This window comes from Eleutherodactylus coqui, chromosome 6, assembly GCF_035609145.1.
Source record: "Eleutherodactylus coqui strain aEleCoq1 chromosome 6, aEleCoq1.hap1, whole genome shotgun sequence".
Taxonomy (NCBI): Eukaryota; Metazoa; Chordata; class Amphibia; order Anura; family Eleutherodactylidae; genus Eleutherodactylus; species Eleutherodactylus coqui.
Window position 1 is genome coordinate 125,735,502 of NC_089842.1, and position 52,562 is coordinate 125,788,063.

At 45.3% G+C, this 52,562-nt stretch overlaps 3 protein-coding genes across 6 annotated transcripts; 2 read left to right on the forward strand and 1 right to left on the reverse strand.

Annotated features, from left to right (window-relative positions):
• Window positions 1-883: 883 nt before the first annotated feature.
• Window positions 884-22,036, reverse strand: CPSF2 (cleavage and polyadenylation specific factor 2). The gene is made up of 15 exons (XM_066607535.1): window positions 21,908-22,036; window positions 17,156-17,317; window positions 15,513-15,672; window positions 15,318-15,423; window positions 13,800-13,929; window positions 13,591-13,706; window positions 12,003-12,190; window positions 11,391-11,681; window positions 10,580-10,680; window positions 10,291-10,491; window positions 10,044-10,196; window positions 8,692-8,917; window positions 8,213-8,515; window positions 5,564-5,698; window positions 884-3,911 (listed from the first exon to the last, which is right to left on the reverse strand). Exons 2-15 carry the CDS (start codon window positions 17,302-17,304, stop codon window positions 3,819-3,821), a joined length of 2,352 nt encoding a protein of 783 aa, XP_066463632.1. The 5' UTR covers window positions 17,305-17,317; window positions 21,908-22,036; the 3' UTR covers window positions 884-3,818.
• On the forward strand, window positions 22,001-24,007 carry NDUFB1 (NADH:ubiquinone oxidoreductase subunit B1). Of its 4 annotated transcripts, none has more exons than XM_066607537.1 (3): window positions 22,001-22,139; window positions 22,719-22,863; window positions 23,861-24,007. In XM_066607537.1, exons 2-3 carry the CDS (start codon window positions 22,724-22,726, stop codon window positions 23,892-23,894), a joined length of 174 nt encoding a protein of 57 aa, XP_066463634.1. In that variant the 5' UTR covers window positions 22,001-22,139; window positions 22,719-22,723; the 3' UTR covers window positions 23,895-24,007. The 4 variants fall into 4 exon arrangements, with proteins under 4 accessions (XP_066463634.1, XP_066463633.1, XP_066463635.1 ...); XM_066607536.1 differs by having other exon boundaries at window positions 22,129-22,268; XM_066607538.1 differs by lacking the exon at window positions 22,001-22,139 and adding an exon at window positions 22,147-22,278.
• A 6,669-nt stretch (window positions 24,008-30,676) lies between these two features.
• Window positions 30,677-52,045, forward strand: ATXN3 (ataxin 3). The gene is made up of 11 exons (XM_066607540.1): window positions 30,677-30,772; window positions 32,265-32,429; window positions 33,389-33,433; window positions 36,057-36,142; window positions 37,385-37,451; window positions 39,828-39,915; window positions 44,275-44,404; window positions 44,763-44,932; window positions 45,746-45,869; window positions 47,157-47,215; window positions 50,161-52,045. The coding sequence occupies exons 1-11, from the start codon at window positions 30,749-30,751 to the stop codon at window positions 50,250-50,252; spliced, it is 1,050 nt and encodes a 349-aa protein (XP_066463637.1). The 5' UTR covers window positions 30,677-30,748; the 3' UTR covers window positions 50,253-52,045.
• The last annotated feature ends 517 nt before the right edge of the window (window positions 52,046-52,562 follow it).

Genomic DNA, 52,562 nt, shown 5'->3' on the forward strand with positions numbered 1-52,562 from the left:
GACTCATAGTAACTAGCCGTCACCGACCAGCTCAGACAAAACTGAGAACTAAAGCCTGCAATGGGGAAACTAGTGATAAACACAGAATACAAGTCATAATGGCCAGAAATAGCGTTACTCCTCATGTACACACGCGGCAGCTTATTCTGAATCATCATTTGAAAGTGTAAGTATGCTTTGTTTTATTGTGTTCCAATCTGACATCGTGGCCCTTGGACTAGGTTGTGCATCCCTGCTATAAAAGAGGCATAGATTTCTAGAAGTAACTTCCACCAATGTATAAATGAATTACAGTCAGCGAGTGAATGCTACTACTGATAATGGAGATGGAATAATACCTCCACAGTGCTCTCCCTAAAGAGAATGCTGCTACTATACAGTCATGGAATAGCGACATCTAGTGGTGGAAATAACAATTAAGGTTAAAATACAGCATATTAGTAAATGTGAAGGTCAGTGGGCAATTCTAGAAATGTACTTGTTTAGGGAGGACAATAAATCTGCTACCTATGGGAGGGTTCTTCCTCTAATGTATCAGTGATAAGGATACTGGATAGTGAGCGGTGATCGGAACAGAAACTGAAAATATAAATGCTATACAAATAGAAAACAACACACACATAAACCTCACAATCACTAATTTGTACCACAAGGTGGGGTTTGGGGGGGTGACAGATACGTCTCTTCTGTACACAAGATCCGCATTGGAAAGTCTGCATGTGGATTAGCCTCAGTGACCGGGATTAATAGGTGTGTGGGATCCATGCAAATAGCATGTGCAAATCCACGAAAAAAAGCACATTCCGTGGGGAATATTTCCAAAGCTGAATGTGCCTGTAACCTTGGTGCCCCCCGGTGTTCATCCAATGATATGAAACATTCAAAAAACACAAATGATTTTTTTTTTATTATTTCAAGAAAACCATCAATATAGCATGAGAAAAAAAACATTTTCATGCAAACATGACTATCTGTAAACACAGCGGATGCAGTAGTCATTTACACATAGTTTATTTTACAAAAGCAACTAAACGCCTCAGATAACAGAGGCATCATATCGTATCACACTGCCGAGGCAGCCAACCCTGACACATAAAATGACATAGCAAGGAAATCAGAAGTAGTTTTATGTAGATCTCGAGCATAGACCTGTACTGTTACTGCACCTCTCTGATCTATAGGAAAACTATAAAAAGAGAATCCAATATAAAACAAAGCAATGTCATGTAGAATCTAAACAAATGGATGGGTTAAGGAAGTTTTTTCCTTAGAAAATTGCTGGCCGCAACCGGCTAATTCTACTCTAGCCAAACAAAAAGATTTAAAATTTGAAAAAAAACCACACCAATTCCAGCTCTCAAAGCACCAGGTCTGGATCTATGAAGGATTCCCACACAAGGATACCAATACTTCAGCAGACAATACTTTACTAATAGCATATGAAACAAATAATGAAAATCAGTGAAAAAGAAAAAACACCACATTAAATAGACCAAGGCCATGGAAAAATGCATGTCAAACAGTTACTTACTGCAGGACCCTCATACATGTGACACCGCTGTCGCTAAAAGTCAGTATCGATACATTAGAGTAGAATCATTCAGGAAGTAGCTTGACACATTTCAGTTCCACTTTTCCAAGCATATAGCAACAGCTACATGATTATTGGTTAATATGATATAGTAGAGATCAAGTTCATGTATCCAGCACAAGTTCTGGCATTTAGAGTCCTATCAGCTAAGCTGACACACCAAGTCTGGGGATAGACGTTTTAGACTTACCTTCCCTGCCATTTCCCCAGCGCTCAAATCCGCTAGTTGCATTGAGTGGACTACACAGAATGTAAGGAATGCTTAGCGCTCGCCTATGTGCGCGACTAAGTAGCCTACTCGATGCACTTAGCGGCAGGTTTGAGAACTTACATCCCTGGCCCCAGAATGACAGATTCCCTTTAGTATATTACAATTAACAGTGTGTATCACTGGGATTGGTGTTGTTACAATACACATAGAAGCTTTGTAAATCAGGCTCACTCACTGGATCAGAGACCTTCAAATCAGTGTCTAGGGGCACCAACAACATAAGCAATTACCACTTGCATACGTTTATTTGCCAATTGACAGCTGGCGCATGCGTGTTGTCAGTCATTCGGTCAGTCCGCTGGGCTCTTGTGCTGCTTGTTCTTCCAGGGCATTCCTAGATCTTCCATGGGTATTTGGCGCATCCATCGTGCCAATAAGGTGCCCCAGACATTATAACACCTGCTTTATTTAAAGGTTAAGCCCAAGACAGCTTCAGGGTGGACACCAGTCAGGTGGTACAGTTAATTTCTTGGATTTGATATTTAAAGAAAGCGCGAAGTACAATAAAGCCCTAAATAACCATTTGACATGTATTTTTACCCTGGCCTTGGTTTTTTTCATGAGTTAAAGTGCATTATTAATTTTCCTTAGTTTAACTGTCTTTGTTTGATATCATTTTAGTAAAATATGGTCTATTGAAATATTTGTATCTAAATATGGGAATCATTGAAAGATCCATAAAAAGGTGCTCTAAGAGTTGGCATTTTTTACATTAAAAAATTATATTTAAATTTTACTTTTCCAGTTCAAAATCTGTTAAGTTGAAATCATATATTCATGTGGTCACAGAAAATGTATCTCCATTACTAGTGGAGTCACTGTGGGCATTACATACCTTAGCCTGTATTGATCCTGTGTTACATCCTGCACTATTCTATTGGAGTCACTGTGTGCGTACACTGCTTATCTTAAACTGATATTGCGTTATATCCTGGGTATTGTGTACCCCAGAGCTGCACTCACAATTCTACAGAATTCAGAGATTACACTTCTCAGCATTTCCTGCCTGTTCAGTCACAGCACAAAGCTTGTTCTGCCGCTTTGCATTTTGGGAAGTATCTTTGCACAAAATAGTGTACAGTGATCTGTAGTAGGAAAAAAAAAAAAATAGTCCCTTTTCCGGGAGTCAATATGACGGCCCCATTTACTACGGGCTGTCGTGATGACGGCCAGGCAATATACAGATTACTTACCGGTAAGTCCTTTTTCCGGGAGTAATCACGACGGCCCATCCCTAGCCGTTGGGATGACGACCAGGAAATTAACACCCCCTGCATTGTAGGAGCTTAATGAATGTCAAGCTGATGTCTGTCCACAAACTGGCTGAATTTCTAATAACTAGCGGAACAGTGAGTGCAGCTCTGGAGTATAATACAGGATATCACTCAGGATCCGTACAGGAAGAGTAGTGTAATGTATGTACACAGTGGCTCCACCAGCAGAATAGTGAGTGCAGCTCTGGAGTATAATACAGGATGTAACTCAGGACCCGTACAGGATAAGTAGTGTAATGTATGTACACAGTGGCTCCACCAGCAGAATAGTGAGTGCAGCTCTGGAGTATAATACAGGATATAACTCAGGACCCGTACAGGATAAGTAATGTAATGCATGCACTACTATAATAATATAAGTAAAGTGACTCCAATTTTGTAAATTATATCTGTATATAAACTGGTTGGAAGCGGACTACACCCTTTAAATGCATCCAGATTCCCTAATCATGATCACTACATCTGGTACAAAATTTGCCCTTTCTATAACTATGGCTGCACTCAGATCTATTGATATTATAAACCAGTACAACCTACAAGCAACTGACTTTCCAGTTGTGAGGTTTGTGATACAAAAATATAAAAATAATTTATAACAGGAGAAAAAGAAAAGGTGAATGTTGTTTGTTCACTGACGTTCACCAGGTCTGGTGTCACACAGGCCAAGTCCAGAAAACGTGGCTTACACAATGGCGTACTGTGCATATAAAAGTTCTCTTATCTTATAAAAGTCCTCGCAGATGCAGCCCTCTAACCCGATGCGCCCCGTCTCAGTCTGAAAACACAAAAGGAATCTCAAGGTTAATCAAATCTGCTTTGTGTTATTGAGTCAGTCATAGCTTGGATGACGTGTGCAAAAGCTTTACCTGAAGCCTCCATGGCTTCATAGACCACTGCATATAATGAGGACTGCTCATTTACATAGCGCTATTTTGTGGAGAATTGTACAGAAGATACTTAAAGGGGTTGTCTCGCGAAAGCAAGTGGGGTTAAGTACTTCTGTATGGCCATATTAATGCACTTTGTAATATACATCGTGCATTAAAGGGGTTGTCCCGCGAAAGCAAGTGGGGTTATACACTTCTGTATGGCCATATTAATGCACTTTGTAATATACATCGTGCATTAAATATGAGCCATACAGAAGTTATTCACTTACCTGCTCCGTTGCTGGCGTCCCTGTCTCCATGGCTCCGTCTAATTTCGGTGTCTTCTTGCTTTTTTAGACGCGCTTGTGCAGATGGGTCTTCTCCCTTCGGCTTGGCTCGGCAGCAGCGGCGTTTCGGCTCCGCCCCCGTCACATGTGCCGATTCCAGCCTCCTGATTGGCTGGAATCGGCACATGTGACGGGGCGGAGCTACGCGATGCCGCGTACAAGGGGGCGGAGCCAAAACGCCGCTGCTGCAGAGCGGAGCCGAAGGGAGAAGATCCATCTGCGCAAGCGCGTCTAAAAAAGCAAGAAGACACCGAAATTAGACGGAGCCATGGAGACAGGGACGCCAGCAACGGAGCAGGTAAGTGAATAACTTCTGTATGGCTCATATTTAATGCACAATGTATATTACAAAGTGCATTAATAGGGCCATACAGAAGTACTTAACCCCACTTGCTTTCGCGAGACAACCCCTTTAAATACACCCAAAGTTTCAAAGACCACTTTTTTTTGATGTATGGGCAACATTTTTGGACAATTAAAGGGGTTGTCCCGCGGCAGCAAGTGGGGTCATACACTTCTGTATGGCCATAATAATGCACTTTGTAATGTACATTGTGCATTAATTATGAGCCATACAGAAGTTATAAAAAGTTTTTCACTTACCTGCTCCGTTGCTGGCGTCCTCGTCTCCATGGTTGCCGTCTAATTTTCGCCGTCTAAAATGGTCGAATGGCCAAATTAGACGCGCTTGCGCAGTCCGGGTCTTCTGCTTTCTTCAATGGGGCTCCGTGTAGCTCCACCCCGTCACGTGCCGATTCCAGCCAATCAGGAGGCTGGAATCGGCAATGGACCGCACAGAAGAGCTGCGGTCCACGGAGGAAGAGGATCCCGGCGGCCATCTTCAGTCGGTAAGTATAGAAGTCACCGGAGCGCGGGGATTAAGGTAAGCGCTGAGCGGTTTTTTTTTTAGGTCCCTGCATCGAAACGGGACAACCCCTTTAAGAGTGACTACCCCACTAGCGTTTTTTTCAGCTGCGAATTTACAGCGTTTTTTTTACCCAGATGTCTATGGGACTTTCTAATGTTAAAATTGCAACGCACCAAAAACAGCAACTTGCGTTTTTGGTGCGTTGTGATTTTAACATTAGAAAGTCCCATAGACATCTGGAAAAAAAAAAAAAAATGCAGCGAATTCGCAGTAAAAAAAAAAACACCGCTAGTGGGTAGTCACCCTAATTCAGACATAAACCATTTTGTTTTTTACCACTTACCCTGCGAACTGCAACCACATTGTTACAGACAAGGACACCCCCAACAAATTCTGCTTGGATTCCCTCGCGCAGTAGGACTTGCTTGAAGTCAGAAAGCCTGGGCTCGTTCATAAACACGGACGGATGTCCTGGAACCTGGGAAATCAAATGATACATACTAGCTGCTGTCAGAAGCCCTCTCCATCCCATTAGATGTTAATGAGGCTACATTCACACAGGCGAGCGCAATATTGGACCGAGAAACTCAGCCCTATATTGTGTTTTACCCTCAGATGCGAGGCGGTTTTCAGGCAATAACGCATCGCTTCTGTGAAATTCCGATCTTCACGCGCGATAGAAAAATCGCAAGCGTTTCCAACTGATTTTAATGGGAAACATTGCACTCGTGTGCACAGTGCAGGTCTTGTGAGTCCTATGCAATGTCTTTAAAGCCCCATTGAAAACAATGGGCGATGTGTTCCGAGGAACGTGAAAAAACTCTAAGGGAAAATATCGATAATGTGTATTAAAAAAATAGAGTTCATATATGGGCGAGAGTATTTATTTTTTTTTTTTAACAATGTCTTATTAAATGTATTCAGAGTCTATTTTGCTGAGTAGTACCCAGCAAAGCAAGTATTTTTCTGGTACCCATCTAAAACTAAGACTCCTCATGAGCACTGCAGCTGTCCCAGGTGCAGAGTCAAGGATCTGAGCAGCGATGCCACCACTCATCATCTTTATTTAAAGAGGTTGTCCAGGAAATGAACAAAATGGCAGCTGTCAGCAGCCTGTGAGAAACCAGTTCCAGAAATGCAACTAAAATTGGAGAGGATGGGTGGCTGACTGGAACAAACAATATAGTGTTGGCACCACTCCCACTTCACAACCCTCTCCTCTCAGGTCTCATCAACCAACCCCAGTTACATTCTAGGTGGTGTTTTCCACAGACCGCAAACGACAGCCAATGTTGTTAAATTAGTAGAGTACCCCCTTTACGTAGGAGTCCTAAATCAAGCTCATTGTATAATTTTTAGGAAAATAAAATCTGTAGCTATTAAATATACTTTATCTTCCAGTTCCTCCCCAGGACATCTGTTAGCTTACATGCTGAAAACCTTAAGGCCTCATGTCCACGGGGAAAATCAGGCCCACCGCGGATTCTTCATGCAGAATCTCGCAGTGGGTCCCTCCTTTCCCGCGGACATGAGGCCTTAAAAGAAGAATTTACTTACCTGTCCAGACGCTGCGGATCTGCCCTCCGTCGCGGCTGGATCCTCTTTCTTCGGCCCGGCGGATGTGCTCGGCACGCCGGCAGCGCGCCGCGCGCATGCACTCCTTTTTTGGTGCCGCGGATCCGGGTGGCTTCCATAGGCTTCAATAGAAGCCTGCGGGAGCCATCCTCACGGGAGACCCGCACTAAAATGGAGCATGCTGCGGGTGTTTTCCCGCAGACGCAATCCGTGCCTCAAGGGAAAATGACATTCGCAGGTAATTACCTGCGGTGTCCAATGCATCCCTATAGGGCGCGGATCACGCGTGCGGGTGAACCGCTGCGGATCTGTCCCCGTGGATATGAGGCCTAAAGGGGCTGTACCACAAATACAAGTTATCCCCTATTAACAGGACAGAGAATAACTTGCTGCCGATAACCCCCCCCAGATTCCAAGAATGGTAGTCCTGTTTCCTTCCAGCCTCCTCACTGCAGACTCGCGCACACGCCTGTAGTGAGGAGAATCAGTGGAATGACGATCACGCAAACAAACTGCCACTCCATTCATTTTCAATGGAACTGTGGAGATAGAGTGGCAAGCGCTCGGGTATTTGTCAGCTCCATTGAAACGGAGCGCCGACCATGTGCTCGGCCAGTACTTCATTGACTAACGTCAATGCAGCTGAGAAAAAAGGGTGACATGGTCCCCACCGAGACACCCCCACAGATCAGCACGTCATCACCTATCCTGTTGCTAGGAAATAACTTGTAATTCTGGTACAACCCCTTTAAAGGCCAAATATATCCCACAGCTTTGGCTTTGCTACAAATGTATTCAGTGTAGACAGAGCTAGAATGTTTAGGTTTAGGCTTCAGATTGATAGTGTATCAGTGCAGGTATAATTTATGCTGCTGGTGTGTTTAGCTCGTAATGAAATGCATAAACTCCGTACAACTGTAGCAAACTCTTAGCTGTAAGAAATAGCCCTTTAGGCCGCCTGCACACGAGCGGGTCGGATCTAGCAGCGAGAATTCTCGCCGCGGGACCCGACCCGAGAGCCTGCAGGGACGAGCGCGTACTCTCCCGCGCCTGGCGGCCCCAGCTCTTTCAAGTGCCAGCTGCGGCGCAGCCGGCGCATGCGCAGACCGGAGCCGGCGGCCGGGTGAGTGCGTGCCCCGCACAAAAATAGGACATGTCGCGGTTCGTTTGCCGCGCGAGATTTCGCGCGGCCGTCTGCATAGGAGTGCGTATTGTAATGCACTCCTATGCAAACTTTCAGTGGCGGAAATCCCGCGGCGGGATTTCCGCCCGTGTGCAGGCGGCCTTAGGATAGGTTTTCACCTCCTAAATGTAAACCAGGCTGTTCCCATTCATAGACAAAGAAAAAAAATAGCAAAGCAAAGATTACATAAGTTTAGAGAAATGTGAAAGCTTAATTGCAGGATAAACCACATACTTCATTACTTGGCAGTGGTTCCAGAGTGGGGATGACTTCACTTTCCTCTGAAAAATCCTTATCATCATCTCCAAACAGGCTCTTAATAACTTTCTGCTGAGCGATGGCGCTGGAATCAATGGCCGGAGTATCTACTTGCATTTCAGAATCTTCAACTTCTTCTTTTAACTCCCCATCTTCCAAGATAACTCCTGTGTCTACCTTTGACACCCTCATATCCAGGACACCATCGATCCAAGCTAGCTCTGTGTCTTTCGCTTTGCAAAACTTGAGGGAACTCACTAGGGAGTCTTTTAATCGTACCTGTTTAGAAACAAAAAATCATTTGATGCAGTGCAACTTAAAAATACTATATATAATATATATATATATACACATATACATACACACACACACACACACACACACACACACACACACACACACACACACACACACACACACACACACACACACACACACACACAGACAGACATTACCTGGTAAATGTGAGTTTCACTCGTTGCGTCCACTGTCTCATGAAGTTTTGGGGTGTAAACTTTAATATCTTTGCCTCCAAACGCTCGGCAGGCCTCCGCAAGGTCCTGACTCGCCTTAGGTGGTCCATGAACAATTACCAGCTGACGAGGCTTCATCTGGTTGATGATCTTCTTGATGGAGTCTCCATCAGACCGGCCCTCATAATCAATGTACGTGACCCTAGCTCTGAGGGCAAAAATAAAGATGTTTACTGGAATCATTAATAAAATCTGTGTCATGCAAACTGTAAATAGTCCTAAATACAACCAATACTTCTATGTCTTCTTCCAATTGCAGTCCTAGTATAAACACTTCTCTACTTCTATTGTATCCTATAAGCAGGTCTGATCAGGTTTTAGCCTGTACTATAAGCTCATTAGTGAGGAGTCGGACTCCCTGCACACCAGCCACTGAACCTCGCCATTGTATACCAGGCGCAGCGTGTGCTGTACACTGTATAGTGGCTGTGCCTAGTATTGCAATTAAATCTCATTCACTTGCATGGGACTGAGCTGCACAAAGGCGATCTGAGCAAAGGAAGTGACATCACAGGTCAATGAAGAGGCAGCAGCACTAGTCAGTGCAGAGGCACCTTCAAACAGCCATTTGGCAGTGGCACCGGGAGTCGGCCCCCTCCTCCCTGATTTGATGGTAACTTATTCTAATGATGGGATTGATAACATGAGTCCTGGGAAACCCTTTTAAAAGAGTATGTCCACCTATACAACTTTTCAAATTGTTTAGAACACACATCTCCCACCATTTGATTTCCATAGCTTATATGTAGACCTATATGCAGCAGGTTGATGTTAGTGGTTATAATCTACAAATCAAGAAATATCTGATTACACACATCATGATATTTATTAAAAGCCTTCTGAACTACATTTCTGCAAGAAATCAGTTGGCAGAGTCAAATTAGTGTGAGAGTGGGAGGGTGAAGGAGATGAAGGCACACAATCTAAAGCATTGAGAAAAGAGAGGGGGAGAGAGCAGCTTCACAAGGGACACCCACTGAGCTCTGAACTTGCAGCTCCAGAAGGAGCCATGTAAGAGAAAGCAAACACTGAAAATAAAAGAACCAAACCTACAATTAGCAAACAGCATAGTGCAACTTGAACCGCTCTAGGCACAATGAAACATAGCTAAATATATTTACAAGACAAAGGTTCACATATCTGTAAGTGTTAAAAATAAACGTTCCTTACGACTATTAGGTACAGGCAATTAATGTTTTTTATGTCTATGTGTAAAAAAATTCAGCCCCTTTTATTAAGGCAACAGCCTATAACTCCACTGCAGGTTCACTCACTTGATCTCCATTGCCTCAGTTGCGGAAACACATTTCGTGGGAACATCTGATAAGTCTTGGTCCATCGGTTCCTCACCATTGGTCAGTCCAGATTCCAGCTTGTTCTTCTCTTCCTCTGTTGCTTGGAGTTCAGGAACTAGGAAATCTTCAGGCCTTCATTAAAATATAGAAATCATGAATGTGAAGGATTAGTATAGATCACAAAAACTAAACGAACACACAACAGGAGGAGCACTCAGTCGCTTACTTTATAATTTCACCATATTCGTCCCATTTTATTCGCTCTTCAGGAGCGGGAAACATGGGGTGAGACTTTTTCGCCTGCTTGAAAAAGCTGCCTTTTCTGTTGCCTTCGTTTTTCATCATCAGATCGTGTTTGGTCTTGTGGGCCATGGGCTGGTCAATGTCTTCTTCAACATCACTCTCATCGCTGGAATCAATGTCCGCTCTAAAGGAAAGAGGAGACGAGATTGTCAGAGAGGTGGAGAAGACGAAACCTGCACAAGCCTACAAACTCCAGAAGTAGTAGGACATACTCTTTCGACTGTTCCAGTTTTTTTGCAGCCTCCTTCTTCAGCTTTTCTTTTTCCAGATACTCCTCTAGTTCCCTTCCTTCAAGTTTTACTCGTTTTCTAAGCTGTAAGCAAATCATGTTCATGGATAGAAATTAAATTATTACATTCTAGAGAGTTAGTATAGCAGACAATGGCATGCATAGAATGTAGATGATTCCCACAAAAAAAATTAACCCTTTCCAATCCACTGTCTGACGTCTGAAGACATTCTGATTGAAGGCTGTACAGCTCCAATGTCGTAAGACGTCCAGCAGGGTATTCTTACTGTATATTACTGGCCGCACTGTTGTCGGGGGCCTCTCCGGCATGTCACATACTACAGTACTGGCTCTAGCCAGCAGACAGCGCCATTGTAGAATGGCAGAAAGAGAAAGACCCCTAGGAAGCCCTGAATCCCAAATTGGATTGCAAAGGGTTAAAAGTAGGTAGGGCTCCGCCCCCTGCCATTTCATGCTATTACGCTCCAATACACACACTGGAGAGTCAGAACTGGTCTGTCCATACTGTTTTTATGGGGGGGGGGGGGGGGGGAGGCAGATGTAACCCCATGATTGTTGCACTAGTTGCTGAGCTTGTCAAGAGAGGGATCTATGTGAAGGTTTACAAGGAATATAGGAATAGAATAGGTTTCCTCTATGGTATGCATGCTCTTTAAAGAAGTTAAAGAAGCACTCCAGTGGGGAAAAAAAAAATCACTCTTTGGTATAGCACAGTGTTGAATGTGGCAGGCAATGTATGGCTGCCCTGCATAGAAAAGAACATCGGTCTTTACCTCTATATCTATGATTTTTTCTGCAGGGTTGTCAATCAAAAAACGGGTGAGAGTCCCAGGACTGGTCCTATATGTTAGGATAATAGAATTTTTGGGGTCTTGGCACCACTGAATAAACAGCTCCCTGGAAAATCCACACTCAAGGTCAGGCTGGCTGGCCAGTACAACCTTAGGACTAGGGACACGAGCTAGATCAGCAAAGCCATGACACAGGGACAGGTGACGGAATTGAAAGGGATTGTTTCTCTTGTCTTCAAAACATCTCATGAGCTTGTCGCTCATCCACTCCACCTGTAACAAGAGCAAAAAAGTAAATAGCAAGTAGGAAAAACTTGCACAGAAAAGAACATCACTTACACGGGAGGAGCAAGTAACACAATAGATGCAGCCATTTAAAAGAAGTGCCTGGAGTGCTCTTGTAGTCAATAATAATGCTGGCCTTATATAGTGGAATGAAAATTTGGGGACTGTATAATTGCAAAGACATGTTAGAACACACATCGGAAAATACAGAGTGCTTCTGAATGGCATAAGGGTTGAACAGTACCTAGTACATGGCCAGATTTTCAGATCAATCATCGATTTGTATCTAAATATAATGTTGTGACTCACCTGAGACTTTGAGAACTCCACCACATTGTAGCTGACGTTATTGAGAAGCGCTAAAGAGTACACTCCAAGGCCGGCATCTTTGGTTCTCCAAATCTGGTCAAGAAGCTGCGCAAGTTCCAAGACTCTCCCAGCAGTGTCAACTGCAATCAACACATTTCCATCTCCTCGTAAGGTCTCCAGGACATTCGCTGTAGAGAAAAATACACGTCACTGTGTAGTATTGGTTTTAGAATGAGCAACTCATCTCCCAATGTCTATCTGCCTTACATATTGCAAAATAGTCATATTGAACATAATTATCTATTAGCACTTACATTAGGAAAAAAATAAGGGAAACAGTTCCCACCTAGACAGATAGCCTAACAACGGAAACATTTTAGCCTTACAGCAAGTAGTGGCCACGTCAAGATGACAGGCCGGACTGCTACATTAAAGAGGGACTCATAACACCTGTGTATTAAAAGTTCACATGCAGACTTCAATAGGCACATGCAATAATCTTTTTGTCCCTGCAGCAATGTGTAAGTGCCACAAATTCCCCTGATATTAGTAGCGGATTGTTGGGGGCTTACAGATGGCAGAAACTCTGCCATAAGTTCTTGGTATGGGGAGCCGATGCAGCATTGCTTCATTTTTTTCTGGCAGGAAAGCCTCTTTAAAGAGATTTTCCAGGGAAATACTATTGATGACGTCAATCAATAGGTCATCAATAGTTGATTGGCTAGGGTCTTCCACTTGGTAACCCAGGTGGTCAGAAACCCGCTGTCAGAGCCGCTACGCACAGAGCTGCGGAGCGGAAGCTGCTGCTCTAACCCCTGTGTAGCGGCCGATGGTTGTAACTCCAGCCTGGGTCTCATTGAAATCAATGGGAGCTACATCTGCAGCTACAAGTACTGGCAACTACACAGGGGTTGGAGCAACAGCTTTTATTCCGTACCCCTTTGTATTGTGGCACTGACAGTGGGCGCCCAATCAAGTGGTGGTCCGAAGCGGTGGATCTCAGGTGATCAACTATTGATGACTTATCTAGTATTTCCCCTAGAAAAACCTTTAAATCCTGCACACATGACTGCATGTCTCCAACTTTAAACAAAGTACTAATAGTCCATTTACTCGGGCAAACGATGCTCTGCAGCTTATCCAAGTGATGCTTGCTTATCCAAGTGATGCTTGCTTCTGTGCTCTTACATAGCAGCGAGTATCGTTGGCATTGCTCACAGCGCTGCCGGCATGGAGGTGGGGTGGTTAGGAAGCGCTCTCCCTCCCACCTCCATTCACAATAAACAACTGCTGTTTACACTGAATGGCTCACCGTTTAAGTTTCTGCATGCAGAAACTAAAGAATTCTTGTTCAGTCATTGCATGCATTTACACAGGACGATTATCGTTAAAATTTGCGCAAAGATTTGTTTGATTCTAAACGATAATCGTCCCGTGTAAAAGGGTCATCAGTTGCACAAAGCTGTAAATGTCTAGCAGAGATTCCCAACACACAAACTCCTGTCCACACTGAATATATCTGGGACCATTAGAAATGTCATGACCAGTAGCCGTTGACAAGGACAAATATGAAGAGATTCACACGCACTGAGCAGTTGTTCATCTCGTTGTTTTCTTCTGGGTTGGACATAGGTGGCATTAAAGGAGTCAGTGATAAGCAGGGATGGCCGACTGATCATCTCCAAAGAGCAACCGTTCAGATGTCTGAAAAAGAAACAGGATATATAGTAATTTATAATCCAAGCTGCGCATCCAAGATCCCCATCATACTACAACCCTCAACAGTTACAGGCTTACATCTCTCTCTTGTGATTGAAGTCCACGGCATACACAATCTCTTCCTCTCCATCCTTGACAATTTTCCATATGGTTCCTCCAATCATATGGCCAGCCGGTAAAGGAGTGATGGACAAACCATGACCTTTACCTGAAAAAAAAATTCTGTTGACTTATCAATCGCTTGTATAAAAAAAAAATGATTTCCTTTAAAGGGATTCTAACCCTATGTGCAAATAAGAGAGGTTTTGCATTCTGATTGCTGGGACTACATCTTAGAATAGATACCTCTTTGCAAAGCCACAGCATAATGGTTGCATTAGGGGAACCATATGTTACGGAGATGAAGCAATCAAGATAGCAGACAACCCATAAATGGCACATTAACTGTAACAGACAGAATAATGGCCCATTTATACGAGATGTGCTGTTGGGCAAACGATTCCTGGCAGCTTGCCCCAGCGATGTTCGCTCCTGTGCTGTTAATACAGTAGCGAGTATCATTGGCATCGCTCAGAGCCCTGCAGGAATGGTGGCGAAGTGGGCCCGGGAGCGTTCCCTCCCCCCCCATCCGCCACTATTCACTGTAAGCAGACAGTCATTAAAAAAATTATGGTGTGTCGTCCAGTTTTCTGCATGCATTTACACGGGACGATTATTGTTCAAATTCCTGCAGGAGCGCAGGAATCTGAATGATTATCGTCTCATGTAAATGGGCCATAAAGATAGTTCCAGTATGCCAGAACAGAAGCCACTCTTTGTTCTGGCTCATAGAGGTTGGGTGGGGAAGGGTCACAAACAGGGAACCTCCCTCTTTGAAGTGTAAAAGGCCAGGAGTTATCTACATAAGACAACCCCTTTTAATAACGGAATGGTAGGCTTGAGACATCCAATTAATGCATAGAATGTTATAGCCCTTTGTCCCACCAATTGATTTGAATGGGGCTGTACTGCAACATGATATAGCGCCTGGCCTGGGAGAAAGACCAATTGCAGTTTTAGATGTTCAACCATCACCAATAAGAAACTGATGGTTTATTCTAATTATACACCATTAGTGATAATCATCCAGTTACCCCTTTAAAATAAACATATTTAATACTGGACAAGTGTTAAAAGCAAAAGACTAAAAGGCCCTTTTACACGTAACGAGTGTCGCGCAAACGATGCCCAACACTCGTTACTGTGTATACTCGCTCCCGTGCTGCTACACAGGACCGAGTGTCGCTGGGTCGCTCACACCACGGCCAGCAGGGAGGTGGGATGGCCGGAGGAAAGTTCGCTCCCCGCTCTCCGCCGCCCCTCTCCATTCACTGTAAGCAGCGGCCATTCAGTACCAAATGGCTGCCGTTTACACTGAACGATGTGTCGGTCGGATGTTAATCATGCTTAAAACTGAATTACTCTCGTGCAGTTATTCAGTATCTGCATGCTTTTACATGGGATGATTATCTTCAAAACCCTGCGGGAGTGCAGGAGCCTGAACAATCAGAATGATAATCGTCCTGTGTAAGGGCCTTAAGTAAACCAGCGCCTTACCTTTCAAATGTACAATTTGGGAGAATTTTAGTTGTTGTATTTTATCGAAAGCAGAGTCCACATCATCCAGAGTGTACAAGTTGAAATCCTCTGTGTTGTGCCGAGACTGAAACAAGAAATTGCAGCTTTCATCTTGTACAACGGACCAGATTAATTTATAAAGATGACAAGGGAAACACAGAGAGCCGTACAGACCTGGTACAGATCATACATGAACATCTGGCCCATCTTGTACACTGGGATAGTGGCATAGATGGCACAGTTTAACCCCAGTTTACCAACTGCATAGGGGAGCGCTCCCAGGTGAAGGGGATCTGGATGAGAAAGGAGGACAGCGTCTACTTGATGGACATATCTAGAAAGAAAGAAAAAAATAATAAAAAGGAGGTTGAACCATAAAATATTTGAGAGCTGTAAAAAGGGAGTTTGTAACCACGTCTATGCTGCCCCTATAGGAGAGCAATAAAGTAGGCACAGAAACTCCGATTCCAGGTCTGGATCACTTACAAGAGCTTTCATACAACACAGTATTTTTGAGCAGCAGGCTCCCCCTGTGACTGTCAGCTTCCTCCCTATACCATGCAGACCAAAATTCCCGGCGACGTGGCAGTGGAGCTGGCAGTTATAAATATCAAGAACTCCGGTTCTGGGGTTGCACTATAGATTTTATGAAAATTACTGAAAAAGTAAATAACTAAGTGGCAAAAAACTGGAATCAGGGACTCTGTCACTACGTTATGCTGCCCTCAGGGGTAGAAAAAAACCTGGTGACAAACTTCTCCTGAAGGACTTATAAAATGAAATTTTGCATCCTTATAATACATTTTGGGGGAATTTATTATACAATTTGTGCCAGTTTTTGGGACATAAAAAGGCTGCAAATTTCAGCAGAAAATTGTTATTCACAAAGGTTTGCAACTTTTTCCTTCTGCATGATGGATTTGATATAATCTAAGCCAGAAATTGGCGTAAATTTTATTTTGTGACACAGACAACCAATAAAGTATAATACAGGCTATAACTCAGGATCAGTACAGGATAAGTAATGTAATGTATGTACACAGTGACTCCAGCAGCAGAATAGTGAGTGCAGCTCTGGAGTATAATACTGGATGTAACTCAGGATCAGTATAGGATAAGTAATGTAATATATGTACACAGTTACTTCACCAGCAGAATAGTGAGTGCAGCTCTGGAGTATAATACATGATATAACTCAGGATCAGTACAGGATAAGTAATGTAATGTATGTACACAATGACTCCAGCAGCAGAATAGCGAGTACAGCTCTGGAGTATAATACAGGATGTAACTCAGGATCAGTACAGGATAAGTAATGTAATGTATGTACACAGTGACTCCAGCAGCAGAATAGTGAGTGCAGCTCTGGAGTATAACACTGGATCAGTACAGGATAAGGAATGTAATGTATGTACACAGTGACTACATAAGCAGAATAGTGAGTGCAGCTCTGGAGTATAATACAGGATGTAACTCAGGATCAGTAATGTAATGTGTGTACACAGTGACTCCACCAGGAGAATAGTGAGTGCAGCTCTGGAGTATAATACAGAATGTAACTCAGGATCAGTACAGGATAAGTAATGTATGTACACAGTGACTCCACCAGGAGAATAGTGAGTGCAGCTCTGGAGTATAATACAGAATGTAACTCAGGATCAGTAAAGGATAAGTAATGTATGTACACAGTGACTGCACTGGTGATCAGAGATGGATAGCTCTGGTGTGGGGATTTGGATGTACAGATTATGAAATTTGAAAACTCCTCAAAATATTTCACTTTGTACAGAACACATTTGCCATCCTCAGACACATACTTTTTAATAGATTCTATAATGTCCATGGAGAAGTTCTCATCCCAGCCACAATCAAGAAGAAAGCGGAACTCGTCGACCTGCAGCAAGTAACAGAGCGCGGACTCCTCCTGGGCTCCGGAGAGCGTCGTCAGCTTGATGATAGACGTCATCTTAATTCAGGCCCTGAAAATACATAAATAAGTGGAAACCCATGAAAACCTTTACAGCATCTGCATTGAGAATTATAGCATGCAACGTCAATAATCCCTGGCTGCCAGTACCCCAGAGACCCTAATCGTACGCCCATCCAAGAGCTTCACGTCAGTAACAAGTCTTACTTACACCTCCAAGTATGAAAGATATCCTACAAGGCAGTCATAAAGCACCCTACTCAGATGTCTAGAGAGACAGCTGCTGGGCACTTATAGGACAGGGGCTCCTCGGGCTCAGAGGAAGTGACTGTGAGCGCCCCCTGTACTGTGATCGCACCAATGAATGGTAGTAAAAACCCCGTAAATAGCCGTTATGCTCACCTGGTACGGTCGTGCTATAAATGAGCACAACAACATGGAAACATTTAAATAAAGCCAGCCAGATTGCCTTCAATACATGGAGAAAACAAACCCAGAGCCAAGGACACCGGGAGATCCTTCACAATACCCCAAACCGGGCTCACAGTCCAAGTAAAAACTGTATAATTGGCTGTCCTGCTGTTGAGACTGGATGGCAGGACGTCCTGAGCTGCAAGCCAACCCAGATACTTTATCTGCCAGCCTTAGGGCTCCTGCACACTGGTGAGAGCGATATCGGGCCCCGATTTACGATCCAATATCGCCCTTGCAATCCATGCGAGGCGTTTTCATGTGAGAACATCCACACATCACTGTGGTGAACCCCTTCATCTCATTGCTTTCCATGGGCCGGCAGCAGCGGCAGCCCCATCGAAAGCAATGGGAGAACATTGCGATCCTCTGCCGCTGCTGTGACAGGGGATTCCTTCATCCCTGCGTGGAGTCCCCTCATCACTGAACAGTGACAGCAGCGGCAGGTGTTCAGTGATAAGGGGACTCCTCACGGAGATGAAGGAATCCCCTGCCACTGCTGTGACGGCAGAGGATCATGATGTTCTCCCTTTACTTTCAGTGGGGCCGACGCTGCTGCCGGTCCCATTGAGAACAAGGCGAAACCCCTGGATGTGACAGCCTCACCTCCCTGCGCAGCTGAAGGACTCCCCTGCTGAAGCTGTCACAGCCGCGGCAGGGGATCGCAATGTTCTCCCGTTGCTTTCAATGGGGCTGGCACTGCTGCCACTGGCCCCATCAATGGGCGATATCCCTAAAAGAATGGGCACGCTGCGATTTGTTTATTTTTGCAGCATCGAAGGAGTGAAAACATCGCAAATGAGAATGAAGCCATTGAAAATCATTGGTTTCATAATCAGGCGTTTTCACTCACTCTTGCATTGCGAGAAAATAGCCTGATTTTCTCCCCAGTGTGAAGGCCCCCCCCCCCCACCCATATGGAGATCAACTGGAGGACGGCTGGGGTTGCTGGTCAACTCCGTTCCTTCGATTTCGCTATAAACTGCCCCGGCACTGGACGGCACATGTGTTGGGCAACCAAGCCCTTCCGGCTTCTGTCAAGTCATATGGTGGGAAGTTGCGCTCTCTGGGGTATCCACCATGTGTATGCTCTTATCTCCTCCTGCTCTCCAGAATGTCCTATACTGCAGTACTGGCTCTATCCAGCAGATGGCGCCATTGTATAATGGCAGAAAGAGAAAACCCCCTAGGAAACCCTGAATCCAAAATTGGATTGCAAAGAGTTAAGTGAAGTGTTTTTAGCGGGTGTTAAAAACATCCACTAAATGCTCTAAAAAAAACCTGCCTGTGTGAGGCTTCCGCCCCTTCACATAAGCGTACACGTATTTGTGCACGTATGAGCGCAGTGTTTTTGTGGAACGGACTTTGCATTCTCGCACGTCCATCTCATTTACTGCACTTTTTGTGCCCACAAGGCACGTTCATCCGGCTAATTAGTCTAATGAGTTACAGATGTGCAGTAACGAGTTACTTCTCTGGGGTGCGTAGACGTCCAGTAAAATAGAGCGTGCTGTCATTTTTTTGCGCAACCAGAATTCGTAAGAAAATATGCGCATGCGTACGAACGTGTCCTGCCCTCTGCGTGTTACAAGCGTACGAACGGGTCCTGCCCTCTGCGTGTTACAAGCGTACGAACGGGTCCTGCCCTCTGCGTGTTACAAGCGTACGAACGGGTCCTGCCCTCTGCGTGTTACAAGCGTACGAACGGGTCCTGCCCTCTGCGTGTTACAAGCGTACGAACGGGTCCTGCCCTCTGCGTGTTACAAGCGTACGAACGGGTCCTGCCCTCTGCGTGTTACAAGCGTACGAACGGGTCCTGCCCTCTGCGTGTTACAAGCGTACGAACGGGTCCTGCCCTCTGCGTGTTACAAGCGTACGAACGGGTCCTGCCCTCTGCGTGTTACAAGCGTACGAACGGGTCCTGCCCTCTGCGTGTTACAAGCGTACGAACGGGTCCTGCCCTCTGCGTGTTACATGCGTACGAACGGGTCCTGCCCTCTGCGTGTTACATGCGTACGAACGGGTCCTGCCCTCTGCGTGTTACATGCGTACGAACGGGTCCTGCCCTCTGCGTGTTACAAGCGTACGAACGGGTCCTGCCCTCTGCGTGTTACAAGCGTACGAACGGGTCCTGCCCTCTGCGTGTTACATGCGTACGAACGGGTCCTGCCCTCTGCGTGTTACATGCGTACGAACGGGTCCTGCCCTCTGCGTGTTACATGCGTACGAACGGGTCCTGCCCTCTGCGTGTTACATGCGTACGAACGGGTCCTGCCCTCTGCGTGTTACATGCGTACGAACGGGTCCTGCCCTCTGCGTGTTACATGCGTACGAACGGGTCCTGCCCTCTGCGTGTTACATGCGTACGAACGGGTCCTGCCCTCTGCGTGTTACAAGCGTACGAACGGGTCCTGCCCTCTGCGTGTTACAAGCGTACGAACGGGTCCTGCCCTCTGCGTGTTACAAGCGTACGAACGGGTCCTGCCCTCTGCGTGTTACAAGCGTACGAACGGGTCCTGCCCTCTGCGTGTTACAAGCGTACGAACGGGTCCTGCCCTCTGCGTGTTACAAGCGTACGAACGGGTCCTGCCCTCTGCGTGTTACAAGCGTACGAACGGGTCCTGCCCTCTGCGTGTTACAAGCGTACGAACGGGTCCTGCCCTCTGCGTGTTACAAGCGTACGAACGGGTCCTGCCCTCTGCGTGTTACAAGCGTACGAACGGGTCCTGCCCTCTGCGTGTTACAAGCGTACGAACGTGTCCTGCCCTCTGCGTGTTACAAGCGTACGAACGGGTCCTGCCCTCTGCGTGTTACAAGCGTACGAACGTGTCCTGCCCTCTGCGTGTTACAAGCGTACGAACGTGTCCTGCCCTCTGCGTGTTACAAGCGTACGAACGTGTCCTGCCCTCTGCGTGTTACAAGCGTACGAACGTGTCCTGCCCTCTGCGTGTTACAAGCGTACCAACGTGTCCTGCCCTCTGCGTGTTACATGCGTACCAACGTGTCCTGCCCTCTGCGTGTTACATGCGTACCAACGTGTCCTGCCCTCTGCGTGTTACATGCGTACGAACGTGTCCTGCCCTCTGCGTGTTACATGCGTACGAACGTGTCCTGCCCTCTGCGTGTTACATGCGTACGAACGTGTCCTGCCCTCTGCGTGTTACATGCGTACGAACGTGTCCTGCCCTCTGCGTGTTACAAGCGTACGATCGTGTCCTGCCCTCTGCGTGTTACAAGCGTACGAACGTGTCCTGCCCTCTGCGTGTTACATGCGTACGAACGTGTCCTGCCCTCTGCGTGTTACATGCATACGAACGTGTCCGGCCCTCTGCGTGTTACATGCATATGAACGTGTCCTGCCCTCTGCGTGTTACAAGCGTACGAACGTGTCCGGCCCTCTGCGTGTTACATGCGTATGAACGGGTCCTGCCCTCTGCGTGTTACATGCATATGAACGTGTCCTGCCCTCTGCGTGTTACATGCGTACATACACCCGCGTGAGTCTGGCCGCATCCTTCATTGACTCAGGACGACTGTCGGCTAAACGTGCGGGTGACGTCACCGCCAGGGGTTGGCGCTCCTGCAAGCGTTTAGCCAGGCGGATCACCTCTGAGTATCGCTAGCGTCTCGCTGGTTTCCCGCTCAGCGGGGAGCGTTTAGACGCAGCAAGAAGTGAGCGAACCGGCCATGATTTGTATGCTGGTGAAGGTGAGCGACAGGCGAGTAGTAAACGACGTTTTGCGTTTAGACGTAACAATTATCACACCTTTTGGTTCATTTTAACACATTTTGCGCGATATTCGCCCGTGTAGGCGGCCCCTGGTCTGTGTTCGCACGCGGTGACTGGCTTGCAGCTTTGCCTCTCCTACGGCGTTCCTGATGGCCACGTTACACGGCAGCAACCGCCAGGAAAACCGCACGCGGTTTACCGCAAAACACAGATTTTTAATTGCACTTTTCTCCAAAAATCTGGTAGTTCACCTGTAGAAGCCAATCCGCAGATAACACCATACATCACTGCGGCTCCTGGTAACACACATGCGGGGTTCTGACAGCAGCTTTTGGGGTGCAAGTAATACTCCATAAAGCCCCGGAGATACGCGGGGAGACCGCCATTCATAAGCCAAGTGTGAACACAACCTTACAGTCCGGCTGTGTGACAGTATCTCACCTGCAGACAACAGCGGAGAATCCCCTCTCCGGTACCGCGGCCTCAGCCCCCCGTACACCGGCGTCACCCCCTACAGCACCCGCCGGTACACTGTCCTTACTGCGCATGACCGGAACTAGCCCCGAATGATCCATGTTACAAGGAAGGGGAAGCCTGAAAAATAAGCTACACTGAAAGAAACCGTTGCCGAATCCTTCTACCCACGGCAGGGCGTTCAGCTTCACCTGAATAGGTATCACCCTGTCTCCATAGTGAAGTGTGGACGGTATTGAACACAGTATCTCCCCCTCCCCGGCCTAGCAGTGGTATCGCCCGGTGTCCTTTCTCCAGCCATTAGTACTCGGGCCGCACACGGTGACAGGTGAAGACGGGTAGTTACCGGGGGGGTGTGGCGGGGTGTCCCTGAGCCTGGAGGGGGACAGCTGGCCTCGGTGTGGGAGATACTATACATGGCTGGGGATCAGTGCGCAGGGTCATATGGAGTATAGGCCCATTTACACGGAACCATTCGTTAAGATGCACACTAATCGTTCCGTGTAAGCGCAGCCAATGACCACATGATAAATCGTTTGCCTTTTGGTCATCGTTTGTTTTATGCAGGCAGAAAAATCATCATTGTAAACCGCGATCGTTCAGTCGCACTCCGTCCCTTATACCGCGAATGTGAGCGATGGAACGATTTCTCGTATGAGCGCGCCAATGATGTATCTGCCGGCATAACCAGGCGGCCCAACGAACTCTGTCCTCATTCCCTGTTCAAATGATAACTGTTTGGTGTAAACGGCCACTGACTTGTCTGCTTTCCCCGCAGCCGCCATGGTGAATGTGATGGCTCAGATCCGCGAGGCGTGGACGTACGCGCTCCTGCCGGCCTCATTCCTGCTCGGGTACTGGCTGGACAAGTGGAATGACTCCCGGATGGACCTCTACAAGAACAAAAGTATTCTCTATCAGAGGTGAGACGGTCTGCGGGTGACGGGCGATGTCTGCGCATGTTCTCTGGGGCCGGCCAGGCTACCATCGGGGCGACGTCTGCGCATGTTCTCTGGGGCCGGCCAGGCTACCATCGGGGCGCCCGTTTGTAGCAGGAGCCATGGTGTTATGCCAGAATTGTATCACAGAACTAAAGGGGGCGTAACCGACCTCTGAAGTAGAATGGGGTCCGTCTGGGATTCTGTTGATTGCAAGATGGCTACGTGCTGGGCAACATTCACGGGCAAAAGTGCATCTTGAGAAAGGCTTGGCATAAGCCGAAACGCGTCGCAGCATTGTCAATTCGTTTTAAACATATTAAATTTCATCTACAAGAACACGTTCTTCTCAGCTGGGCTTTTCTGCTTCTCTGGATGTGAGGGGTGCCAGGAGATCGGGCACCCCATAACAAGTAAGATCCTGATGTACACCGATACAGATTAACGGAGCGCAAAAGTTTTTTTCCTTATTTTGATCACATATTCAATAGAAGCCGGCCGTGCGTAGCCCCACAAAATCGCTGCATGCTGCAATTTCTCCCCCACGAGTGGAAAATCGCAATCGATTTTCGCTCGTGGGCAGGAAATCACGTTTTCTCATAGCGTGCTATGGGCTGGATTTGCTGCAGAATCCAGAGGCGGAATCCCACTCCGGATTTCGCAATGAAAATCCGCCTGTGTGCAGGAGGCCTTATGGCCCTTTTACATGGGCTGACATTCGGCTAAATGACAGACAGACTTCGCCCCTGGATCGCGGGCTTCTCACTCAGTGCTTCACCCTTTATGTGGGGCAGGGAGCGTTTACACGGAATGAGAAGCCAGCGAACAAATGGTGAGTGATTTTTTATTTATTTCCATTTACAGTAGCCAACGATCAGAGAGATGGCCAAACTGGATTCAACAAGGATTTATTCTTTTCTCTGTATTGATCTTCTTTTTTTCTTATCTACTGAATAGACACTTATAGTATTTCTTTCTGCAGGGAGCTGAAACCCAGTGAAGACGCAGGGAAGTGAAAATGAGACGGCTGGAGGAAACACTTTCTTCTTCCCATATTCATTGGGTTTTATGATCTTCATTGTAAACTACGGAACACTTCATATGTATAATAAATATTATTTGGATTAAAGTCTGTTTCCAGCTGTCTGCAATTTCTTGAAGATGTGACACTGTGATCTATAGAGAAGCTAAACATTTTCTATAAATCAGTAATCTCGGATCAAACCTTCTGGTTGCTCTGTCTATTGAAATGAATGGAAATCCTATGTATTCTTAGTGCTCAAGCACTGTGGGGTCTGTCATGTCGCTGTTCCTCGGTGTAATCGAATACATGTAGACACAAAAGTGGGAGTTATATATATATATATATATATACTGTACACTGTAGATATATATGGCTGGTTTGAGGTAGGAGCCAGGGGTATGTATGTGACAGTGATTGCATCTTCCTGTCCACAGAAGGAAGGGCAGCTCTGGAACACAAACTGCTGCACTATCTGAAAAATACTGTATAGACCGTAGCAGAAGAGGGGAAGCTTCTGAAGATGCAGTCCAACAAGTGAGGAGTGCTATTTTATTTTGTCCCATTCTGTCTGTAAAAAATATTTTTGTTTTGGAAAACCATTTAAGGAAAAAAATATTGTGGCACAAGTTGGAATGCTACCATGGATCAGCATATGGATTCACCCCGTTCGATGGGGCTTATCTGTTCGTGGCTACCCCATGCAGATTCCTTGTCAAGTGATATACTGTACTGTCAAAGTGTTAGGTAGGTGTGGGGACTATGTTGTCTGCAGTCACCTTTCCCCCCAATCTGGTTTGAGGTGAGTAGCTGCACATGAACATTTAGCTCCTCCATATTGCAATGTGGCCCTCTGCCTGCTACTAGGGCCCCTGCTGAGTTCCATCAAAAACTGTGTGCAAGCATACCTAGAAGAATCAATGCTGTTTGGAATGTAAAAGGTGGTCTCACCAAATATTAGTTTAGGGTTCTATTTTGTTCTTTAACTTTGCATTTCGTTTATTGACAAATAAACCATTAACACTTCTATATTTAAAAGTATTCTTACTTTGCAGTATTTTTCCACACCTGCCTAAAACTTTTACACTGTACTGTATATGATATGCACATATCAGATTAGGTAAATATAGAATCAAGAGATTGTTTACACACTGACTTGAGGTCTGAGAGCTGTGTTAGTGCAGAGAAGCTGAGCCTGTGAAGACAGCCCCTACCCCACAGCTAAGAAGACATCCTAGTTCAGTGATGGCAAACCTTTTAGAGACTGATTGCCCAAACGGTACTGGTGCAATATGTCTCCACCAGCAGAATGGGTGGAGACATGGGTTGCGCAGGTTCAGTGACAGGGAACGGGTTGGTCACGCCGCCAGAGGCTGATTGGCTTACCTGCTTCTACTATGGATCCCCACCATGCAACCCCGGACCGCGGCTCACTACCTGCTTCTACTGTGCATCCCCGACACCTAGCCCCGACACATTACTGATGAGGGGGGGGGGGGCAGAGAAAGTGTTCCTGTTGGGTTGGAGAATGCAGGACAATGGCGGCTGGAGGATTGGTATAAACCAGACCTTGTCAGGCTGTTGGAGCCAGCAAAGCTTGTGCAGGAAAAGTGGCTTCCCTAGAACCCTCTAAAACACCTTTCTGGGGCCAGAGGAGCCTGCAGAGCGGGGGCTGCAGGAACGGCTTACCTACAACCTCCGGCAAAGAAGATGACCCAGCAGTCAGCTGCACTATTTGCAGCCATAAGCTGGCCCACATAAGTTCTGAGGATGCTGCATGCATACAAAAGCGGGGGAAGACGGCTGAGATGGGAAAGACAGCTGGGACTTCACATGCTGTGTGCGGGGAGCAGCCAATCCAAAGCTGTGGGCGTGACCTGCCCATTCCCTGTCACTAAGCCAGGGCAACCCATGTCTCTATGCCATGGTTCTGGTGGAGACATAGTGCACCAGTACCTGCCCAAACAGCAACCTAAAACCCACTTTTTTATCGCAAAGTGCCAACACATCAGGGGCGGAGCTTATCACCACGTATGATTTTTACCTATGTCATTATAAAAATATACAGGGCCATTTCAAAATAGATATGGAGGGACACCCTGTGGATTTTCCTACCTGGAGAACTGGCGTACTATTGGTGCGGATTTTGACTGGAAATCGGTTTCATACCCGCAGCTGATTTCATGTTATGCGACACTCCCCTCATTTCCTCCGTAGGTTTCTGCTGTCAGTGCTTCCTGGGTTCTGGTTCTCAGTGGCCTGTAGTAGCCTCACCTGACCAGTGGCGCCGCACCTAACTAGGCCCCTGGGGAGCGCTGACTGAGGTAAGCCTACAGAGGATGTGAAGGGGAGTTTCACATAGTATGAGATCAGCTGTGGGTACACAGCCGATTGCCAGTCTAAACCCACACCTGTGGTATGGATTTTGACTGTTTTTTTGGATGCAAAATGCTGCGGAATTTGACACGGAACGTTCTGCTGAGGACATTCCACAGCATTTCCGCCACATGTAAACATACCCTGAGTCAGCTTGAGGTATGCTGCCACGTGCAGAGTGGCCTCAGTAGTAATAGTGTCCCCCATATTGGCCTCAGTAGTAATAGTGACCCCCTATATCAGCCTCAGTAGTAATGCTGAACCCCACAGTGGCCCCAGTAGTAATAGTGACTCCCTTAGTGGCCTCAGGAGTGATAGTGATCCCTATATCCACCCCACTAGTAGTAGTAGTGGCCCCAGTAGTAATGGTGTCCCCCACAGTGGCCTCAGTAGTAATGGTGTCCCCGACAGTGGCCCTAGTAGTAATAGTGTCCCCCTTGAGAATCATACACTTATCTTCTCCTTGTCGTCAGCACGCCGCTGCTTCTCTTCTCGGGGCTACTTCAGGATTCACACACTGTTGGCAGTGTGTGCGCCTGAAGTCCTCCTCCCTTCTACTCTCCTCCTGCAGAACTAAAGAGCTCTCCTCATGGGAGGAAGATCCCGGGTGCACACACTGCCGACAGTATGTGCATCTGTAGCAGCGCCGCTGAATGATTACTGACCGGGGAGCTTCGGCACCCTGACCGGTAATCACTATCGTGGTAAGCAACTGTTGGCGTGCCCTCTCTGGCAAATGTGCCATCGGTTTGCCACCATGGTCCTAGTTGCTAGAGAAGCGAGAAAATCGCACAATCTTTGCGCAGTGACAGTGAGTAAAAACGCACAATTATGAAACTTATGATTTCCAATGGTTTCATTCCCATTTGTAATGTTTTCACTCCTGTGTTGTTGCATGAAAAAATTGACCTGTGTTTTTTTATTGTCCATGTTTCCCTACTGAGCCTTCTTTTTATTGTAACGCACGAACTTGCGATTTTTGTGCGATGCGATTTTAACATTAGAAAGTCCTATTGACTTTGGTGCTAAAAACATCACGAGAAAATCGCAAGCGACAGCGTTTTTTTTTGTGAGAAAAAGCAGCGCTGACACTCAAAAATCACAAGAACAAAGACACGGTTTTACTGCGGCAAAATCACAACCGCCAGCTGGCCTAATGGTAAGCGGGGAACTGCAGGGACGGCTGTACATTTTCTGAAAGCATTGATGAGACACGCCGGCGATAAGATGAACAGACGGTTTCTGAAATGTGATTGCCCTTTAAAAACCCATGGCATATGACCTACAGTGCTGATTCCCACTGCGATCAGTGGGATGTGAAACGCTTATTTCACCTGGATTTCTGTGTGAAATTTGCCCCGGGTAAGATTTTTTTCTGAATGATTGCACTTTTCATTGAAACAAAGAGCAACCTAAAATACCGTTCTTGTTTGGCTCTGTCCTGGCAGGTGAACAACGGCAGTAGTGGAAGCGCCAGATCCAGTATATGCCGCACCTGCATGGAATCCATTGACCATAATGGGTTCTGTCCGGTACCAGCATGGCACTGTGTGTAGCACTATTTTGTCTGGGACTTTCTTGGAAATCAGTGACCAAAACTCCCAAAAGAGCCTCCAATGTAAATGAAGCCTGCGCTGCGAGGATCCATGTGAGCTGTTATAGGGCTGCCACTCACAGATGGAGGCCTTCTTACTTATGCTGAATATAGTCACATTAAGAAGAGCCTGTGGAAGTCCAAAATAAAGTTCCTTCTTGACAAATCAGGATTTGTATCCCTACTTTGCAAGTTTTAACTGTTAGGCCTCCTTCCCACGAGCGTGACGGGCTCCGCAGCGTAATATTACGCTGTGAAGCCCGTCACGGCGCCCCCCAGAGCCCCTATACTTACCTGCGGGAGATAGCGTGAAATCGCTTCCCCGCCCACCACCGCCGCGTCACCGCTCGTCACCGCCCACCGCTCTCGCGTCACCAGCCGTGTCACGTGCACGGCCGGCCGTGTCACGTGACGCGGCCGGAACGCGTCATTTGGCGTCATATGACGCTCGGCGGTGGGCGGGAAAGCGTTTTTTCACGCTATCTCCCGCTGGTTACAGCGGGAGATAGCGTGAATGGACGGCTTCCATTGACTGCAATGGAAGCCGTCAGTGCGTACAGCCCGTCCTCACCCGCAGAAAATAGAGCATGCTGCGGGTGAGGACGGGAGAAATCGCGGTGCGTAATTCCGCGGTGGAATTACGCATCGTGTGCATTGTGCTATTAGGTTCAATAGAACCTAATAGCTGCGTGCAACGCAGCGGATTTTCGCCGCGAATTACGCGGCGGAAATCCGTTCGTGGGAAGGAGGCCTTAGATCAAAATTTGTGGCCCAGAACATGAAGAGGAAAACTACACAACACGTGTACTGAAGAGCAGCAGAAACTGTGCCCAATACAAATATGGGGGAGGCGGCTCCTGGCGTGCGATGACGTCAGACGTTGCCAGCGTCTTTATGTCATGTGATCTAAAACTGGTCACCTGACCGCATATTAACTTTTTCCACCCCACTTCTGCCCTAATCAGCAATTCCCGAAACCTGATTGGTTGTTTGGGTTGGCTGGATGTGCACGAGGATAGAGTTACAGTGATGTGCATGTGAAGCATGTGCTGAGCCGTCAGTGGCAGTCACTGGAGCGTGATCGGAAGCTCGATGCTCATGTTTATGCAATACATATGGTGTGTTGTGTGAATGTGGTGCATATTAGCATGTATTAGTGTGTGGATATGTGTGTATGCAGGTATGTGTGTTAAAGCTACTGCGTAGTGGTGTGCTAGCATGTGCTTATGGGTGTATGTAGTTTGCGTGTATGTGTTGTGTTAGTGTTTTTATACAGCACATGTAGTGTGGTTGTGTGTGGTACATATTAGCGTGTGTAGGCTGTGTGGTGTAGCCAGAGCATATAGGCGTGTGGTTCTCTGTGTGTATGCGGGATGTGTGGTGTACTAGCATGTGGTTGTGTGTATTCAGTACGTTGAAGTATGTGTAGGCTGTGTATGTGTGGTCCTGTGTATGCAGTATGTGTGGTGTGTTGTGTGAATATGGCACATATTTGTGTACGCACATGGTGCATATTAGCGCATGTGTTTGAGCATGCGCACTGCATATTAGCACATGTGATACATATTAGTGCGTGTGTGTGCGATGCATATTAGCGCGTGTTTGCACGCGCATATTAGCTCGTGTGTTTGTGTGCATGTGTGTTTGGTGCATATTAGGGTTTGGTTGTCTGTGTGTGTGGGTAATAGACACGCCACACACAACCACAAGCTAACAGGTACCCCCCCACACACACAACCACACACTAATATGCACTCTACGCGCGCACACACCTTAATACGCACTCGTGCGCTAATATGCACCCTGTGCGCAGACATGCGTGTTAATGTGTGCGCTAATGTACACAGGCTGAAGTGAGCGCACAAACATGCGCTAATGTGTGTACGCAAACACACACGCTAATATGCACACTCAAATGCGCTAATATGCATGGAGAGCACATGCGCTATGTACCACACATGCTAATATGCACAGCGCGTGAACATGCGTTAATATGCAGTGCGCGTGCTCAAACACATGCGCTAATATGCATCGCGCGTGCTCAAATACATGGGCTAATATGCAGTGCACGCTCAAACACTTGCGCTAATATGCACTGCGTGCGCACATGCGCTAATATGCACTGCGCATTGTCAAACACGCGCTAATATACATCGCGCACGCACATGTTCTAATATGCACCGCACATGCTCAAACATATGCGCTAATATGCATTGCGCGCACGCACACAAATATGTGCCATATTCACACAACACACACCACACAAACAGGAACACACACTTGCACAACACATACACAGCCTACACAAGCTTCAACGTACTGAATACATACAACCACATGCTAGTGCATCACACGTACCGCATACACAGAGAACCACACGCTTATATGCTCTGGCTACAGCACACACAGCCTACACACGCTAATATGTACCACATACACAGGACCACACCACATGTACTGTATAAAAACACTAACAATACATACATCACCACGCAGTAGCCTAACACACATATCTGCATGCACACATATCCACACACTAATACATTCTAATATGCACCATATTCACACAACACACCATATGTACTGCATAAACATGAGCCCCGAGCTCCGATCACTGCCACTGACTGCTCAGCACACTTCACATGCACATCTCTGTAACTCTATCCTCGTGCACATCCAGCCAACCCAAACAACCAATCAGGTTGCTGGAATTGCTGATCAGGGCAGAAAAGGGGTGGAAAAAGTTAATATGCCACCTGATCAGCGAAGGGCAGACCCTGACACGTGATCTGACTCTTCGTGCACGATTGGCCAGAACGTTACCGGCACTTCCGTGACGTAAGCAGGAGGGGTGTGGCCGGCAGCTGAGACAAATAAACATGGAGGTTATCTTTCATGAGAAAGTAAGTTAGCGGGTGTATGCAGCGCCGGGTGCGGGCAGCGGGGCGGAGGGATACAGCCGGAGAGCTGGGACTTACAGCGGAGCTCTCTTCCTGGCTCAGACTAGTGATCTCAGTGGGAGCCGGGAGCAGCAGGAACCACCTGAGGAGGGAGAGGAGCCTCGTTATACCGGAGACCTCTCAGCTGTCCATGGTGTTCTAGTACAGCAGAAGTGTGAGGTCATTGTCATGTAACTAGTGCTATTATACAGGGGACGTGTGACATCACCGCAGTCTATAGTGCTATCATACAGGGGACGTGTGACATCACCGCCGTCTATAGTGCTATCATACAGGGGACGTGTGACATCACCGCCGTCTATAGTGCTATCATACAGGGGACGTGTGACATCACCGCCGTCTATAGTGCTATCATACAGGGGACGTGTGACATCACCGCCGTCTATAGTGCTATCATACAGGGGACGTGTGACATCACCGCCGTCTATAGTGCTATCATACAGGGGACGTGTGACATCACCGCCGTCTATAGTGCTATCATACAGGGGACGTGTGACATCACCGCCGTCTATAGTGCTATCATACAGGGGACATAGTAACATAGTTCGTTAGGCTGAATGAAGACAATGTCAATCTAGTCCAGCCTGTCTATCTTCCTGTGTTGATTCAGAGGAAGGCAAAAAACCCCAAGGGCAGAAGCCAGATAGCCCTTTTGGGGAAAAAAATTCCTTCCCGACTCCCTAATGGCAATCAGACTGTTCCCTGGATCAACCCCTAAATGGTGTGACATCACCACTGTGTATAGTGCTATCATAAAGGGGACGTGTGACATCACCACTGTGTATAGTGCTATCATACAGGGGACGTGTGACATCACCGCCGTCTATAGTGCTATCATACAGGGGACGTGTGACATCACCGCCGTCTATAGTGCTATCATACAGGGGACGTGTGACATCACCGCCGTCTATAGTGCTATCATACAGGGGACGTGTGACATCACCGCCGTCTATAGTGCTATCATACAGGGGACGTGTGACATCACCGCCGTCTATAGTGCTATCATACAGGGGACGTGTGACATCACCGCCGTGTATAGTGCTATCATACAGGAGACGTGTGACATCACCGCCGTGTATAGTGCTATCATACAGGGGACGTGTGACATCACCGCTGTGTATAGTGCTATCATAAAGGGGACATGTGACAACACCGCCGTGTATGTTGCTATCATAAAGGGGACGTGTGACATCACCGCCGTCTATAGTGCTATCATACAGGGGACGTGTGACATCACCGCTGTGTATAGTGCTATCATACAGGGGACATGTGACAACACCGCCGTGTATGTTGCTATCATAAAGGGGACGTGTGACATGACCGCCGTGTATAGTGTTATGATACAGGAGATGACATCACTGCGGTGTATAGTGTTGTTAAATATGCAGTTCCGCTGACTGACCCCCTCTGATGTGACCCCTCTCATGTTTTCCAGCAAGAGGGCTCCCTTTGTGCCCAGCATTGCCTCAATAACCTGCTGCAGGGGGAGTACTTCAGCCCGGTGGAGTTGTCATCCATCGCTTTGCAGTTAGATGAGCAGGAACGGATGAGAATGGCGGAGGGCGGCATGTCCACCACCGAGTACAGAACCTTCGTGCAGGTAGGGACTTCATCCCCTGTAGAAAACTAATGGGGGTCCCCCGGATTGGCTTCCTTCCTCATGCAGGCGGTGCTTTATCCTTGTTGTACAAGGCATCTATATGGTTGCATGTCGCTGTCAGCACCCCACTGGTCACCATATGAACTAGTGTGGAGGAGCTTTGGTTTTTGTTAGTGAATGGAAATATTTTGTTTACAACCAGAGACTGTAAACATGTCCAGACCAACTCCTCACAGCTGAAGGTATGTTACATTGTATCAGTATTGAGAATTCCATATTATCCACAACAGCAAGTTAATAGCAAATCTCTTGCCTGTGCTGGACTGATAACGGTTACCTGCAATGATACATTGTAACAAGCCCTCAGATGTATGGACTACGGTAGGATGAATTCCAAGCTCTGAATATAAACAGGAATGTTTCCATTCCTTTACAGCAAACATGTGCAGAGGAACAACAAAATAGATTAGAAACTTGCAGAGCTCTCCCTTCTGTAAGGCCGCCTGCAGACGGGCGGGTCGGATCCGGCGGCGAGAATTCTCGCCGCGGGACCCGACCCGAGCGCCTGCAGGGAGGAGCGCGTACTCACCCGCGCCCGGCGGCCCCGGCTCTTTCATGTGCCGGCTGACGGGCAGCCGGCGCATGCGCACACCGGAGCCGGCGGCTGGGTGAGTGACGTTTCTGTGTGAGGCTCTGCGAGCCCCGCACAGAAATAGGACATGCCGCGGTTTGTTTGCCGCGTGACATTTCGCGCGGCCGTCTGCATAGGAGTGCATATTTTAATGCACTCCTATGCAGGCTTTCAGTGGCGGAAATCCCGCGGGAAATCCCGCCATGGGATTTCCGCCCGTGTGCAGGCGGCCTAACCCTGAATTGGTCTTTGCAGTATGTGATGAGGGCTCCAAGAACTTGCTGTCTAGATGATTACTGTTACTCATTACTTCTTTTCCTTATTGCAGCAGCCATCTGGAAACATGGATGACAGTGGCTTCTTCTCCATTCAGGTGAGTCTTGTTGAAAGGGTCGTACCTAAAGATCACAGGGCCCAATGTGTCTAAACGGGCTGGTGTTGGGGACCTTCTTACTAGATACCACCTGGTGGTCCCTGAGAGCCATACAGGAAGCAGCAGCGAGCATCCAGACGGCATGAACATGGGTCTCCATAGCATACTGGTGATAGGCTCAAATCTATGTCCAGGCTGTTCGGCCAGGAAATAGTGATTATATTGAAGAACAAGACAGATTTCTAAGACTACTATCACATATAGAGAGTCACGGCGAAATCGCAACCACACTTATACCATTTACTATGGGCGAGGGGAATGGAGCTATTGGAGAAGATGCTACATGTAGGAAATGTGATAATCACATGCAATTTCTGTTCACCATATGGACACATGGGGGAAAATTTATTAAGAGTAACGTCTCAAGCGCAGGTCTTAACATGATTCTTGTTGCATCTCGATACATCCATTGTCTCTCTGACAGCTATTAGCGGCAGTTTCTGATGTAAATTAAACCTAAGTCTGTTGGGCTGCAGTGGCCATATCCTCTCCTGACAAGCCAGGCCCACATTTTGGAAAACTGGCATGAGCAGACTAAAAGTAAAAAAGCTGCAAAGTTTTGTGCAAATAAGGTTTGTGCCAAAATTTGAGATACTTTTGTGGCATTTTTTATTATACATTTCCCCCCATTTTTATAAGTTGTGTAGTTTAGGCCATAGATGTTTATAAGATCACATCACTGTTAACCTTAGTGACCCCCCCACCCCCCCCCCCAATACGCCTGTTTACAGCGGTCACTAATGGGCTTTAAACCTGTACATGCATAGTAGTAATAATATTTATTTATATAGCGCTAGAATATTCCGCAGTGCTTACCAAATGGGGTAGAACAGATACAAGAACCAAACGTACAAAAACTACTGTCACATGTAGTAATCGATTGATGGAAACAGTAGGGGGTGGGGTGGCTTGGCTGGCTACTGATAGCCAGGCTACTTCTGTAACTGACAGGAATTGAAAAACCTCAGATCCTTGCAGTTTAACCTCTTACATGCTACTACAATTAATAGCAATTACTGCATGTAAGCAGATGACAGGAGAAGGGGGCTCCTCCTGTCACTCATCAGCACCCCGCAATGCAATTGCAAGGCACCATTGGGTTCTCATGGTAGCCTGAGACACAGAGGCCTGACAAAGGACTCTGTGTCTGCCATGCAACATGGCCTATTAGACCCTGCCTCCTGCAGAGTCTAATAGGCTGCTGTCCTAGGCTTTGTAGAATGCACTACATAAGTAATGCACTGTACTATCCCATCAATTGAACAATCACACCTTGAGGGATTGAAATATAGCAAAGTTCAATAAAAAAAAAATCCTCCCTTGGTGAACGCCATAAAAATAATTTTAAAAAGTAAACCAGAATTGCTAATTTTCTTTTGTTTGGCTCCCCAAAAGCGCAATAAAAGCAATTCAAAAGTCATATGTATGAATAAAAGCTGCAACTCCTTCCCTGAAAAAAAATGAGACCTGACAAAATAAAAAGGTTAAGGGTGTTAGAATGCAGGTTCAATTGTTCTTCTTTAAAAATTTGGTGTTTTTTTTTGTTTTTTTTTCTTTGCTAAAATATTAAAAGTTAAAAACATCTATACAAACTTGATATCGCAGTAATCATACTGATACAGATAAGACAATGTATCATGTTATTTCTACCGAATGGTGACCGCCGTGAAAACAAAACGTCAAAATTGCTGTGGAATTATTTCATCTTCTCTTCCCAATCCACCAAAAATGTAACAAAGGTTATACAACACATTATATATACCCCAGAGTGGTGCCATTAAAAATAAAACTCATCCCTTATATGGCGATGTCAAAATATTATGTCTCTTGTAATGAGACTATGAAAATCACTTGGTTCTTAAGGCTCAAAATAGGCTTGTCACTGAGGGGGGTAATGCGTATAGTCTGACCTCTGGTTTTGGAACGTAAAGTACACATTTACCTCCAAAGCTGCACTCCCTATTTTATTGTGGATTCACTGTGTACGTACATTGCATATCTTGTACTAATCCTGAGTTTCTCCTGCACTATGCTCCAGAGCTGTACTCACTTTTCTGCTGGTGGAGTCACTGTGTACATACATTACTTATCCTGTACGAATCCTGAGTTACATCCTGTATTATACTCCAGAGCTGAACTCACTATTCTGCTGGTGGAGTCACTGTGTACATACATGACATTACTTATCCTGTATTTATAAATAGAATAGCGAGTGTAGCTCTGAAGTATATTACAGGCTGAAGCTCAGAATCAGTATAGGAAAACTTTTCACTCCACCAGAAGAATAGTGAGTGCAGCTCTGGAGTATAATACAGAATGTAACTCAGGATCAGTACAGGATAAGTAATGTCATGTGATTTACAGTGTATGTTATAAATGGTCCTCAAAGATTATTTAACTATAATCACTAGAAGCAGAAAGATGGTGAATTCACCAGCAACTGAATATATTGTATAATTACATTTCTTTTTAAGAATCGTAAGTTTCATTTTGTTGATATGTACCGCAGAGCTTCGCTCATACACAATGCAGTGATGCATTTCTTGCTTTGTTCTTTCCATAGGTTATAAGTGACGCACTAAGAGTCTGGGGGCTAGAACTAATTCTCTTCAACAGTCCTGAGTATCAGATCCTCGGCATAGATCCTATGTAAGACTCCATATTTAGCTTTGGGCTACATGGCGACTTAGTTGCACTGCTAAAATCGCAACAAATGATAGTGAATGCGGTCACGCTGAAGTGTTGTAGGTTTGGAGTAATGCCAACTGTTGTATCGAGGTAACTTGTAAGATGCAACGTGAACGCATTCACTATCAGTAGTTGTGATTTTGTGGCGTGACATTGTAATCTTACAGGGGTTATCCAGATAGCGGCCGCTGGGATATATCCGGGTCAGAGAAAAAGCACTGCTTCAACTCCAGTGTAGCGGATGGCGCAGGGAATTACAAGCACAGCTTTCATCGAAATCAATAGGAGTTGTGCTTCTACAGTGTTTCCCCCAAAATAAGACTGTCTTGTATTAATTTATGCCTCAAAAGAGGCACAGGGTCTTATTTTTGGAGGATGTCTTATACTTACCTAGCAGGTGCCATCCGGCTCCCTCCTGCTGGTCTTCGGGACTATGGTGCTCTTGCTTCAGTCCGCAGTAGTCAACTGAACATTGCTTCATCGTAACGGAGTTCATAAACCCCGCCTCCAGCAATCGATGGCTTGATTGGTTGAGCTGCTGTACTCAAGAACCAATCAGAGCCATCAAATTGAATGGCTGTGATTGGCTCAGCCACAGCGCGCGAGAACCAATCAGAACCATCGCTTTCCTAGAGACGGGGTTTATGAACTCTGTTACCAGGAAGCGATGTTTTGTCGGCTGCTAAGGGCTTGAGCAAGAGTGCCATAGCTCCAGAGACAAGCGGGAGGGACCCGGACGGCGCCTGCTAGGTAAGTATTGCATATTTTTTTTGTTTTTTTGAATGTTGTGTAGCTAGGGCTTATTTCAAGCCCCACCCCTTTCCCCCTGAAAATCAGGACAGGGCTTATTTTCAGGGTAAGTCCTACTTTTGAGGAAACACGGTAATTGCAGGCTGGGTCCCATTGATTTCAGTGAGAGCTGCGCTTGCAATTACGGGCGCTGGACGCTACACTGCAGTTGGAGCAGTGCTTCCGCTTTGACCCTGAAGTATCCCGGCGGCCACTTACCCCTGTAAGTCTCGTGGCCACAAGACACTGTGTAGCCCTAGCCTTGAACCAGATGTTATTTACTTGATGTTTAGAAGCTTCTGCTGAATGACTGAAGTCTGCTGCTGACACAGGGTGATTGTGATAATTGGGGTATAATTTATCTAAGAATCATGGGTTTTACGTATTTGTTTTTTTTCCTTAATTTATTTTCAGAAATGAACGAGCCTTTATTTGTAACTATAAGGAGCATTGGTTTACTGTGCGGAAGTTAGGGAAACAGGTATGTTGCAGTTTGGATGGAACTGAATACAGGAAATGGCCTGGAATACTTGAGGGTGTATAAATGTTTTGTCAATGAAACCTAATCGTGAAAAGCGAAATCGCCATGTCATATAAATCTTGCTTCTATCTGGCAGCATTTTCCTATTTTATGAATGTAGCCTGCAGTGTAAAGAATGGAGGTTTTCATTCTGGCTCTTATGGCTATCTGCAGTCTGATGTATATATGGAGAATGTCTATTCCAATGCTACTTTTTTTTTTTTTTTTTTTCAAAGGACCTGTCATCTCTCCTGATATATTTGTTTTAGTAAATACTTGTGCTGTCCCTCTGATAATCCTCCCTAGGTGTAACCAGCTGGGGGGGGGAGGGGGGGGGGGTAGAGACAATCTGCCGGTGTTCAATCAGTACGGGAATTGGTAGGGACATGGCGCTTTAACAAGGGGAATTGTAACACTCAGTTGTTAATTAATGCATTTCTGCAAGGAATTACAAAGAAACAGAAGAACTGAGTACTAAAACATGAACCAGGATTGTTTAATGGGGATTACAACTAATTACTAAAGCAGCCCTATCAGGGATGCGGAGAGATCCTCTTTAATTGGATGGCAAAATAAATTGGACTGTATGATGTAGCAGGACAAGTCTGCCTAGTCGGTGACAGATCTGTCATATTGGTGTTATATACTATATAGAGATGTCATTTATTTCTTATATTTACATAGTGACATATTCCACAGCGTCGTATGCGGATTATTCTTACTCTTCGTCATATTATGGGGCAAGACTATTGCAGACCACATATGGATGACGAACCCAGAGACCTTTTATTTGCTAAAGAGTCTTACTGTAATTGGTCCCCTTACAAATATCCAGTGTATATAGTCAGCTTGCGACCCTGAAATACGGATGTGTAGGAAACTGCTGATATGTATGTCAGCAGATGGTGGCAGTACTATAAATACCTTGTACACGTTCCCTTTGGCATCTTTATGGCTGGCCTATTTGAGGTATAATCAACCAACCAATCTTTTCATCCCTTCATTGCAAAAGTCACAACTTTTCTTTTTTTTTTCGCCAGCTCAGCAGCTTGAGAGCTTCTTTTTTGATGGACAAGTTGTATTTTTCATCCCAATTTTTGGGGGCATTATTAATGTATTGAATATCTTTATTAATGTTTAGGGGAGGTTTTGTAGCCCATGTTTCCCTATGGAGCCTTCCTCTCTGCTGTATCGCATGAAAATGTGGTTTTCTAGTGGTGCGATGCAACTTTTACAGTAGGAAATCCTACTGTCAGAGCCCTAATATAAGCCCTGGCTGCAGGAAAAAATAAGAAAATGCACATACATCACCTTAGAAGCGCTGTCTAACGCTGCTGCAGCTTTCTCTCGGTCCCCAGCACCGTTTCTCGTCATCTCTTCTGGCCGGGTATTGAAAAATCCCCGCCTCCTGTAAGCACTGGCTGTGATTGGCTAAGCGTCAGCCAATCACAGGCAGCACTTCCAGGAGGCAGGGATTTTTCAATCCCCGGGCAGAAGAGAAGATCAGTGCCAGGGACTCATGGAGAAGATGCGGCTGGGCTGACAGTGCTTTTAAGGTGATGTATGTGTGTTTTTGTTTTATTTATTTATTCTTTTCCAGCTTTAGCTTATTTTCGGGGAAGGGATTATATTTCAAAGCTCCCCTGATAATCCTTGCATTTGGTGCTACAAAGTCGCGGTATCACCGCAAGAAACCGTAGAGATATCGCACCTACCAGCGAAGTGATATCGCTGCGATTTTTCTTGCAGCGATGCCGTGCCGCCCGCGTGAACGAGGCCTAATAAATATATATTTATTTTCCCATAACAAGGAGTAAAGGTGGCGTTGAGTTTTTTTTTTTTTCTTCCCTAAATTTAACTTTTTTCAGTTTTTAGTTCCACTAGGGGACTTCAACTTCACTTAATAGTTCGTAAGACCCTGCCAGAGACCGTTGCTAAGCCTCTGGCTGCAATAGTAACCTGCCTCCCTGCCCATAATTATGTTGCGCGGGGCCAGTGTGTTATACAGGGAGCTCCTTTCCACTGTGAACTACTCCTATGACTTGCATTGACTTTTTGGAATCCAAGGGGTTAAACTATCTGAATCTGAGCTATTTCCTATCCCAGCAGTTAGAGCAGGAGCACCGGTTGTCATCAGACTGCTGAGCTCCCACCGATGCCCACTGTGGCACACCCATGCTGGGCTTCCAATGCAGCGCCGTAAAAAAGGTGCATGCATCAGAATAATGCCTGTTCATGTCCAATGCAATATGACGTATTGGCTTTCACTCACGGGGTAATATGATCATTGTGTTTATTTTTATATTTTTTTTTATAATTGGTTTTTCAATTTTGCAGTGGTTCAACTTGAATTCCCTGCTGACAGGCCCAGAGCTCATATCAGACACCTACCTTGCACTCTTCTTAGCTCAGCTGCAACAGGAAGGTAACACTTCATATTGTTTTTACTTCTCTATTTAAAATAATTGACATCTGAAATAACCGGAAGTTGAACGGATGCCCAACTATAAATCTATGTAAGAGTCATCGTACCCTGAGCATTGAGTCCAGGCTTTCCCTAACACATCAGAAATGATTTTCTTCCTGTCCTGGTGTAGAGCAGCAGGGTGGCGGTGGTCCCTGGTGCATGCTGTGCGTAACCTCAGGAGGTGGCAGACTATCTCCCATGGCCCAGTATTTAGCAGCAGAGTTTCTCTTGACCCAATATCTCTGTTTCCTTTAAAAAAAAAAAAGTGACTACAATAATCTGCCCTAAATTCTGATCATTAAAGGGGCCGTCAGAGTTCTGAAAAAATATCCTACGTCTCCGAATACGAATTGTAGAGATAGCCGGACAGTAAATATCATTGCAGAATTGTATTTTTTATACCAGTATCCAATTTATGTGAACGCATTTTCCATTCTCTTTACTTCCTAAGCTGAGCATGGCTGTAATTTCAGTAAAAAGAAAAATGTTTGGTACCGTGTTAGCCAGTAGAGCAAAATGTGACCGTTCTCCATAAGAGAAATACCTTTTAAATGGCTAACAAAAAGACATGATGTTCTTGTGAACTTTTGAAATTACTTAGGGTTTTTCTTCAGGCTTAATGAAATGGATCCTAAGAAGTGTGTGTGTGTATATATATATATATATATATATGTGTGTGTGTGAAAAGGCGTGCGATTAAAAACCACTTGAAACAATACCAGAAAAGGTGGGCTAGAGGAGTAAATACTTAGTCAACTGATAAAGATGTGAAAGTTTTATGGTCTCTAATTTGGTGTTAGGCAGTCACCAGGCCTGTAAGTTATCTCTGCTATAGATTTCTCATATTCTCCACTGATGCATGAACCCATTTGCGATGTTTATTCCTGTTTTGAGAGGGTCAAAGATGGTTTTAAACTTGTACTCCCAAATTCTTCTATGACTTTGAGATTTGAAGTTTCATTTTAATAACAGAACTCTGCAGTGGCATGGAGGAATATTTCAGGAGGCTAAGACTGAAAGAGTTCTTCCATGACCAAGACTAGACAGGACTCAAGCACTCAAACACAGGAGAAACTAGAGGCCAAGAAGAAATCTGATTGATCAACCCTTCCTGGTCGCAATTCTACTTTGCATAAATATATAGACTCCTTCATACATGTGGTGCAATCTACTGGACAAGCAGAAAAAGGAAGCATTTTATGTCAATATTCGGGAAAGAAGGGCCATCCATGCACTCAAAAACGACAACAAGAAGATCACCATTAAGCCTGCAGATAAAGGTACTATAGTCTTCATGAATATACCAGACTACATATAAACTGACACACACCAGGTACTACACCAAACTGGATCCAGACCCAACTCAAAAATATGCAAGGGATTTGAGAAGGGTCATCTGGAGTCTCTGTGGATTCCACAAAACTGTTGGACTTTATACCCTGGGGTTGGTGTATTCTACATGCTTCCGAAACTATCCAGTTATCTCAGGTGTTGGAACCCTCACTTAAAGGGGTTGTCCCGCGAAAGCAAGTGGGGTTATACACTTCTGTATGGCCATATTAATGCACTTTGTAATGTACATTGTGCATTAATTATGAGCCATACAGAAGTTATTCACTTACCTGTTCCGTTGCTAGCGTCCTCGTCTCCATGGTGCCGTCTAATTTTCAGCGTCTAATCGCCCGATTAGACGCGCTTGCGCAGTCCGGTCTTCTGCTTTTCTCAATGGGGCCGCTCGTGCCGGAGAGCGGCTCCTCGTAGCTCCGCCCCGTCACGTGCCGATTCCAGCCAATCAGGAGGCTGGAATCGGCAATGGACCGCACAGAAGAGCTGCGGTTAACCGAGGGAGAAGATCCCGGCGGCCATCTTCACCAGGTAAGTAAGAAGTCACCGGAGCGCGGGGATTCAGGTAAGCACTCTCCGGTTTTTATTTTTAACCCCTGCATCGGGTTTGTCTCGCGCCGAACGGGGGGGCTATTGAAAAAAAAAAAAACACCCGTTTCGGCGCGGGACAACCCCTTTAAGGAATCTCAGGATGGGAAGAAGGGGTCCTCAAACCACTGGTTAGAAACACAACCAGCTACTTGCAAGACACCACTGAGCTACTGAACAAACTGTCAATCATAGGTTCCCTTCCCCATTGGTGCCATCCTGGCCACCCTGGATGTGGAATCCTTGTATTCTAACATCCCACACAAAGATGTACTGACCGCCTGAGGCCAAAGGTGGTGTCTCTGAATCGGTGTTACAACTCAGAAGATTCATCCTCCCACACAACTATTTCTCCTTTGGCAAAGAGATATTTCTGAAACAGCTGTTGGCAGTAAAATGGCACCACAGTATGCCAAACTTTTCATGGCAAAACTAGAAAGTGACTTTCTGGCCTTCTGCTCCATCAAACTATTGGCCTACTTCTGCTACATTGATGACATCATAATCATCTGGACCAACTCCGGACAAGAACTAATAAAATTCCATGGATCCCACTAGAAAAATTTTAAACAACTCAATACAGACATCCCTATACTAAAAACCTATTAATTGGCCCACATACCTCAGATGGGACAGTTCCCATCCTAAACGCATCAAAAATTCCATTGTCTACAGGCAGGCCATCAGATACAACCTGATGTGCTCCAACCCAACAGACAGAGAGGAACATCTATACCATCTTAAAAGGACATTTTTAAATGAGGACTACCATCCCACCTCAATTGATGACCAAATCACCAGAGCCACCAGGATACCCAGAAATCAACTACTCCAATACACAGAGAAGGAAGAAAACAGTCGTGAAACTCGTGTTGACCTACAATCCGCAGCTAGAGGTACTAAGGAAAATCGCAAAGAAACTCCATCATACCGTACACAAAGATGACTGAAAACCATATTCCCGGACCCTCCGCTTCTGTGTTACAGGAAACCTCCTAATTTGAGCAACTATATAATCAGGAGTGCATTGCCCTCTGACACAAAAAGGAACTTATCGCTGTAATGTAAGGAGCTGTAAGACCTGCTCACATGTACTGACTGCGGACAGGATACGGATCCCCAACACACAGCAGGACTATAAGATCCCGGGGACATTCACATGTTCCACGTCTGATGTGGTGTACCTGATCCGGTGCAGTAAATGTCCTGTTGGGGGTCTTTATGTTGGGGAAACATGGCGAAGACTGAAAGCGAGGATGAGATCGCATCGCCACACAATTAAAGAAAGAAAGACAGAATTACCTGTAGCTGAGCATTTTTCTAGTCACGGACACAACATAGAACATATGAAAGTTATTATATTAAAATACAACTTCAAATCTCAGCATCATAGAAGAATTTGGGAGTACAAGTTCATAACCATCTTTGACACTCTCAAGACAGGAATAAACCTTCTAAGTGGGTTCATGCACAAGTGGAGAACATGAGAAATCTATAACAAATAACCCACAGGCCTGGTGATCTTATCAGTAGACCTTTTAAGTATTTACTCCTCTACTCATCCTGTTCTGGTATTGTTTAAAGTGCAAATTAATCACACCATATCTGTGCCTTTTTCGTGTATATGTATATGTGTGTATGCATATATATATATATATATATATATATATATTATTTATTCAATTCCACTAAGCCTGAAGAAAAACCCTAAGTAGGTTTGAGAGCTTGCTATAATATCATCATGTCTTTTTTTAGCCATTAAAAGGTATCATGTCTACGAGATCATTTGTTTTCTTTTACTGAGAACAATGTAATTTCAGTGACACACTGAAAACCGTGTTTCCCATTCTGTCCCAACTCTGCCTCATCTCCATGTGTGCAGTTTTAGGTATATACACTGAAAGACTTTGCTGACAACTGCACATGCATCAGACTCGCCCTGTCCCATGCACGGCAAGGGATTGTTGGCATGCCTTATATAGAATTTGGTGTCCCAGCTACTGCAGCACAACCGCTGTGGATCCATAAGATAGCTTTGCTCTATGGTCCCATGTGATTGTGGCAGTAGCAATACAGAGGTGTATTAGTGCAATGTATGTGACGTCACATTCACCAATAGGAACCAGTGGCGGCAGGATCACATGATGGCGGTAGGATTCTAGTCTCAGAGGTAAAATCAGAAATGTAAGTGAATTTAAAAGTGACTTATAAAAGGTTCATTACTGAAAGAAACAGTTCTTGGAATAACATGGCCACTGACCATGGTGAGCAATCTGTGTCTCTCACATCATACAGCCTTATGTGACAACGCCCGGTAGTCTGGTAGATGACAAGGACATGACGTGTGGAATGAATCGCTTACGTTCATTGCAAACCCTTTTCTAGGTTACTCCATATTTGTGGTAAAAGGAGATCTACCTGACTGTGAAGCTGACCAGATCCTACAGATGATTCGGGTGCAGCAAACGCAGCGGCCGCGGCTCATAGGAGAAGATGCAGCACTGAGAGACCAAAGGTAGCGCAAGCTGTATCCAGCCACAGCAAAAGTTATCATAATATTACTGGAATCATTGTGACGATGCAAGACATGCCTGGACAGTAGTCCAAATCGCCACATGGGTAGCCCAGTGTTAAGATAAAGCATAGCTAGCTACTGATGTCTGTGTGAGAATTGGCCAAAAAGTAAGGGTGATACTGACCTCTTCTGACTATTCGGGTCATATCATGTTAAAGGTCTTCACGATGGAGCCTGTACATGCCTGGGATGATCCAGTGACGTGTTTGTCAATGCCCATCTGTGTGGAGTCTTTAGCATTAGAGCAGTTAGTAGATTTTGGTCAAAATTGCTAAACTAATTTGTAATTCTTGTCTAGCTCACAAAGGAGTGTTCCCGGCGTGGAGAGTTCACAGTTGTACGATGGATCCCCCATGATGGACGAGGATGAAGAGAACTTACAGAGGGCACTTGCGCTCAGTAGGCAGCAGATAGACATGGAGGATGAGGAGGCAGATCTCCGCAGAGCGATACAACTTAGTATGACAGGTACTGTACAACAGTGGGGTTTCAGTGACACCGATCAGAGTTCTATGACCTTATATTAGACTTTGTGTTTCTATTCATTGTCGTTTTGAAGATCTCTGCTTCCTGTCAGTGAAAGGAAATCTCTGTCTGACTTAAAGCTTAAGAAAGTTGAGGGCTGTTACAAGTGTGTCCAGTCTAGACTATACAAACCTCTTGCTTGTCCTCATTTTGTTACAATGTATCAGGTTGATCCATTTAACCTGCACAGGAGTCCAGGCTGTTTAGCTCACAGAGGACTGTCTAGATTGAACACAAACCTCAGCTGTAAGAGATACAAGATCCCATGAATTTGAGGCATTTACTGTTACTCTCATGTGTTTGGAGACCTATCCATGGTTCCCCTGCCTCTGACACTAAGGCCTCATTTCCACGGGCGGATCAGATTACACATGCGAGAGACCGCAGTGGAATACAACCCTGCTCATGGCCGGATTCCACATGCGAGAGGCCGCAGCGGAATCTGACCCTGCTCATGGCTGAGGACACTGCGGGTGTTCTACTTACCTCTCCAGGTATTCATTTTCTTCACATGGAAGTTGTTCGTGTGGGATCCATAGTGAAATAAAGCATGCTGCGTTTTGTTTGTTTTTCTTTTTTTTTTTTTTTCCCCCAGACCAAAAAGTCTGCAAATCAAATCCGCATGCTTTATTTCACCTGCAGACGCCCATGTATCCCTATGGGTGCCTTGATTTGTGGATCTTCCGCAATTCAGAACCGCCGGTGGACATTGGGCTTAATTCTCCATCCACATACTACATATGTGTTTACTTGCAGGAGGACATCGCAGCGAATACACAGAAACCTCACCACCCAGTGTGCCACAGACATCAGGGACCTCTAAACAAGAATCACTCACACAGGAAGAACTGCGCCAAAGAAGACAGATGTATTTTGAAAAGTAACGAATCACATTTATTTTATCTCCTGTTATATCACAGAGTATCATGTATGTATTCATCGCCTTGAACATATGCCGAGTTAACTGCACCATGTCGGACCATTAACTCCATTAATTTGAACTGTTTCACATTACATCTGTGTACCTCTTTCTATCACTATTATGAAGCTGAATTTTAGTATTTGGCTTCTATTTGTACTGTTCTCTTGTGATCATGTGACACTTTAAATGCCCTTGTGGTCATGAGACTTTGTCACATGACTGCTGCGACAGCAGCCGCTGCTTTGTCTATGGCTCTTAAATTTTCCTCTGGCTTACACTGTGTAATGAACAAGCCAAGTGAAGGTGCTGAAATGCGTAGCTTAATAAAGGATATTTTTCAACTTCCAACTCCTGTCCAGTTCCCTTCTTCCTCAAGGCTTTGCATATCTCCTAGTTAAGAATCCTGGCAGCTTAATGCGAAAGCAGATTGATGACACTGTACATGCATAGTCTCACCTCACACAGGGTTATTGAATGCAGTTCAGAAAAACATAAATGGTATCATCCAAGAAAACAAGTGTGATTGTGAATCATTTTGCTAGCCAACGCTTTGAATTCTATTTTGTGGTTTACATACTGTTTAGAATTAATTCTGTTTGTAAATACATTACTTATCCTGTACTGATCCTGAGTTACATCCTGTATTATACTCCAGAGCTGCACTCACTATTCTGCAGGTGGAATCACTGTGTACATACATTACATTACTTATCCTGTACTGATCCTGAGTTACATTCTGTATTATACTCCAGAGCTGCTCTCACTATTCTGCTGCTGAAGTCACTGTGTACATACATTACTTGTCCTGTGATTTTTGAGTTACATCTTCTTACACTTCAGAGCTGCAGTTGCAATTCAGCTGAATTGTATTAAAAAATGGCCGCAGTCTTGTGGACAGACGCCCTCTAAAAACGTAGCTGTTCTATAATGGCCTACAATACAGTAGAGCTGTTTTTTCTACATCAGATAACTCTACAGTATTTGGTATAAAGAAGACCTTTCCCAGAAATGAATACTGGGAGTTTCCAGCTCAGAAGCCTGCAGAATAGTGACTGTAGCTCTGGAGTATGACCTAAGTTGAAGTTTGCGGTGTTGAAAGGTGAACATACAGTAAATGGAACAAATTATTGAAAATGTTCACTGACTTCAGTAATGCAAGTAACCTATCATATCTATGTGGTTGTATTTTGTACTTAATTTCTCCCAATAAACTGTAATTCTCACCAATAAAATTCTCTCTTTTAGACAGCAGCAGATAAAACCTGAACAGTGCTGTGATGTGAACAATGCAACAACAGATGCAGGTAACTCGTTAAGTTGTACCAAGTCAGTGTTGGCTCTGTATGATTATTGGAAATGGTGTGAGGTTTCATATCAGTTAGTACTGCATGTGTAAGACTATTTACATACATGGGCTGCATTCCCAGTGATGTCACTGCTGCTCTTTAGCAAATCTATAGGCTGCATTCTCAGGGATGTCACTGCTGCTCTCTAGCAAATGGATAGGCTGCATTCTCAGGGATGTCACCGCTGCTCTCTAGCAAATGGATAGGCTGCATTCCAAGTGATGTCAATGCTGCTCTCTAGCAAATGGATAGGCTGCATTCTCACTGATGTCACTGCTGCTCTCCAGTGAATGGATAGGCTGCATTCTCACTGATGTCAGCGCTGCTTTCTAGCAAATGGATAAGTTGCATTCTCAGTGATGTCACTGCTGCTTTCTAGGAAAATGACATGCTTAATTTTAGATTTCTGCTTATACGCCCATTGATTAAAAAAAATAAAGAACCCAGATATGTACTTGATTACAGTTGTGGTCTGATTAGACTCTGGGTCTCACCCCACAGGCCGAAAAAGTGCTTCTCATGTTGACATATACATTCACTGAAAAAGCCAAAAATCTATGTAGATCGCAGCATGGGAAGGGTTCACAGAGGGAGCGCGCTCCCTCTGTGAAGTTGCTGGGCTCTCGTGATATAATCGCAGAGAGCCCGGCTGGTTGCCATGGCAACAGAACGCCAGATACTGGCGTCCTTTATTGCCAGATCCTGTGATCGCTGTATAAGCGATAAGGCATTTCAAGACAATAGTCCTGCAATGCCTTATCACAGCAATCATCAGCCCCAGAGGGACACAAATAGTGTTAAATAAAAAAAAGTAATAAAAATGTACAAAAAAGAAAACTAAAAAAATGTAAAAAAAAACCCTTTTTTGTGTGCTTTTTCTCATATTGGCATAAAAAAAGGTAAAAAAAAATTAAAATCCTACATATTTGGTATTGTCGCGTCCGTAACGAAGTGTACAATAAGTTGCACTTGCTTTTGATTCTGCACGGAAAAAAAGCGTTAAAAAAAAATGCTTGCAAAATGCAAATCTTTAGCGTTTTGCCTCCCTAAAAACGCAATAGAAGTGACCAAAAAAGCCATATGTACCCAAAATGGTACCAATAAAAACTACAACTCGTCTCGCAAAAAATACGCTGTCACAGAGCTCTGTACATAGAAAAATAAAAAAGTTACAGGACTTTGAATGCAGCGATTTAGAAAAAAAAAAAAGATTTTATTGCAAAAAGTGGAAAAACCTAAAAAAAAGTAAGAATTTTGGTATCTTTGTAATCGTACCGGCCTACCGAAAAAATGGATTGTGTCTAAAGATGAGCGAGTATTCTCTTTTCTCTAGAGCGGGCAGGTACTTGCTAAGGACAATGCTCGCTCGAGCAATTGCCCTTGGCGAGTATGCTCGCTCATCACTACTTGTGTCATTTATGCTGCATGATTAACGCTGTGAAAAAAAAAAAATCTATGGCAGAATTGATGCGTTTTCTCTCCCTGTTATCATAAAAAAAATAATAAAAGTTTTACAATATAGTCAATGTACCCAAAAATGGCACCATCAAAAACTACAGTTCGCCACGCAAAAAAACAAGCCCTTATACAGCCGCGTTGACAGAAAAGTAAAAAAGTTATGACTTTTGAAAAATGGAGCTGAAAATCCCCCCAAAATCGTTGCGTCCTTAAGCCCAAAATGGGCCATGTCCTTAAAGGGTTAACTATATTAAAATCACAGAGGTGAGAGATAAAACCAAGACATTCACTGAAAAAGCCCAAAATGCAATACCTGATGGGCTGCAAAGCAGGCACAGTCGCCACTGGCACAAATGACATATAAAAAGGCTCTCAGAGGCTGCTTTTGTATAGTGTACCTTTCGTTGAGAGATCGTTCACCACTAGACGCCTCTAAGACATTTCGCCCAGTTAACAGAGTTTGAGAAGGGCACATAATTGTAATGAGAAAAGCAGGATGGTCGTTTTGACAGATTGCCCACCATCTAGACTGTTCGGACCAAGCTGTTAGGAGGTGCTGGGAGCATTGGTTCGGTGAGGGTGCACACACACAGTGAATAGGCTCCGAACGGTCCTGACCGACCACCTACCAAGAGGATCATGCGATCCGCTGACAAGCATGAGCAGATCCAACAGTTGCATTGTCCACCATTCAGACACAGGTGGCACCTTCATTACGGAACCTTTGCGAGCCGACAATGGTCATGTTCGAGTATGGAGGCCTCATGGTGAGCGCTTCAATCCTGCCTTAGCTATGGAGCAACATACCAACCCAACTGCTGGTGTGATCATCTAGGCAGCCATTGTATATGAATGTCTGTCACCCCTATAAGTGATATGAGGGACACAAACCGCTCTGTGACATGCAGGAAATCCTGCGGCCAAATGTGTTACCGTTGCCACTCCTGGCAGGGCTTCCAACAGGCATTTTTCATGATATTTGCCCATACATAGCAAGCGGTTTCCCAGGAATGCCTTTGATAGGTTGCCACACTTATGGTCGGCGTAGTCAGCAGATTTATCATTGATCGTGCATTTATGGGACCTGCTGAGATCCCAGCTTCGGCAGCCTGCAAGCGTGCAGAATCTAGAAGCCCATTTGCAACATCTGTGGGCTAATATGCTGCAGGATAACATACGGAGCTGGATGCTTCGATGGCCGACTGTATACCATCATGGTTCTAGGCTTGAGGTGGCCCAACAGGGAGGGGGGTACTAGACTCTCCTATTGTAATCGCTTATGTACATCATCATTACATTCACACATAGAAAGTTTAGTTTGCTTCTGACAACTCCTTTGTGGTGCAGTGTACTCTGCCCAGTCTTAACCTTCCGTAGGCTTCTCTTATGTTGCATACGTCATGTTGGGTGATGGTATTGTTGGAATAACTTTCATTCTTCTGCAGAATCTGGAATGAGTGAAGAGGACATGCTCAGAGCTGCCATGAAAATGTCTCTGGATACGGGTGGGACCAAGCCTGAGGAGCAGGATCAATGACCACTGGGCTGCGGCCTGTCCACTGTAAACTGTGCTGTATGACTGCGCGCTCGTCATGCTGATGGCAAGGATGTACATACTGAATATATTGTCTGGACAGGCGTCAGCATTGGATATATTTGATGCTTTTATGAATGTCTTTTTAAACGTGTCCGTGTGTGTACATTATTCTTTTTTTCTTCACTACCGGAGCCGGATTGTGTTCCGCAGCCGCTCCTCCTGTTTTTCTCATTCTGAAAGACTGAATGTCACATGACCAAAGTGCACAACCCTTCCCCCTCGAAAATGGCCATAGCCGTAATCTTTTGCCCCACAACTGACAAACTTTGTCCTTTTTTTAAAGGGTTTCATGAAACCACAACCAAGACTGGGTGCAACGTCTGTGTATTCACCCTGTGCTGGCTACAAGGGGGGCCACTGGTGCAGGGACAGGAGACCATGCCCGGACGAGCCCCCTCCTCCGTCGTCTGCCCTATGATCAGGGTAGGGAGTATTTAAGAAAGTTGCAGCCTAACCCAGTTTCTTTTTATTAAAAGGGTTTGCCAGTTTTTTTCTGACACGGTTATTTCCTCATTGCCCCCAATTGCCTCAGTCCATGCACTAAACTGAAGCAGTGCTATATAATCGCATGATGGTGAAGGGGAATCATAGTGTAGGCACTGCTGAGGGTATCTGGAGATGTCCCTATTAAAGCAGGGGTCCCCAACTCCAGACCTTAGGGACCAGAAACAGGTCATGTTTTTAGGATATCCCATGGTAAGAACACCTGTGACAATGTCTGAGGCAGTGACCATAGTGACATCAGGATTTCCTCAGTAATGCACAGGTGAAGACCTGACCTATTGGGGGTCATGGGGACTGGAGTTGGGGAACACTGATTTAAAGCATGCCTAGGATTAGAAAAAGATGGCTGCTTTCATTCATCAACAGTGCTACACTTTTCCACAGGTTGTATTGCAACTTAACCCTATTCATGTCAATAGAGCTGAGCTGCAATACCAGGCACAACCTATAGGCAGGTGTGGCACTGTTTCTGGAAGAAAACTGCCATGTTTTCTTAATTTGATGCTTTTTTTTCAGTAATTTTCATCGCTGCTGTGTTGCAGTCTGGGTCTTCTTTTTTTTTTCTTTTTTTTTTTTTTTTGCAATTTATCCACATAACTTAATTTTATTTTTTTTTGCATTGCTCCCACTGATTTTTATTTTTTGACTCTGATCACTCTGCCCACTACTTGGCTTCATTTATTTTAAAGGTTTTTCTGACATATAGAAAACTTGGGCGCTATACTCACCAGCTGAACACAACACTACCACTGGGCTTTATATGTGCCTGTATACCCAAGGAACTACTGCAGCCGATCACTGGTGTTAGTGATCACCTGCCATATACAGCTGTGGCCAGTGATTGGCTCTGTTTGTCACATGGTTACATCACTGCTTCAGCCATATAAACAAAGCCCAGTGGAGAAAACTTGGGCTGCAGTACTGGATCAAATCTGTGAGCATAGCTTTTCTTTTTTGTTTTACGTTTCCTAAATTTACCCCCATTTTTTTTTCTTTTTCTATCCAACAATCCCCACAAGTCTATGGCCGCTATAAACCATGCATTCCTCATTTGTGACCAATCTATGCCAGGACCATGTGCTCACACGCAGCGGTCCCTTCCCTGGTTATGGTGCTGTATTCACCCCAAACACACTTTGCTTGTAGAGTTGTATTTTTTTTCTTCATTTGGAATTATCTTAAAGAGCACTCTACATAAAATAAAGAGCTAAATTTTATCTTTTCACTAATATGAGATGGTAGCTTTTGTGGATAAAGCTGGAAGGGATTTTTGAGGGTGGACTTTGTGATTGGTCAGCCTCCAGTGGATTAGAGAATCACATACAGCAGCTCCATAAAGTATTAATGGTATGTTCTAGTCAAAAACCTTTTTGCTTCCTTTTTATGCAGTGAATATGTTAAAGGGGTTGTTCAGTTGCAAATTATTGATCTGCCTATCTTTAGGGTAAGTCATCAATAGTAGATGGGCAAGAGTCCACGCCAGCATGCTTGTGCACTGAGCTAATTTGTGCAGAAAGCTTACAGCTCTGTTTTTCTTGTAGGGACCAGACTTGGTAATGCAGGCCAAGTTCCCATTCATTTTGATGGGAACTTGGCCTACAATACTAAGCCTGGCCATTACAGTAAGAACGGAGCTGTCTGCTTGCTGCAGAATTCAGTTCAGCGCATGAGTGCATTGGTGCAGCGAACAGCTGATCCACAGTGGGCCTGGGCAACGAACCCCCACTAATCTACTATTGATGACTT

What these genes read in the sequence shown, in the direction of transcription:
- CPSF2 (XM_066607535.1), bottom strand. Translation starts at nt 17,304, where the DNA reads ATGACGTCTATCATCAAGCTGACGACGCTCTCCGGAGCCCAGGAGGAG. An exon ending in TGGAGTTCTCAAAGTCTCAG is followed by an intron (nt 11,682 to 12,002) that starts GTGAGTCACAAC and finishes CTCTTGTTACAG; the next exon opens with GTGGAGTGGATGAGCGACAA. An exon ending in AACCACTGCCAAGTAATGAA is followed by an intron (nt 5,699 to 8,212) that starts GTATGTGGTTTA and finishes TTGATTTCCCAG; the next exon opens with GTTCCAGGACATCCGTCCGT.
- ATXN3 (XM_066607540.1), top strand. Translation starts at nt 30,749, where the DNA reads ATGGAGGTTATCTTTCATGAGAAA. An exon ending in GCAGCACTGAGAGACCAAAG is followed by an intron (nt 44,405 to 44,762) that starts GTAGCGCAAGCT and finishes ATTCTTGTCTAG; the next exon opens with CTCACAAAGGAGTGTTCCCG. An exon ending in CAATGCAACAACAGATGCAG is followed by an intron (nt 47,216 to 50,160) that starts GTAACTCGTTAA and finishes ATTCTTCTGCAG; the next exon opens with AATCTGGAATGAGTGAAGAG.
- NDUFB1 (XM_066607537.1), top strand. Translation starts at nt 22,724, where the DNA reads ATGGTGAATGTGATGGCTCAGATCCGCGAGGCGTGGACGTACGCGCTC. An exon ending in AAAAGTATTCTCTATCAGAG is followed by an intron (nt 22,864 to 23,860) that starts GTGAGACGGTCT and finishes TTCTTTCTGCAG; the next exon opens with GGAGCTGAAACCCAGTGAAG.